Source organism: Euprymna scolopes, chromosome 22, assembly GCF_053919585.1.
Source record: "Euprymna scolopes isolate OS-2025 chromosome 22, ASM5391958v1, whole genome shotgun sequence".
NCBI classification, from domain to species: Eukaryota; Metazoa; Mollusca; class Cephalopoda; order Sepiida; family Sepiolidae; genus Euprymna; species Euprymna scolopes.
In genome coordinates, this window is record NC_136503.1 from 104666035 (window position 1) to 104738123 (window position 72089).

Here is a 72089-nt window from a genome sequence, read left to right on the forward strand (position 1 = left end):
CATGAAGAGCTCTGCAGTATGTTTTGAAAACCTAAATGTCAATACATAAGTATAGATATACTGTAAGTTTTTGATATATATATATGTATATATATATGACAAGTATTTGAAACAAGTTTCCTATTTGAGTGCCTAATATATTTGAGAGCTCTATGGTAACTTTAAAGAACATATTTCAAAATTATGTTAGACAAATTGTCTTTTAGAGTGCTCATTTCTAAGTAGAGCTCTGTAGAAAATTTTTGAGACATGTTCAGCAATTTAAGTTCATATCAGTTAATAAATAGAGCTATATAGTGACTTCTGCAAATTTATATGGCACTTATCCTAGACAAGTTAACTCTTGTAGCTGTGCAATAACATAAGAGTTCTGCATTAGTTTTGGGGTATGGTTCTCACTTTATTAGGGCAATAACTTGGACACATTATACTCTGGACAAATCCATTGAGGACAACCAAAGGTAACCTGTTTTTTTTCCACTCTGCTGAATAAGACTCATCTGTCTTGGTGGTTCACTCTTGGGACATTAAAACAAAAAAGGTGAAGAATTAAAAAAGAATGCAAAAATGTAAATGTCTTTGCAAGTCATTCATTTTCACTTTCATAACACAAAAACATCTGTAAGAACTTGATAAAAGAATGCACAAACAATAAAATACAACTTTGCTGTCTTGGAATCTGAAATCAGTAGAAACTTCCCCTACTGAAATTCCCACACACCTCAAAAAAAAAAAAGAATCCTTCCCAATGCAATACATTTCAAGCAATTACAGTGTCAGACTTGGTACTGCAATGACTCTGTAAACTGAAAATATATATAAAAAATGTTAAGCAAAATTGATTCATGTTAACACCTCTCCCAACACCACAGATTAACTACAAACATACTTGATAAAGCAAAACACAATTACAAATGTGTATGAAAAAATAAAAATTAAAAAAATCAACCAAGCAATGGATCATGATTTTCTGGTGTTTGATGGAATGTGAGTAGGCATACAGCCTGGATATTTTTCCAAGGTAAGTGATGATATTCATTATTATTGTCTTTTTGGATTAGTTCAGATATAACTATAATTGTTTTATGTATATATTTATATGTCTAGATGTTATGTGTGCTATTTGCATGTTCCCTATAGAAAAAAATATACATAAAATCTAAAAGTGTATTCTGATGTAAAATTAACCAGTAAAAACAATGCTTGTGTTCCTGATACACCAACTATTTCTTATTAGCATATAAGTTGAATCATGAAATTTATCTCCCTTGCCTGCCTCTCTCTCTTTATACCTCTGTATTTCTCTAGATCTGTCTATCTCTCTTTTCTTATTCTTTATCCCTATTCCCCCTCACGCCATCCCCTATGTGCTAACTGATAAATTTCAGCATGTCTAGATTGATAAGCTTCTCATTTACCGGTACCAAACTCCCGTTTTGAAGTTAGAAGTTTTAACTTGAATACACGTTGATATGTCAAGGTAACAGTAGGCATCGATGAGGCACATCCAGACGCCAACCTACACGGTGCAGAGAAAGAACAGAAAAAAAAACTAAGTCCCGATGTGCCTAGCAGATTAAAAGGCATTTTGCTACGCCTACATGCACCCAAGCTGGCAGTAGGCGTCGATCAGGCACTTCCAGACACTTACTAACAGTGTTTTGAACTTAGAAATTTCAATTGAATACACGTTGACATGTGTTGGTCTCATCTACCTATACCTACGTCCCCTCTTGTTTGGACTTAGAAATTTTCACTTAAATACAATCTGAGATGACTTGGTCTATAGGAATCTCATCTACCTATACCTACATCCCCTCTTGTTTGGGCTTTGAAATTTTCAATTGAATAAACGCTGAGATGACTTGGTCTAAAGGATTCTCATCTACCTATATCTACGTCCCCTCTTGTTTGGACTTAGAAATTTTCAATTGAATACAATCTGAGATGCTTGGTCTATAGGATTCTCATCTACCTATACCTACGTCCCCTCTTGTTTGGACTTAGAAATTTTCAATTGAATAAACGCTGAGATGACTTGGTCTAAAGGATTCTCATCTACCTATATCTACGTCCCCTCTTGTTTGGACTTAGAAATTTTCAATTGAATACAATCTGAGATGCTTGGTCTATAGGATTCTCATCTACCTATACCTACGTCCCCTCTTGTTTGGACTTAGAAATGTTCAATTAAATACACGTTGACTTGACTTGGTCTATAGGATTCTCATTTACCTATAGGTACGACCCCTCTTGTTTGGACTTAGAAATTTTCACTTAAATACAATCTGAGATGACTTGGTCTATAGGAATCTCATCTACCTATATCTACGCCCCCTCTTGTTTGGACTTAGAAATTTTCAATTGAATACACGCTGAGATGACTTGATCTATAGGATTCTCATCTACCTATACGTACGTCCCCTCTTGTTTGGACTTAGAAATTTTCAATTGAATACACGTTGACTTGGTCTATATAATTCTCATTTACCTATACGTACGTCCCCTCTTGTTTGGACTTAGAAATTTTCAATTGAATACAATCTGAGATGACTTGGTCTACAGGATTCTCATCTACCTATACCTACGTCCCCTCTTGTTTGGACTTAGAAATTTTCAATTGAATACACGTTGACTTGACTTGGTCTATAGGATTCTCATTTACCTATACCTAGGTCCCCTCTTGTTTGGACTTAGAAATTTTCAATTGAATACAATCTGAGATGACTTGGTCTATAGGATTCTCATTTACCTATACCTACGTCCCCTCTTGTTTGGACTTGGAAATTTTCAATTGAATACACGCTGAGATGACTTGATCTATAGGATTCTCATCTACCTATATCTACGTCCCCTCTTGTTTGGACTTAGAAATTTTCAATTGAATACACGCTGAGATGACTTGATCTATAGGATTCTTATCTACCTATACGTACGTCCCCTCTTGTTTGGACTTAGAAATTTTCAATTGAATACACGTTGACTTGGTCTATAGAATTCTCATTTACCTATACGTACGTCCCCTCTTGTTTGGACTTAGAAATTTTCAATTGAATACAATCTGAGATGACTTGGTCTATAGGATTCTCATCTACCTATACGTACGTCCCCTCTTGTTTGGACTTAGAAATTTTCAATTGAATACACGTTGACTTGACTTGGTCTATAGGATTCTCATTTACCTATACCTAGGTCCCCTCTTGTTTGGACTTAGAAATTTTCAATTGAATACAATCTGAGATGACTTGGTCTATAGGAATCTTATCTACCTATACCTAGGTCCCCTCTTGTTTGGACTTAGAAATTTTCAATTGAATAAACGTTGAAATTACTTGGTCTTTAGGATTAATCTTCCTATACGTACGACCCCTCTTGTTTGGACTTAGAAATTTTCAATTGAATACACGCTGAGATAACTTGATCTATAGGATTCTCATCTACCTATATCTACGTCCCCTCTTGTTTGGACTTAGAAATTTTCACTTAAATACAATCTGAGATGACTTGGTCTATAGGAATCTCATCTACCTATATCTACGCCCCCTCTTGTTTGGACTTAGAAATTTTCAATTGAATACACGCTGAGATGACTTGATCTATAGGATTCTCATCTACCTATACGTACGTCCCCTCTTGTTTGGACTTAGAAATTTTCAATTGAATACACGTTGACTTGGTCTATATAATTCTCATTTACCTATACGTACGTCCCCTCTTGTTTGGACTTAGAAATTTTCAATTGAATACAATCTGAGATGACTTGGTCTACAGGATTCTCATCTACCTATACCTACGTCCCCTCTTGTTTGGACTTAGAAATTTTCAATTGAATACACGTTGACTTGACTTGGTCTATAGGATTCTCATTTACCTATACCTAGGTCCCCTCTTGTTTGGACTTAGAAATTTTCAATTGAATACAATCTGAGATGACTTGGTCTATAGGATTCTCATTTACCTATACCTACGTCCCCTCTTGTTTGGACTTGGAAATTTTCAATTGAATACACGCTGAGATGACTTGATCTATAGGATTCTCATCTACCTATATCTACGTCCCCTCTTGTTTGGACTTAGAAATTTTCAATTGAATACACGCTGAGATGACTTGATCTATAGGATTCTTATCTACCTATACGTACGTCCCCTCTTGTTTGGACTTAGAAATTTTCAATTGAATACACGTTGACTTGGTCTATAGAATTCTCATTTACCTATACGTACGTCCCCTCTTGTTTGGACTTAGAAATTTTCAATTGAATACAATCTGAGATGACTTGGTCTATAGGATTCTCATCTACCTATACGTACGTCCCCTCTTGTTTGGACTTAGAAATTTTCAATTGAATACACGTTGACTTGACTTGGTCTATAGGATTCTCATTTACCTATACCTAGGTCCCCTCTTGTTTGGACTTAGAAATTTTCAATTGAATACAATCTGAGATGACTTGGTCTATAGGAATCTTATCTACCTATACCTAGGTCCCCTCTTGTTTGGACTTAGAAATTTTCAATTGAATAAACGTTGAAATTACTTGGTCTTTAGGATTAATCTTCCTATACGTACGACCCCTCTTGTTTGGACTTAGAAATTTTCAATTGAATACACGCTGAGATAACTTGATCTATAGGATTCTCATCTACCTATATCTACGTCCCCTCTTGTTTGGACTTAGAAATTTTCAATTGAATACACGCTGAGATGACTTGATCTATAGGATTCTCATCTACCTATACCTACATCCCCTCTTGTTTGGACTTAGAATGTTCAATTGAATACACGTTTACTTGACTTTGTCTATAGGATTCTCATTTACATATACCTAGGTCCCCTCTTGTTTGGACTTAGAAATTTTCAATTGAATACAATCTGAGATGACTTGGTCTATAGGATTCTCATTTACCTATACGTACGTCCCCTCTTGTTTGGACTTAGAAATTTTCAATTGAATACAATCTGAGATGACTTGGTCTATAGGATTCTCATTTACCTATACCTACGTCCCCTCTTGTTTGGAGTTAGAAATTTTCAATTGAATACACGTTGACATGACTTGGTCTAAAGGATTCTAATCTTCCTATACCTTCGTCCCCTCTTGTTTGGACTTTGAAATTTTCAATTGAATAAACGCTGAGATGACTTGGTCTAAAGGATTCTCATATACCTATACCTACGTCCCCTCTTGTTTGGACTTAGAAATTTTCAATTGAATACAATCTGAGATGATTTGGTCTATAGGATTCTCATTTACCTATACCTACGTCCCCTCTTGTTTAAACTTAGAAATTTTCAATTGAATACAATCTGAGATGATTTGGTCTATAGGATTCTCATTTACCTATGCGTACGTCCCCTCTTGTTTGGACTTAGAAATTTTCAATTGAATACAATCTGAGATGACCTGGTCTATAGGATTCTCATTTACCTATACCTACGTCCCCTCTTGTTTGGACTTCGAAATTTTCATTTGAATTCAATCTGAGATGACTTGGTCTATAGGATTCTCATTTACCTATACCTACATCCCCTCTTGTTTGGACTTAGAAATTTTCAATTGAATACAATCTGAGATGATTTGGTCTATAGGATTCTCATTTACCTATACCTACGTCCCCTCTTGTTTGGACTTAGAAATTTTCAATTGAATACAATCTGAGATGACTTGGTCTACAGGATTCTCATCTACCTATACCTAGGTCCCCTCTTGTTTGGACTTAGAAATTTTCAATTGAATACAATCTGAGATGACTTGGTCTACAGGATTCTCATCTACCTATACCTACGTCCCCTCTTGTTTGGACTTAGAAATTTTCAATTAAATACACGTTGACTTGACTTGGTCTATAGGATTCTCATTTACCTATAGGTACGACCCCTCTTGTTTGGACTTAGAAATTTTCACTTAAATACAATCTGAGATGACTTGGTCTATAGGAATCTCATCTACCTATATCTACGCCCCCTCTTGTTTGGACTTAGAAATTTTCAATTGAATACACGCTGAGATGACTTGATCTATAGGATTCTCATCTACCTATACGTACGTCCCCTCTTGTTTGGACTTAGAAATTTTCAATTGAATACACGTTGACTTGGTCTATATAATTCTCATTTACCTATACGTACGTCCCCTCTTGTTTGGACTTAGAAATTTTCAATTGAATACAATCTGAGATGACTTGGTCTACAGGATTCTCATCTACCTATACCTACGTCCCCTCTTGTTTGGACTTAGAAATTTTCAATTGAATACAATCTGAGATGATTTGGTCTATAGGATTCTCATTTACCTATACCTACGTCCCCTCTTGTTTAAACTTAGAAATTTTCAATTGAATACAATCTGAGATGATTTGGTCTATAGGATTCTCATTTACCTATACCTACGTCCCCTCTTGTTTGGACTTCGAAATTTTCATTTGAATTCAATCTGAGATGACTTGGTCTATAGGATTCTCATTTACCTATACCTACATCCCCTCTTGTTTGGACTTAGAAATTTTCAATTGAATACAATCTGAGATGATTTGGTCTATAGGATTCTCATTTACCTATACCTACGTCCCCTCTTGTTTGGACTTAGAAATTTTCAATTGAATACAATCTGAGATGACTTGGTCTACAGGATTCTCATCTACCTATACCTAGGTCCCCTCTTGTTTGGACTTAGAAATTTTCAATTGAATACAATCTGAGATGACTTGGTCTACAGGATTCTCATCTACCTATACCTACGTCCCCTCTTGTTTGGACTTAGAAATGTTCAATTAAATACACGTTGACTTGACTTGGTCTATAGGATTCTCATTTACCTATAGGTACGACCCCTCTTGTTTGGACTTAGAAATTTTCACTTAAATACAATCTGAGATGACTTGGTCTATAGGAATCTCATCTACCTATATCTACGCCCCCTCTTGTTTGGACTTAGAAATTTTCAATTGAATACACGCTGAGATGACTTGATCTATAGGATTCTCATCTACCTATACGTACGTCCCCTCTTGTTTGGACTTAGAAATTTTCAATTGAATACACGTTGACTTGGTCTATATAATTCTCATTTACCTATACGTACGTCCCCTCTTGTTTGGACTTAGAAATTTTCAATTGAATACAATCTGAGATGACTTGGTCTACAGGATTCTCATCTACCTATACCTACGTCCCCTCTTGTTTGGACTTAGAAATTTTCAATTGAATACACGTTGACTTGACTTGGTCTATAGGATTCTCATTTACCTATACCTAGGTCCCCTCTTGTTTGGACTTAGAAATTTTCAATTGAATACAATCTGAGATGACTTGGTCTATAGGATTCTCATTTACCTATACCTACGTCCCCTCTTGTTTGGACTTGGAAATTTTCAATTGAATACACGCTGAGATGACTTGATCTATAGGATTCTCATCTACCTATATCTACGTCCCCTCTTGTTTGGACTTAGAAATTTTCAATTGAATACAATCTGAGATGATTTGGTCTATAGGATTCTCATTTACCTATACCTACGTCCCCTCTTGTTTGGACTTAGAAATTTTCAATTGAATACAATCTGAGATGACTTGGTCTACAGGATTCTCATCTACCTATACCTAGGTCCCCTCTTGTTTGGACTTAGAAATTTTCAATTGAATACAATCTGAGATGACTTGGTCTACAGGATTCTCATCTACCTATACCTACGTCCCCTCTTGTTTGGACTTAGAAATTTTCAATTGAATACACGTTGACTTGACTTGGTCTATAGGATTCTCATTTACCTATACCTAGGTCCCCTCTTGTTTGGACTTAGAAATTTTCAATTGAATACAATCTGAGATGACTTGGTCTATAGGAATCTTATCTACCTATACCTAGGTCCCCTCTTGTTTGGACTTAGAAATTTTCAATTGAATAAACGTTGAAATTACTTGGTCTTTAGGATTAATCTTCCTATACGTACGACCCCTCTTGTTTGGACTTAGAAATTTTCAATTGAATACACGCTGAGATAACTTGATCTATAGGATTCTCATCTACCTATATCTACGTCCCCTCTTGTTTGGACTTAGAAATTTTCAATTGAATACACGCTGAGATGACTTGATCTATAGGATTCTCATCTACCTATACCTACATCCCCTCTTGTTTGGACTTAGAATGTTCAATTGAATACACGTTTACTTGACTTTGTCTATAGGATTCTCATTTACATATACCTAGGTCCCCTCTTGTTTGGACTTAGAAATTTTCAATTGAATACAATCTGAGATGACTTGGTCTATAGGATTCTCATTTACCTATACGTACGTCCCCTCTTGTTTGGACTTAGAAATTTTCAATTGAATACAATCTGAGATGACTTGGTCTATAGGATTCTCATTTACCTATACCTACGTCCCCTCTTGTTTGGAGTTAGAAATTTTCAATTGAATACACGTTGACATGACTTGGTCTAAAGGATTCTAATCTTCCTATACCTTCGTCCCCTCTTGTTTGGACTTTGAAATTTTCAATTGAATAAACGCTGAGATGACTTGGTCTAAAGGATTCTCATATACCTATACCTACGTCCCCTCTTGTTTGGACTTAGAAATTTTCAATTGAATACAATCTGAGATGATTTGGTCTATAGGATTCTCATTTACCTATACCTACGTCCCCTCTTGTTTAAACTTAGAAATTTTCAATTGAATACAATCTGAGATGATTTGGTCTATAGGATTCTCATTTACCTATGCGTACGTCCCCTCTTGTTTGGACTTAGAAATTTTCAATTGAATACAATCTGAGATGACCTGGTCTATAGGATTCTCATTTACCTATACCTACGTCCCCTCTTGTTTGGACTTCGAAATTTTCATTTGAATTCAATCTGAGATGACTTGGTCTATAGGATTCTCATTTACCTATACCTACATCCCCTCTTGTTTGGACTTAGAAATTTTCAATTGAATACAATCTGAGATGATTTGGTCTATAGGATTCTCATTTACCTATACCTACGTCCCCTCTTGTTTGGACTTAGAAATTTTCAATTGAATACAATCTGAGATGACTTGGTCTACAGGATTCTCATCTACCTATACCTAGGTCCCCTCTTGTTTGGACTTAGAAATTTTCAATTGAATACAATCTGAGATGACTTGGTCTACAGGATTCTCATCTACCTATACCTACGTCCCCTCTTGTTTGGACTTAGAAATTTTCAATTGAATACACGTTGACTTGACTTGGTCTATAGGATTCTCATTTACCTATACCTAGGTCCCCTCTTGTTTGGACTTAGAAATTTTCAATTGAATACAATCTGAGATGACTTGGTCTATAGGAATCTTATCTACCTATACCTAGGTCCCCTCTTGTTTGGACTTAGAAATTTTCAATTGAATAAACGTTGAAATTACTTGGTCTTTAGGATTAATCTTCCTATACGTACGACCCCTCTTGTTTGGACTTAGAAATTTTCAATTGAATACACGCTGAGATAACTTGATCTATAGGATTCTCATCTACCTATATCTACGTCCCCTCTTGTTTGGACTTAGAAATTTTCAATTGAATACACGCTGAGATGACTTGATCTATAGGATTCTCATCTACCTATACCTACATCCCCTCTTGTTTGGACTTAGAATGTTCAATTGAATACACGTTTACTTGACTTTGTCTATAGGATTCTCATTTACATATACCTAGGTCCCCTCTTGTTTGGACTTAGAAATTTTCAATTGAATACAATCTGAGATGACTTGGTCTATAGGATTCTCATTTACCTATACGTACGTCCCCTCTTGTTTGGACTTAGAAATTTTCAATTGAATACAATCTGAGATGACTTGGTCTATAGGATTCTCATTTACCTATACCTACGTCCCCTCTTGTTTGGAGTTAGAAATTTTCAATTGAATACACGTTGACATGACTTGGTCTAAAGGATTCTAATCTTCCTATACCTTCGTCCCCTCTTGTTTGGACTTTGAAATTTTCAATTGAATAAACGCTGAGATGACTTGGTCTAAAGGATTCTCATATACCTATACCTACGTCCCCTCTTGTTTGGACTTAGAAATTTTCAATTGAATACAATCTGAGATGATTTGGTCTATAGGATTCTCATTTACCTATACCTACGTCCCCTCTTGTTTAAACTTAGAAATTTTCAATTGAATACAATCTGAGATGATTTGGTCTATAGGATTCTCATTTACCTATGCGTACGTCCCCTCTTGTTTGGACTTAGAAATTTTCAATTGAATACAATCTGAGATGACCTGGTCTATAGGATTCTCATTTACCTATACCTACGTCCCCTCTTGTTTGGACTTCGAAATTTTCATTTGAATTCAATCTGAGATGACTTGGTCTATAGGATTCTCATTTACCTATACCTACATCCCCTCTTGTTTGGACTTAGAAATTTTCAATTGAATACAATCTGAGATGATTTGGTCTATAGGATTCTCATTTACCTATACCTACGTCCCCTCTTGTTTGGACTTAGAAATTTTCAATTGAATACAATCTGAGATGCTTGGTCTATAGGATTATCATCTACATATACCTACGTCCCCTCTTGTTTGGACTTAGAATGTTCAATTGAATACACGTTGACTTGACTTTGTCTATAGGATTCTCATTTACCTATACCTACGTCCCCTCTTGTTTGGACTTAGAAATTTTCAATTGAATTCAATCTGAGATGACTTGGTCTATAGGATTCTCATTTACCTATGCGTACGTCCCCTCTTGTTTGGACTTAGAAATTTTCAATTGAATAAACGTTGAAATTACTTGGTCTATAGGATTAATCTTCCTATACGTACGTCCCCTCTTGTTTGGACTTAGAAATTTTCAATTGAATACACGCTGAGATGACTTGATCTATAGGATTCTCATCTACCTATATCTACGTCCCCTCTTGTTTGGACTTAGAAATTTTCAATTGAATACACGCTGAGATGACTTGATCTATAGGATTCTGATCTACCTATACCTACATCCCCTCTTGTTTGGACTTTGAAATTTTCAATTGAATTCAATCTGAGATGACCTGGTCTATACGATTCTCATTTACCTATACCTACGTCCCCTCTTGTTTGGACTTAGAAATTTTCAATTGAATACAATCTGAGATGACTTGGTCTATAGGATTCTCATCTACCTATACCTACGTCCCCTCTTGTTTGGACTTAGAAATTTTCAATTGAATACACGTTGACATGACTTGGTCTAAAGGATTCTAATCTTCCTATACCTACGTCCCCTCTTGAGATATGCAAGCACAAAATGGATACAATACTTCAGCTATTCTTCAAAACTGATTACTTTTGGCCAAAATATTAAGAACAGCTAAATTTTAGAATTCCCTCTTCCTGCCTGCTTCCCTGGCTGTACCGATATGCAAAAAGTTTAAATGTAACATAAACAAATATCTTGTTAATCTTTCGTAGACATGGCCCCAAATAGTCAAGTCGCTGCCTGATATCTGTTGTTTGATTGAAACAAGTGGCTATTTGTAGCAGCGGGATGTGAGCATGTTTATATAACAATAAACAAGTATATATATATATATATATATATATTTAAATTTTTTTTTATTTTATTTTATTATTATTTTTTTTTTTTTTAGTTTGCGGGGCTAACCTTGATATCCACAATTCTGCAACACCTCCCTGCAGTGACTTAGCCCACAATACATTGCAGTCTACATTGCATTAGAGAGAACCTACTACTGTAGACTTTATAAAATTATTTTTATACAATGACTTGAATTAGTTTAAAATGCAAAAGTCAAGTATCATGGTTCACTTGTGCTTTAAGCAAAAACATTCATTTCAAATGTGCCCCTGTCATTTCAAAGAATCTACTGTTGATTTTATATGCTGCTTGTGTAGTGATAAAATTTCTCAAATACATTTATGATGTTAGGTTGTATAAGAGTGTTAACTTTGGTCAAGATTGGACTGTTTGTTCTTCACTCAGATTTTTTTCAGTTATCGACTTTCAATACTTATGAAAGGTATTCCAATATAAAAGCTAAAGCCTATCTAAGGACACTCCCAGACACAAAAAATATATTTGTGTGAAATTTGAAAAAAAATCGGCCCAACAGTTTTGGAGTCCATAAGGAACGTGCTCACACACACACACACACACACATACAGACACACAAAGTGCCTTTTAAATATAAGTAAAGATTCTCATTTGATTAAGTTATCAGGTTGTCAATTATTGCCACCACAGCGTTTTCATTGTCTTAGGGTGTTTGCAAAACAGCAACAATATATTTTCCAAACGAATCGATTAGAGGAACGCATCGGTTTTTCAGGGGTAAATAAAAAAGGTCATGGTGTATGAAACCAGACCCCAAGTTTCAAACATGGCGGCTGGTCTGTCAATTGAGATATGGAAGCACAAAATGGATACAATACTTCAGCTATTCTTCAAAACTGATTACTTTTGGCCAAAATATTAAGAACAGCTAAATTTTAGAATTCCCTCTTGCTGCCTGCTTCCCTGGCTGTACCGATATGCAAAAAGTTTAAATGTAACATAAACAAATATCTTGTTAATCTTTCGTAGACATGGCCCCAAATAGTAGCCCCTTACGTCCAAGTGCCTGTTTTACAAATATTTTAATGGAATGTGTTCTGATGAACTTGTTTCACTTGTACCCCCGCAACGTACATATCCCCGACAAACCCGTTTAGCAATAAGATCTCACCCCTTCACTGTTGTTGTCTCTAAATGCCAGAAAGCTTTCCATTCTAATAGTTTCCTCCCTAGAACAGCTAGACTTTGGAATTCCCTTCCTGCTGCCTGCTTCCCTGGCTGTACTGTTATGCAGAAGTTTAAATGTAACATAAACCAACATCTTGTTAATCTTTCCTAGGCATTGTCCCAAATAGTAGCCCCTTACATCCAAGTGGCGATATGCTTTGCAAACATGTGTAAAAAAAAAAAAAGTGGGTTTGTTTTACTGTACACATAGATTCGAAAAAGTTGTCAAAAAAACAAATATATAACAAATAAATGTTATCAAAGGCAAGATAAGTTACTTTTCTACCAAACTGGATATAATTTTCGTGTTTTTATTCAATGTAACATGTTTATTCAGCTCGAAAAGCATACAGTGTTTACCGATGTATTGGAAAATTCAAAATGGCGCCCGACTCTCTCTTTAACACGGTAAGTTCGGGAAAAAGTGTTATAAATAATAAACTAGACAAAATACTGTTAAAAATTCGCTCAACATATGTTACCGTGACATAACTTGACATATATTCGGTTGTTTTTTAATAGTATTTTATCTAGTTTATTATTTATAATACCTTTTCCCAAACTTACCGTGTTAAAGAGAGAGTCGGGCGCCATTTTGAATTTTCCAATACATCAGTAAACAATGTACGTTTTTCAAGCTGAATAAACATGTTACATTGAATAAAAACACAAAAAATATCTCCAGTTTGGTAGAAAAGTAACTTATCTTGCCTTTGATAACATTTATTTGTTATATATTTGTTTTTTGACAACTTTTTTGAATCTATGTGTACAGCAATACAAACCCAAAAAAGTACTTAAACTCACCTTCTACCAAGAGAACTTTTAAATCATGTCTCACTGCAGCAAGCGTTTTGTTTTCGCCCATCCTCCCCAAAAAAACTTTACCAGCATCTCTCACATGGTCAGGTATTCTCGCCACAACACTTTTGTCTGTTGTCTTTCTCTACCTTATAGCAGATGGTGAACAAGTCATTCAACAGGTCCAAGCAACACGGAGGTTTAACAAGACGCTCGAGTAGCCAACGGAGTTCTTTCACCCCAGGGATGAGTACGTGCACCACGCCTGATCAAAGTAGCTTAGCTGGACAGCAAGATGGTAGCGTGCCTGAAGAATCGTTGGATTTATCGGACGAAGATGACTCGCAGCAATGTAAGTTCACACTTTGTAAATAAGTTTATTTTATTTGTGGCATATCAACCCTCTTTTGGATTCCCTGATACTGAACCCCAGTGAAATGATTTATTACTTGTTGGATTCTGCGGAAATTCCATGATGTTTTCTATGTCGCTTTTAATTGCTTAATTAGCTTTAGTCTGACAGAAGGTGTTTGACAGAGTGTGGCATTCTGGTCTTTAACACAAACTTCAGAATTATGGTAAGGTTCTTGACATTATAAGGTCTTTTCTTTCTGATCAAAGCTTGTGAGTAACTCTACATAGTGTCTCTTCATTCTCTATTCTAGGCACAACACTGTTTTTTTTTTCCATACATTCCTGAACAAATTATTCAGAAGATTAATATCTATACTAACACCATTTCTGTACATCTCCTTTGGATCAGTTGAAATATACAGCTGATCTACAAGTTGATCTGGGTTCAGTAAGGGTTCAAAATAGCTGATCTTCTTTTTTTTTATATTACTAGCAGGGGTGCCCGGCGTTGCCTGGGTGTTTGAATATATAAAAAAAAAAGTGGTAGTAGGAAGGCAGACTCGAACCCGTGACGCGAAGGAGGAAAAGAAAGTGAAAGAAAAGCTTACATCTTACCGCTACACTAAGATGTGACAGGAAGTGAAAAGCTTTTAAATTTAGCGGTCTTAATTAAAAAATTTGACTAGCGCAAATAATTTAAGAATCACGCAGGTGCAGAAATGAACGTTGGCTGAAGGCCAGTTATGCTTTCAGCTTTCTGCCAATTATTTGTTACCTCACGATGTTGAGGAAAACCAGCTCCCCCTGAAAAAGGGGAACTTTCAAATGAATAGCCATTGTCTGATATGAAGAGTTTCCCCCCACATTGATCAAAGCTGATTGCCTTTGTGTACGTCCCAGCCGGGAAGGCCACTGACAGCTTTGCTTCGATGAGTTTCGCTTTATTTATACGAAAAAGACGAACAAACACACAAATGGATGGAATCAAGGGAATATTTTAAAAGTCGAGCAAAATGAATGTAGAGACGACGTCCGTTCACAGATTTTTTTTTTTTTTTTTACATGGAGGTCACCACTTATCAAGGCCCGGAACCCACTCGGGGATAAGGGTTATTGCATGTACAGTAATCAATTGGATAGTATCGTAGTAATCGTTAGTATTGGAGATTTGATAAAGTGTCTTACTTAAGGGGGCGGTTCATCAGGAATTTGTTTATGTTGGACTTGAAGACATCCAAGTTGTAGTTAGGTGGGAAATAGGCAAACGAAAGAGAGTTCCACAGGCATGCACTTCTAAGAAAGAAGCTTTGTTCATGGAATCGGAGATATTATAATCTAGGAAGTATAAGGAAAGTTCTAAATAAATGTAAGCTTGTCGAGAAGCCCGGCAAAAAAAGCCTTCGTGGACATTTCTTCTCTGCAACCCTTCTCTCACAGACATGATGTTGCTAGTCTCAGTCTTTTCTCCAAATATTATTATGTAAAATGGTCTGACTCATTTGACTCATGCTCTCCATCAATTCGCTGTTTTTTATACGTCACTAGCAGTTCTACCCGGCTTTGCTTGGGCCCTATGTACTGTTCATATCTTTATGTGCATATGTATTAATATATTAAAAAGTGTGACTTATGTCCAGGTAACCTACATCTAAAATTATAAGTGTTTAGACCCAAAATTGGTAGAAGAATTTTATAGAGTCTGCAAAGGTCAATTCTTTCAACTTTGACCTCTTAGCAGCCAAATTTCGCCCATAAACTGATTAAAAAGCTTGCTGCCTGTCTGAATACTCTTTATGTAAAGTTTCAAATGTTTACACCCAAAATTTGCTGAATAGTTTGCTAGAGACCGCAAAGGTAAAATCTTTTGAACTTTGACCCCTTGGCAGCAAAATTTTCACACAAAAACTGATTAAAAAACTTGAGCTATGTCTGAATACACTTTATGTAAAATTTCAAATGTTTAGACCAAAAATTGGCTGAGTAATTAGATAGAGACCGCAGATGGTAATTTTTTTATAAAACTTTGACCCAAATTTTGACCCCTTAACATTTATTGTTTTGGGCTCAAATGAAATTAAAAAGCTTGATCTATGTCCAAGTAACCTCCACCTAAAATTTCAAGTGTTTAGACCCAAAATTGGCAGAGGAGTTTGGTAGAGTTTTCAAAGGTCAAATCATTGAACTTTGATCCTTTGACAACCAAATTTCTGGCCTAAAACCAATTAAAAAGATTTTCTCAAATCTAAATACCCCTTATATCAAATCTCGAGTCTGTAGACTGAAAATTGATAGAGTAGTTTGGTAGGGAAATGTGTACACACACACACACATACACATACACACGTACACACACACACACACACACACACACACACACACACACACACACATACACACACACACTTGCACTTTTATAGATATATAGATTGTAATACAGCTTCCCATTCCAGCAGCTTCTTTCCAAGAACTGCAGACTTGTGGAACCCTTTTTTTACTGGCTGTTTCCCTTCCACCTAAAGCCTTGATTTTTCAAAGACTAATGTCAATAGATATTACTGTTTTTACAATCATAATCTTTTGTCCTAGTAGCCCATTACATCAAGTGCCTTCACACCTTGTCTGGAGTAACTTCTATAAATACGTGACCCATCTATTACGTAGTTTCTCTATATCACTCTCTTTCTCTCTCACCATATTTTGTTTGCCTCCCCCCCCGCTCTTATTTTATATGGTATCTATCACTCTCTCTTCAATGATCCCCCTCCCTCTCTCTCTCTCTCTCTCTTTCTTTCTCTTCCTCCCCTCTCTCTTTCTTTTAAAAATAAGAATAACAACCACTTATATCCTCTGACTATTTGTCTGTCTGTCGGTCTGTTTCTCTCTCTCTCTCTCTCTCTCTCTCTCTCTCTCTCTTTCCTCTCCTTTCTCTCTCCCTCTCTCTCTCTCTGAAATAACAACCACTTATATCCTCTGACTATTTGTCTGTCTGTCAGTCTGTTTCTCTCTCTCTCTCTCTCTCTCTCTCTCTCTCCTCCTTTCTCTCTCCCTCTCTCTCTCTCTCTATTTCTTTCCCCTCCTTTCTCTCTCCCTCTCTGAAAATAAGAATAACAACCACTTATATCCTCTGCCTATTTGTCTGTCTGTCGGTCTGTTTCTCTCTCTCCCCCTCTCTCTCTCCCCTCCTCCCCCCTCTCTCTGAAAATAAGGAATAACAACCACTTATATCCTCTGTATGTCTGTCGGTCAGTTTCTCTCTCTCCCCCTCTCTGTCTCTCTCTCTCTCTCTGTCTATCTCTCTATCTCTCTCTGTCTCAACAATGTAAGCTAATAAAAGAAAGAATAAAAAGACAGAAATAGTTTCTGGCACACAAGTAGTAATACTATTTAACCCATAGCTGAGAGATGAGCACACTTCCTGGCTGGACAGATTGCCATTGGATATGCAGCAAATGGAATATGTTTGCTACTTGTATTTCTTCTTTGTAAACTAAATGATAAAACTTAAATTGCATCAGTTTTTATCTAAAAATACTTATTCCAGCTAAGAAAATAATCATACAACTGATATATGCCCACCTTTCATGATGATGACAAATCTATATAAACGAAACAGTAGACGTATGTATGTGTGTTTTTCTATGTGAAAATAATCGATAAACTCTTAAACTACTGGTCACATAACACTGAATTTAACAGGCAACAATAATTGTTCTGGGGTAGTTAACACCCCTATATTCATGATAATATGGATTTTTCTGACCCTATATAAGCCAGACATTTCTGCTGTCGAGCAGAGAGCACCCTTGCAGTTTAACCACTCATTATTATGACCCCTAACCATACAAAAAGTAGTAAAATCTTTGTTTGGATGGATGAATAACACGTACAGACATATATCGATAAGTTGAAATACAAAATGTTTATTTCAACTTGCCGACATATTCCTATTACTTTTGTGCATGCGCAAATTCATTCATAGCTTGAAGTGGTTTAATTTTAAATCTTTCTTATCTGTCTGTCAATAGCTCAAATGGCTGGAGCGCTAAATGTTTTAGTTTTGATTCTAGCTGATGGAACCCAAGTCATTTTTTTTTTAATCCTTTGAAATCGGTACTATATATTAGGTACAATATAATATTCAATAGAGAATTGGTTCTATAATAATAAATATAAACTCTGCATGAATTAAAATATATTTAAGCGTATTTTATGATCAGGCAAAGCCGGGCACTCCCTCTAGTTATTAAAAAAGAATTAAAATGGTTGATTTGTTTAGAAAGAAACTGAAATGCATTCTGGTGGATTTAATTTTGTAAAAGTCTGTTTTAGTAATTTATTTTATTGCATGTCGATTTTAATAAATAATTGCTTAATCATAAAAATAAAAATAATTATGGCTCTAAGTCACGTAGAGGCGAGAAGTACACATGAAGTGGTCACAAAACTATATTTATAGATGAAATTAAATATTTCTACAGATTCGCTTGGAAATTACTCAACTGACGTCATTGGTGATCCAGGGAAATTGAGGAGTTCTCGAGTTGCAATGGAAAGTTCCAGGTTTTCTAAGGAAGCTTGGAAATCAAAAGGGTAAGTGTTAAAATTTAAACAGTGTTTCTGTGTTGTTTCTTACAACGTTTCGGCCGATGTACCCTCCTATCTTCTTTGAAATGAGGGTTGATATGCTTCTGAATTTTTGAGATGTGGATTGATAAATTGGATTATTCGAACTACTGTTCTCATCTTGAGTGTCATTCGCACAATGTTTTGGATGAATCTACAGAATTTCAAACGGAACCTTCTATTTAATCAATGACTGGGTAGAAGTCTTACGTAAGACGCAATTGTATTCTTAGTATCGCCTGCACTGAGGATTGAACCTTCAACCTCTGAAAGAGTGTCCCTTAAAACCGAATTTTACTCAGCACTTTCTCCATTGTGCTATGAGTCCTTTTGGATAATTCTAATTTTAAGAATTTTAAATACTTTATACTCGTTTTTAGATAAGCAGTCTTATTACTTATCATTATAGATTTCTACATATTACTACTTATTACTGTGTATATATATATATATATATATATATATATATATATATATATATATATATTACCTTTCACCAGACTATCCATTCACGTGTAATCACCTTTTTCTTCACCATATTCCCTCTGCTTCACTTTTTGTTATCAAGAAAGATCTTTGACTTACTTGTAGTTTCATCAAATACTTTTGATCCCGCATTTTGCTAAATCCTACTCTCTGATGAGAAAGAAAGTATTTCTTACTCCGCGGATTAAGGACTATCCACTTATCAAGTGTTTCCTTTTCAGATTAAATATGTTTTTAACTCTTTTTCAAAGTGTTTTTTAACATATTTTATTAACTGTTTGCTCTTATATATATATATATATATATATATATATATATATATATATATATATATATATATATATATATATATATATACAGCAAATTATAGTGATTCAATGAAATTAAAAAAAACCTTTATTCAAATAAAGGATTTTTTATTATTCCAAGTAAGACAAAGAATACTTTAGAAATTTTATCTCCTTATCCTATAGGTTTCGATGCCTATCATCTCTTCAGAGGAGAAAATATTAGCAAATAGATATAACGATATTCACCCTATTTGCTAAAGTCAGTTAGACATGGAAAATCAAAAATTGATTAAATAGAAGTCACAAAACAGGGGAAATTGAAGAAAAGGATATAAAGGTTTAGTTCCAAATTGTGCGGTAAAATCCAAGGTAACTGTCCTTCCATACCAGCTGATTGTTGGATAATTCTATTCGAGAGTGTATATATATATATATATATATATATATATATATATATATATATATATACTAGCAAAAGTACCCGTCGTTGACTGGGTTCAAAAACAGCCTACAAAAAATGGACTCTGACTTATGAAAGTATGATAGGTTATGAAAAGGAAGGGTTGTAAAGAGATAGCTTCGAATTTGAGGGTATCAAAACCAAAGCAAAATATGATGAAACTAAAAATAAAATAGATAAACCCCATAATTTATTATACCATACCTGTTCACACTGAAACACTTATCACAATATTCTGTGGATCTATATTAAAAAACCTTGTTAAACTTTGTGACATATTTCCATTCTATGAAGGTCAGGTGTGAACGAACACCCCATAATTTTATTATACCATATTTCTTCAAACTGAAACATAATTATCAAAGTATACTTACGCAGATAGATATGAAAAGTCTTTATTAAAGTTTGTGCCTATTTCCATTCTATGGAGGCCAGGCGCGAACGCAGACCCCACAATTTTATTATACCATCCCTATTTAAGTTAAAACATACTTATCAAAGTATTATTATTTACATCTATATCAAAAACACTTGTAAACGTTTTTTTTTTTAAATTTAAAAATTTTTTATTTCCATACTTTGTGGACAAGGCGCGTACACAGACCCCATAATTTTAATGAATCATCATTATGCCAGATCAAACATACCGATTCTTGTGTCTCGATACATCTTCTATCATTATATGTGATCAGTTTTCTATAATAGTCAACCATATACATAGTACATATATAAAATAAGAATTACAGTTAAGTTTACCAAAATGATCCAAGATGGTAAAACTAAAGTAAATTATAAATATTAAAGAATTAATATTTATAAAGTAATCTCAACCAGATGTAAAAGCTCGATAAAACCAAATAAGAGATAGTGCTTATAATAAGAACAAGTAGTTAATAAAACATGTTTAAAACCACTTTGAAAAAGTGTTAAAAACATATTTAATTTTAAAAAGGAAACACTAAATAAATGGATAGTCCTTAATCCACGGAGTTTCGAAGAAATACTTTCCTTCTCATCAGAGGGTAGGATTTAGCAAAATGTAGGATCGGATTTTGCTTGCAAAAGTATTAAATGAAACTACAAGTAAGTCAAAGATCTTACTTGATAACAAAAAGTGAAGCAAAGGGAATAGGGTGAATAAAAAAGTAATTTCACTTTTTTTTTTTCTTTTTTTTTACTTCAGTCGAATTTCTCAGAAATCAAGGGGCCCACAACCTGGGGCTAACACTTGAAGTCTATATGAGATACATAGATATTCGAATGTTCCATTTAAGTTCTTTATCTCTCAAGCACTGAGTTAGTAAAGAAATTTAGAACATAATTTTCCTCTCCCAATTGACCATTTTCATACATTGTGGTATATCTTTCATTTTGGTATCTTGGTTTACTGGATTCCAGGATAAGAATTTATCTAGTCTGGTGGAGTATCCAGCTTCGTGCTATTACTTGAGGTAACATCACTTGGAGACGGTGCACCATTCCTCGTAAAAGCTAATATGGGTTAGCCATAGTGAGGAGATCTTATTTGGGCAGCGAATACTATGTGATTTTGAATATTTGGTCAGGGTTTACTTCTATGGAAAAAGTATCCTCATGCCAGATTGTTCTGACAAACCCCTGTACAGAGAGACCTTAGACACTCGAGGATAATGTCTAGTAGGCATTCAAGTTCTCTCCAGTAGGCATTCAAGTTCTCCCCGATTTCACGTGAATGGATAGTCTGGTGAAGGGTAAAATTTCCAATGACGGTAAAATCCAAAGATGCAGAATCCAAGAAAGTTAGTTAAATTTCCATTCGCATAAGTAAAATCCAAGGGACTCGCGTAATTTCATTCATTTAGCATTTTTGTCGTAAGTAAGGCGGATACTCCTTATTGATTTCTATTAGAAAATTTGTTTTAAGTTCAGACAATATATCTTTGGGAATGCTGCTATATCCTTTCTCCGAATGGTTGAATGGTTGAATGTCAATAATTATTGTATTTCAATAAAATGAACATCGTTTCTGAAACGCTCGTACACTCGAGGTTGATTTTGTTTGTTTTTTTTCCTTTTGAAACTGATTTTTAATTCACAATTATGAATCGCTTTACTCAATATTAATTTATGTGTGTGTGTGTGTGTGTGTGTGTGTGTGTGTGTGTGTATTGGAATGATTAATCGGAATCGGAAATCGAAAAAATCAAAACTTTTAGGAGTATCAGAATCGAAAAAATTAGTACCTATTTTCCGATGCCAAAAACGATTCTTTTGTCTTTTTTGTTTTTTTAAATTTTTTTTTTAATAGTATTTTCAAGTTAAATTTAATTTTTGTTTATTAAATTGTTAGGTAAAAGTACAGAATAGTTACAAAACACCCTCCCAATGTTAAGAATGGTTTTCTAAATAATGTTATTATTTCAGCGCGGTAGCATAGATGCACAAGAACCAAAAATTCCGATCATTTTGTCATTCTTTTAATATACTGCTGGGGATTAATTGTTTCGGTAATTATTTTCTATTTTTAGGCATGAAAAAGCTGGACAAAGAAAACCAAAACAGGTATATGATGTTTGTATACTTTTTGAGATACGAATTAATAATTATTTTTCTGTTATTTGGATGTTATTGATGAATGGTGAAATCTATTTCTTTTTTGGTCCACCGACTTAGTCGGATTTTGACTTTAGAATTCACCGTTCATCCGTTCGTCCATTCGTTCCCAAAATTCTCAATAACTACTCATTACATTTTTCTGAAATTTTGCATGAAGTTACAACTACCCAAGGGAGGAAATGTAATGTTACAATAGTTTGGAGTTATAATGAGGTAGTTATTTAATTGCCGCCCACATCGGCAATATTTGGCACAAGGCCGGAAAGTGAGAACCCCGCAGATTCCCCTAAAGGAGGGGCACTCCTGCAATTTAAAAAATTGCCTGAGTAACCCCGTCGGCATTCCCCGGTCAGGGCGCCTCAGGCAGCAAGCAATAAACTTGCCCCACCGGAAAGCCCGGTGGCAAGGCCTGGGAGGGTGGACCTCCTAGGTATTACCCAGGCGGCGTACCTCAGTCCAACAGGTGCTGGGCCGGTTCCCAGCCTCTCACCTGTTGGGCTAAGTGTCAAGTGACGAATCCTTGACGTGTACTACCCTGTCTCCCTGCAGCCGAAGCCGCTAGGAGACACATCCCATCACAACAGTGTTATAATGATCCCACACAGTCGGACGATTCTATTTATGCTACTAGGAACTGACGAATCCAATTAATTCACGTTCTGCTACCAACCAATCAGAAACCAAATTGCTCCATAAATATTAAACCTTTTCCGTAGCAATTTCACATGTTTTTTTCCGTCTCGACACGGTAAGAATATTTTGCTCTGTGGAACTGTCTACTGCAAACAAGTCACCTCTCAGGACTTGTGTGTAACAGCGAACCATCAGAAACTGTTCTGTCTACTGCAAACGAGTCACCTCTCAAAACTTGTTTAGAACAACAAACCATCTGAAACTGTTCTGAAACTAAACATGGCTTACACTTCTAGATGTAACATTCTCGGATTTTTGATAAAAATTCTGGTTGTGTCCCCAGGGGGTCAAAAGTGTTTAAAATGGCCTAAAATAGCACTTTTCGGACATAGAATCTTTTCCGACCATTAGATTTTGCTGAAAATTACCCAAAAGCAAGGCCACATGGATATACATCTGGAAACGTAATATTTGACCCTGGGAAAATTCTGGTTACGTCTCCAGGGTCTCAGAAGGGTCAAAATGGCCAAAAAATAACACTTTCTGGGCGATAGAATCTTTTGCGACCATTAGATTTTGCTGAAAATTACCCAAAAGCAAGATCATATGGATATATTAAGGCAAAACCATGACAAAGGCAACCATATAGTTTTTGGTTTGTTTTTTAATAAATCCAGGTTCATTCCGTGTTTTTTTTTATATTAGGTTTGTATATTTTTGAGATGAGGATTGATAATTATTTTTTGTATTAGTTGGATTGTGTGGACTATTGTTCTCACCAATAACATTCGTTGTGAATGCACCTGAAGATGGTCGGAGGTTACATCGGCCGAAACGTTGTGGAAAAGAAACAACCAAGATGAGAACAATCGTCCGTTAAATCCGAATAATACAAAACATAAGGTATTAGTATCTTTTATTTTGATTTTGATTTTTTTCTTCTTTTTTTTAGATAAGGATTGAAAATTTATATTATTTGGACTACTGTTCTCATCTTGTGTGTTTTATTTGCATACTGTTTCAGCCAATATAACCTCTGATCTTATTCAGGTGTATTTTGTCGAATTCAGGAATGTTTCCGTTGAAGTCCGGGAAGTGCAAAATATTTCGAGTGGACCTCTTTATTTAATCATGGGTATCATGCTCTCGTTCCGTCAGCCATGACTGGATAGAAGTCCTAAGTAATTCACTATTGTATTCTGAATTTTGCCTGCACTAAGAACTGAAGCTTCAACCTCAAAAAAAAAAAATGTGACTTAGAGCTGAATTCTGCTTAGTACTTCATCCGTTGCATCATGGATCTTTGTATCTTTTTATCAGTTTTTGTATCCTGTATTATGACTAGGGCTAGGACAACAGCATATTATTTTCATTGTTTTGACTCGAGTGTGTATCTGTTGATATCTTATATGCTTTGATATAGTGATGTGGTTCTCGGTTGATTAACTGCGTCGGATATATACTCGAGAGTCAAAACAATGAAAAGAATATTCTGTTGTCATAGACCTAGTAATAAAATAGTCTATCATTGTGGTTTTAAACAGTACATCACCCATTAAAGTGGCGAAAAGGGAGATAAGTATGTCCCTCGTATTTGCAATCTTCGAGTTTTCACATCTAGGGAAAAATGCGATTTTCTCTCAGTTTTTACTTATCTAATATTCTTCTTCCATGTAACATGTGTATCTGTTGATATCTTATATGCTTTTATATCGAGTGATGTGATTAACTGTGTCTAACTGTATCGGATATATACTCGAGAGTCAAAACAATTAAAAGAATACGCTGTTGTCAGAGTACTAATTATGACTAGGTGTTGTATTTAATAATAAAATTCATTTCAAATTAAAATTAATCTACAAAGCAATCACAAAACAAAACATTTTTTGATTTATTTATTGCGGACTATTATTCTCATCTTTCTTAGTTGTTGTTTCACGATGTTTCGGCCAACTATTCCTCTGGCCTTCATCAGGTAGTAACCGCGGAGGGATAGGAACCCTGAACCTCCTAACTGCATCCTTAGCAATTACTGCCTTCTATAGTTGTTCTCGTCTCACCATGTTTTGGTCAAGTAAGCCTCTGGCCGTTGCGGTTACCATCTGATGAAGACCAGAGGAATAGTTGGCCAAAATGTCATGAAACAACAAAGATGAGGATAATAGTCCGCAATAAATAAATTAATAAATAATAATCATCTCAATAATGAATTCCAATTAAATAAAATATAAAACATTTTTTCATATATGCAAACCAACAATGGCTTAGATCGCATAACAATGGCTAACAATGGCTGACATAGCATAAAACTTAATAACAACAACGTTCCATTTTCTTTGGTTTCTCATGATAAAATTTAAAATTCCATTTCTTTTTATTGAGGGGGGGGGGCGAGAAGGTAGTGGACTGTCATGCTTAAACCTGAAATTTCATTTTCTTTGTTTAAAGCTGAAATTCTTTTTGTTTTTTCATCTGTCATGCTTAAGTTTGAAATTACATTTATTTTGGTCTCTCATACTCAAATCTGAAATTCTTTTTTTTGGTCTCTAACGCTTAAGTCTGAAATTCAATTTGATTTGGTTTATCATTTTTTTTTTTTTTTTGGTCTTTCATGTCTGTATCTGAAATCTCAGGCCTAAGTTTCCAATTGCATTAAAATAAAGTTGAAATTCCATTTTTTTTTCTTTTTTATTTCTCATGCTTAAGTTTGAAATTTCATATTTTTTGGTCTATCATGCTGAAATTTTTTTTTGGGGGGGGAGGGGTCTAGCATGCCGAAATTCCATTTTAAAAAAATTTTTGCTTGTCATGCTAAAACTTGAAATTCGATTTCTTTGATTTCTCATACTTAAGTTTGAAATTCCATTTTGTTTTAGTCTATTATGCTGAAATTTTCTTTCTTTTTTTTTTTGTTTTTGTGTTCTATCATGCTGAAATTCCATTTTTTTTTTGTTTTTGCCATGCTTCGGTTTGAAATTCTATTTTTTGGTCTGTCATGCATAAGTTTGAAATTCTGTTATCTTTAGTCTGTTATATTAGGCCTGAAATTTCATTTTAGTCTGTAATTCCGTTGTTTTTTATGGTTTGTCATTTTTTTTTGGTTTGTCAGGCGTAAGTCTGAAATTTAATTTTCTTTGCAATAAATACTTACATTAAGATTATCTGTTCTTGTCTATGCAGGTTCGACAGATTTCTTGCTCAAATGAACAATTGACGCAGGAACAACTGCCAAAATCAAAATTTCATCTTCGACCCAAAAGGTAAGATCTGCTCGATCGTTCTTTAACAGCTGACGCAGGAGATTAGAATGAATCGTAAATGGCTTCAAAATCATCAATGTGATTTCAAGTCCACCAAATTTGATGACAATTAAATTTTCTTGAATTAAATTTTCTTTGATTTTTCATGCTTAAGTTTGAAATTCCGTTTTCTTTGATCTGTCATACTTGGGCCTGCAATTAGTCTGTAATTTCGTTTTTTATGGTTTGTCATTTTCTTTGGTCTGTCAGGCTTAAGTCTGAAATTTAATATATGCATGAAATAGCTGCATTAAAACTATCCATTCTTGTTTATTCCGGTTTGACAAATTTCTTGTGCAAAAGAAAAAGGAATTAGAATAAATGGTGAATGGTTTAAAAGCCATCAATTTCAAGTTCGCCAAATTTGATATATTTTGCACCCTATTAGAACAAAGAACATGAATCCATATTACTCTCCTAAGACTATACTACACTTATCCTAAGACTATACTAAAATTATCCTAAGACTATGCTAAGACTATCCTTAGACTATACTAAGACTATCCTAAGACTATACTAAGACTATCCTTAGACTATACCAAGACTATCCTTAGACTATCCTTAGACTATCCTTAGACTATACTAAGTCTATACTAAGACTATATTAAGATTATACTAAGACTATCCTAAGACTATACTAAAACTATCCTAAGACTATACTAAAACTATCCTAAGACTATCCTAAGACTATACTAAGACTATCCTTAGACTATACTAAGTCTATACTAAGACTATATTAAGATTATACTAAGACTATCCTAAGACTATACTAAAACTATCCTAAGACTATACTAAAACTATCCTAAGACTATGCTAAGACTATCCTAAGACTATGCTAAGACTATACTAAGACTATCCTTAGACTATACTAAGTCTATACTAAGACTATATTAAGATTATAATAAGACTATCCTAAGATTATACTAAAACAATCCTAAGACTATACTAAAACTATCCTAAGACTATGCTAAGACTATCCTAAGACTATACTAAGACTATCCTTAGACTATACTAAGTCTATACTAAGACTATATTAAGATTATACTAAGACTATCCTAAGACTATCCTAAGACTATACTAAAACTATCCTAAGACTATGCTAAGACTATCCTAAGACTATGCTAAGACTATCCTAAGACTATACTAAGACTATCCTTAGACTATACTAAAACTATCCTAAGACTATGCTAAGACTATCCTAAGACTATACTTAGATTATACTAAGTCTATACTAAGACTATATTAAGATTATACTAAGACTATCCTAAGACTATACTAAAACTATCCTAAGACTATACTAAAACTATCCTCAGACTATGCTAAGACTATCCTAAGACTATACTAAAACTATCCTAAGACTATACTAAAACTATCCTAAGACTATGCTAAGACTATCCTAAGACTATGCTAAGACTATACTAAGACTATCCTTAGACTATACTAAGTCTATACTAAGACTATATTAAGATTATACTAAGACTATCCTAAGACTATACTAAAACTATCCTAAGACTATACTAAAACTATCCTAAGACTATGCTAAGACTATCCTAAGACTATGCTAAGACTCTCCTAAGACTATACTAAGACTATCCTTAGATTATACTAAGTCTATACTAAGACTATATTAAGATTATACTAAGACTATCCTAAGACTATACTAAAACTATCCTAACTAAAACTATCCTAAGACTAAACTAAGATTAAACTAAAGAGCAAAATAGCCGCAGCATTTTATCATAATCAGCATCTTTGCTATAGTTACTTTTACTTTGACATCTATGCTGATGACATGACCATCTATGGCAACACATCAAAGGCCGTAAATGATGATATTCTCTCTGATTCTCTCTCCTCTGATCTTGAGCGCGTGGTGCAGTGGGGAAAGAGGTGGCTGGTTACCTTTAATGCATCTAAGACCAAGCTCCTCTCTCTACATCATAAATGCTCTGATCCCCATCTGGCATCAATTGAAATGGATGGCTCCCATCTAGGGGAGGCCCCATGTTTTGATAAGTTTCTGGGTTTGACCTTTACTCCTGATCTTAATTGGAACACATACATCAAGTCTGTGGCCAAGGTCGCTGGGAAAATGGTGGGATCCTTCTACCGCTCCAGAAGATATCTCACTAATGATGCCATTCTCTATCTATATAAGAGCCAAGTACGTCCAAAGATGGAGTACTGCTGCCACATCTGGGCTGGAGCTGCTAAAAACAGCCTATCCTGCCTTGACAGAGTACAAAATAGACTTCGTGGCTTGGTGGGGGATGCCCTTTTCTCTACTCTGCAACCTCTTTCCCACAGAAGAGACGTAGCGAGCCTGTCGTTGTTCTATCGTTATTTCCATGGCAAGTGCTCGTCTGAGCTCCATTCTCTGGTCCCCCCTCGCCAATCTTTTTCAAAAAACACCCGACTAGCTGAAACCACCGTCAATAATTTTCCCCACTCCCTATCTGTGCCTAAATCAAAACGTAGATTCCATGAACAAAGCTTCTTTCTTAGAACTGCACGCCTGTGGAACGCTGTTCCGCTTGCCTGTTTCCCTCCCGACTTCAACCTGGATGTCTTCAAGTCCAACACAAACAAATTCCTGATGAACCGCCCCCCCCAAGTAATGACACCTTACCAATTCTCCAATACTATTGCTACACTATCCCTTTGATTACTGTACACACAATAACCCTTATCCCCGAGTGGCCATTGGGCCTTGATAAGTGGTGAACTCCATGTAAAAAAAACAAAAAAACTATCTGTCAGATTCAAAAATGATTTTATGTTTCATAAACTGTTCGATCTTTTCCTTAACAGTTGATGCAGAGAATTAGAAAGCCATCAATGTGATTTCAAGTTCACCAAATTTGTTGACAAAAAAAAACCCCCAAAAAACATAAATCCATATTTATTTATTTCAAAATCATCAATGTGATTTCAAGTCCACCAAATTTGATGACATATTTTGCACTCTGAATTAAATCTTCTTTGATTTTTCATGCTTAAGTGTGAAATTCCGTTTCTTTGGTCTGTCATACTTAGGCTTGCAGTTAGCCTGTAATTTCGTTTTTTATGGTTTGTCATTTTCCTTAGTCTGTCAGGCTTAAGTCTGACAGACAAATAGCAGAAGGATTTTATCACCAATAAACTGTTTACAATACGCATCTTTGCAATAGTTACATCCACGCACAATTGTTCAAGAACTTCTGAATTAGATATAATGTATACAACAATTTCCAACCACTGGACTGGAAAGATAAAAAACTTGATAAATGGGTGCCTCAAGAATTGAACGACAACCAAAAGAAACGCCATTATTAAGTGTCATCTTCCTTTTTTTTTATGCAACACGAATGACCTCGGTTGTGACTTGCTATAAAAAGAGGATTTTTTCTGACAACCACCAATGCTCAGCTCAGTGGTTAGATGCCAACAAAGCTCCACTACACGTCCCAAAGCGAGAGTTGCACCAAAAGAAGGTCATGCTGACTGTTTGGTGGTCTGCAACTGGTTTCATCTAGTACAGTTTTTTTTAATGCAGGCGAAACCATTACGGCGGAGAAGTACTGTCAACAAATCGATGAACTGCATAAGAAACTTCGACAACAACACCCAGCATTAGTCAACAGAAAAGGCCCAATTCTTCTCCAAGACAATGCCCGACCACACGTTGCTAAACCGACCCTGCAGAAGTTGAACGAATTGGGCTATGAAACTCTGCAACATCCGTCATACTCTCCAGATCTCTCACCTACCGACTACCAGTTTTTCAAGCATCTTGACAACTTTCTGCATGAGAAATGCTTCAAAAACCTAAACGATGTCAAAAATGCCTTCAGTGACTTCGTCGCTACCATAATACAAGATTTTTACGTTATCCACCTGATAGTCAGGGACCCGAACTTTGGATTAACCACTAGGGAGGCTGTCCTATCAACAGGTGCAAAGTACTGCTGTATTGCTATTTGATGAATGGATTCTGGACCATGCAGTAGCTTCTGGTGGGGCTTCTTGATGCCATATTAGTTGGTAATTGTTACGGCTTTACCTTATCATGTGCTTCAAAAAAAAAATATATATATCTTTGTTTCTTTTTCTCCCTTACTTTCCTTCTCTGCCCTACTCTAAGCAAGTTTGTCGACTTATTCCACAAATCCCAAAACTCCATCATGAAAATTTTCCAGAAAAAAATACATCATTAAACCCAGAATTCTAACTTCCAATGTACACCCTCACTACCATGTCTCTTTCTCCAACATCTACATTAAAAAATATATATATATAATTATTGTAGAAGAATTTTTAAAAAGTTGAAAAGAAAAAAACCCGTCATATTTAAATAAAGCAATTTTGAAATTAAAATTTTTTTTAAGAATTGCATGACGTAAAATATTCCTCATATACAAGAACAATATCATTTGTTCCTACCCAGAGTACCCGTTTTTAGGGAGTTGGATTTTCCCCACATTAAAAACCGACCTTGTGTCTAACTCTGCCCTCGTGGGGAGGCAAGTGAATAGGAATAATCACATCAATTTCAATAGCCAAAACGATGAAGCCCCAAATATGTGGTAAGTGTTTATTTTAAGTGTAAAACAACGCTGACTGTTCTAGTTTGTGTTTTAAGGGGTTATCAAGGCCGCTGAAAATGAATCTGGCATTTAAACCCGTCACAAATTTACCGTTTGAATGCTATTAACCAGATGGTAAAAGTCCGACTCTGACTCCTAAAATTGCTAGGATGCCGACTCCGACTCCGACTCCTTTGATATCTTCAACTCCGACTCCCAACTCCGACTCCTGACTCCGGATCCCGACTTCTTGACCCCTATGTAGAAATCTATTCTGCAGACCATATACCAACCTCCCACACCTATTCAGCATTTTATAATTACTTTTCATGTATATTATTATTTACGTTTAACATTCACTCGTATGATAAATATACTCACATATACACTCAACCAGCTTTATAGAATAAGTTAAGATAACAACTGGATAAAAAATTTACTATGAAATTTTATTATGCTATCAGTTCAAAAAGGGATTACAATATTTAGGGATAGAGAAACCTCTTTAAGTCATGGCATTTCGAAACCAAACGCTTCTCATCAGAAGAGGGGAGTAAAGACACATATTATACAGAGAAGAAATTTTTTAAAAGATAATGTTGCCTTTATGGAAAGAGGATCAAAGGAAACTGTACTGAGATTAAAGCCACTTCCAGAGCTGTCAGCATTTACTGTAAAAGAGTAATAAAGAGTGCGAGCGAGTTGTATGCTCAGTCCATTAAGTCCAAAGTAGCTGAACTGCAGCTTAGTTCCTACCAGTTTTGGCAAATAGCAAACAGGATCTTGAACAGAAACGTGTACTCTATCCCAACCATCATCAATGGACCTGAAGTAATCTCGTCAATATCAGACAAAGCCAAACTCTTTGCCAAGAACTTTGCAACTAATTCTACCCTATGTAACCAAGGCCGTCACCCTCCTCCCACACCGTATTTCCTCCTTTATCAGAAAACACGCTGTGCCACATACAAATATCTGTGTGTGATGTTGTCAAGCTAATCAAAAACCTTGATTCAAGTAAAGCAACTGGCCCTGAGGGCATTCCAATTATAGTGTTGAAAAAAGCTTCAACCAGAACTAGCTCCCATACTTACAAAATCTGTTCAAGTGTTTTCATAAGGAGAATTGCTTCTCAACACCTTGGAAAAGCTCATCAGTATGCCCTGTATTTAAGAATTCAAGTGATCGGTCATCTCTCTCTCTCAATACAGTCTCCTATGCATCATGAGTAAGTTGCTGGAATCTGTGTTAAATAGAAAAGTAGTTAACCACCTCAGAAAAAATAACCTTCTTAGTGACATGCAATATGGTTTCCTTCTGCTAGATGTACAGCAGATGTGCTAACAGTTATATCTCATAGGATTAGTGGTCCTGGATATGACCTTAAACTATATTCGATGGTGAGGCCCTAGCTTGCAGGCTTTAGGGAGTGTGGAGCCACCCTTTAATTGTCATTGCTCCCAGGTCCACTCTGACCCGGAGTGGTAGTACCTGTTAGGATCCCAACTATGGGTTAAATAGAAACCGACTTGAAAAAAAACAAACATATTCTATTAAAAAATTTTTCTTCAAAATCACTGGATTCGGCATTAAATAACCTGAAAAGGGTTGATATGCCGTAAAGCAAAAACAACCAACCAACCAATCATAGCATTAGCGAATCTCTCGATGGAGGCTTCCTTTCTAGGGCAATTGCTCTTGACATATCAAAGGCCTTTGATAGGGTATGGTATAAAGGCCTACTTCACAAGATCTTCAGCTACAGTATAGCTGGAAATGTTTTCTCAATTATTAAATCATTTCTCTCTGATAGATTCATAAGAGTAGTGGTTGATGGACAGAAATCAGAAGCTCATAGTTCCTCAGATGTCCATCCTGGGCCCAACTCTCTTCCAGATCTATATTAATGATCTTCCCAATCACATCCTAAGATCATTCATAGACATTTATGCTGACGACACTACCATCTATGGCAACATATCAAAGGCCGTAAATGACCAAATTCTCTCTGATTTTTTGTTTTTTTAATTTTTTACACAGGAATCACCACTTATCAAGGCTCGGAGGCCACTCGAGGATAAGGGTTAATGGATATACATAAGTCAATGCGATTATAGCGTAGTAAACATAAGTAGTGGGAATTTTGTAAATTGAATTACTTAGGGGGACGGTTCATCAAGAACTTGTTTACGTTGGACTTGAAGACAATCAGACTGTAATCAGCTGGAAAGCAGGCAATCAGAAGAGAGTTCCACAGGCGTCTCTTTCCTTTGATCTTGAGCATGTGGTACAATGGAGAAAGAGGTGGCTGGTTACTTTTAATGCATCTAAAACCAAGCTTCTATCTTTACATCATCAATGCTCTGATCCCCATCTGGCATCAATTTAAATGAATGGCTCTTGTCTTTAGGAGGCTCCATGTTTTGACAAGCTGGGCTTGACCTTTACTCCTGATCTGAAATGGAAAACGTACATAAATAAGTTGCCAAGGTCACTGGAAAAAAGGTGGGATCTTTCTATCGATCCAGTAGATATCTCACTGCTGATGCAATTCTCTACCTATATAAGAGCCAAGTACGTCCAAGGATGGAGTACTGTTGCCACATCTGGGCAGGAGCTGATTGACAAAGTTCAAAATAGATTTCGCAGCCTAGTAGGGGATGCCTTTTTCTCTTCTCTGCAACTTTTTCTCACAGAAGAGACGTTGCGAGCCCGTCTCTGCTTTATCGTTATTTTCATGGAAAGGGTTCATCTGAGCTCCAATCTATGCCCCCCTCTCCAAACTTTCACGAAAAACACCTGTCTAGCTGAAACCACTATCAATAATTTCCCCCACTCTTTATCTGTGCCTAAACCTAAACATAGATTCCATGAACAAAGCTTCCTTCTTATAACTGCACACCTGTGGAACTTTCTTCCGTTTTCCTGCTTTCCAGCTGACTATAATTTGGTCATCTTCAAGTCCAACATAAACAAATTCTTGATGAGCCGTCCCTTAAGTAATCCAATTTACCAAATTTCCACTACTAACGATTACTATGATATTGCCCCATATACACTCATTAACCCTTATCCTCGAGTGGCCTCCGAACCTTGATAAGTGGTGACTCCTCTGTAAAACAAAAAAAATTAAAAATAAAAAGCTATAAATGGTTATAGTAGCATGGGTTGCTTCTTATTGATTTATGCCGGGTTTTTTTTTTGTTTTTTTTATAAGATTTTAATTCCGGAACGACCCCGGACAAGTCCAATTGCCAAATTTCATTTGATTAAAAAACTGGATAACTTTCGGATTACAATCTGATTGTTATCCGATGTAATCTACAGTGATCTTATTCAAAGATAGAATTTTGATTGATCCTGTGTGATGTCACAACCAAAACGAAAACAGCTGTCCAGACAGGATTTGCAGTGATCCGATGAACCGAAATATCTTGATGAAGTAGAAGCATTACAGTGCAGTACAAAATATGATAGATCTCCAAAAATAAAAGCAAAACCATACAAAAATTAAATTATGTAACTGGTAAAACCGAACAGGAAAACCATGTCAAAAAAAAAAAAATTTAACTTAAGGAGTTGGAGCTGGATTAAAAATTCCAACTCCAACTTCAACTCCTAGTACTCTTAGAAATTCAACTTTGACTCCAGCTGAAACCTCCGATTCCCTCTGACTCTGCAACCCTGGTATTAACCCCTCTACCCTGGGACTAGTTTGTGCCATTTCACCGCCTAGGTTTTTGTTACATGATGTATTCGCGAGACTTGTCACATCCCAGAGGAATCTTTAGCAGACATTTGAAATAAAGTTTGTTTTAAATATTGTCCCCCCCCACAATATAAACAAAATTTGTGTAAAATTATTAAAGGATTTTTTTGCTCGGTTAATGTCGATGCGTTACTTACAGGAAAATGGTTAATTAAACTGCAGAAGCACCTCTTAAAAAATATGCAAGTTCTATAATTGAATACCTTCCTCCAAAAAAAACGAAAAACAAAAATATATTTTTGTAAACCGCTCGTCAAAACTTTAGATCAATTAAAAAGCATTAAAACTATGCAACAACTTAAACTTTCTTATTTCAAATATCTGCTAAAGATTCTTCCATGATGTGACAAGTCACTTTACTACGTGTGTGTACGCATCATGTAAGAAAAGGGTTAACGCATTCTGTGAAATCGTGCAAAATAGTTCCAGAATCCAAGGGTTGATACCATGCAAAGGGTAAATTTGCGACGGGTTTAAATGCCAGATTTGTTTTCAGCGGCCTCGATAACCCTTAAAAACACAAACTAGAATGGTTGGCGTTGTGTTAATAAAATAAACATTTACTACATATGTCCCAATACAATACGTCAGTTCAATAGCCAATCAAATGTCATTCTTACAGACGGTGTACCGCCAAATATGTCCGAGTATTTTCCTCATATTTTGGTTTATCTAAACTGCAAGAAGGTAATTTTTGGAGTATGACATTCTTCGTTCTGTAACCAGTACGTATATCATACAGACTTTTCTGTATTTTTTTTTTTTTTTTACTTTGCTGCCTTAAGTACTAATCTGAATAAACCCTAAAAATTATACAATGTTACTCAGTTTGGTACTACTACAGTTTATCGCCGAAAATGGAGACGCCATTTTTTTCGTGCACCTGTCGTCAGAATCAGAGGGAGAAATCAGTATTTTAAACTATGACCAAAGCATGAAATAAATGACAAAAACGGCAGATTTTGTGTACAAATAGCCTCGAACCCTGTTATAAAAAAAGGGGACACGTTGGGTCGACACCGGTATATAATGTTTAATGTAAACAGAAGTTTGTTTACGTAAAATGTATTTTAGATTAACCACGTTGTATAACAAATAAAAAAGAAATAATGAAAGATGAAGTGTAGCAGCCAACACCCGCTACATCACAGGCAGGAGCTACTCTAGAGTTATAATCAGGATTCGGTTCTGGGGTTCGGGAAGGAGTGAGTCACTCTCTCGACAACAGCACGTTTCCACCTCTTCTTTTCCAATCGACCACACCTGGCCTCTCACCACCAATGTCACACCGCATAATCCGAACGTCAGCAATACAAAATTCTTTTCAAGAGAAGATGTTCACAACTCTTTTCTCTCTGCTGCCCCGGGGAATTTTTCTCTGCTTTTATATCTAGAAAAAAAAAAGGAAGAGACAGGAAAAAAATAATAGCTTCTCCCATCATGCTCTGCCTTCCCAAGATGCCCTTCGCGTATACAAATGCGCTGACCATCCTTTCCTTGTTCTTTCCCAAAGAGCCATGCAGATACGCTCGGTATGTTTCTTTTTTTTTTTTCTTCTTTTCTAACCATATACCTTCCTAGCTTGTCCAATCACAAGCCAGCTCTCTATAACGTGATAGAGTATATAAAAGGCGAAATCAGTAACCATTAATTGTCTTTCTTGCTGCTAAGTCCAGCAGTACACATAACTGGGGGGGCGCTTTTGCCCCCCCCCCCGGCCAAACGTGAGCACTACAAGCTAACTATGGCTCTCTTCCAACTATCATTTGTTTCCGCGTGCTGTACCCACACGAACTTTATCATTCTACAGGATTACCCAAACGAACATTCTTTGTCATGCTAAAGAACATAAAACTCACACTCGCGCACGACAGCACGTCAACACACTGAAGACTTTGCCCTTTTTTTCTCTTTTAATTGGTTTAATTTGCCCCGGCGACTACTAGCTATAAACACGTGTGGACTGAACTGTTCTCTTCCTCAACCAGCCAGCATGATATTAATTCTATCTTCACACAAGAACACTTCAACATATCAACCCCATTCTCTCTTGTACTCTTCTACCAACGCTACTAACGAAAATAACAAATAAAGTTTGTTTATTAATATAGAATGAAACCTCAATGCTCGTTCCGTTATTTCTATAGTGTCGTCTACTAAAAGTACGGTTAGAGGAACATCGAAATTCTTTAATATGTGGAGAGATTGAAAAATCGGGTATAGCTGATCATATCTAGCAAATTTTCAATAATTTTGTAACTACGTCAGGCAGGAGCTACTTCTCATGACTTCAAGATTTGAAATCCATTTCTCCCTGGCTTGTCCAATCACAAGCGAGCTCTCTATCAAGTGACAGAGTATATTAAAGGCGAAATCACAAACCTTTAATCCTTTTTCTCGTTGCTTTGCCCAGAAGCACACATCACGGCCGAACGTGAGTACTATGAGCTAACTATGACTACTAGCTATAAACATGTGTGGACTGAACTATTCTCTTCTTCAACAAGCTGGCAATATATTAATTCTATTTTCACACAAGAACACTTCAACCTACTAACCCGTTTCTCTCTTGCACCCTTCTATTAACGCTACTAACGAAAATGACAAATAAAGTTTGTTTATTAATATAGAATGCAACCCCATTGCATTGTCCGTTATCCTATAGAAGTTTTAAAATGATTAAATGTGTTTTATGTTATGATTTAAAAATTTTGTTTTATAATTTAAAAATTTTATTTTATAATTTAAAATATTAAATAATGAAAGATGAAGTTTAAAATTTCATCTTGCATTATTTATTTATTTTTTGATTTGTGGTTAATTTAAATTAAATTTTAATCATAGGATTACATTTTCAATAATCACGTAAATATAAACAAACTTTTGTTTACATTAAGCGCTGTATACCGGTGTCGACCCAACGTGCCCCTTTTTCTGATAACAGGGTTCGAGGCTATTTGCACAACTAAACAGCAAATCTGCTAACTAGGTAATGATTACTTTCGGAAAGAACACGATAAGTTTGGAAAAATGAGTTAAAAATAAAAAACTATACAAAATACTGTTAAAAACCCACCGAATATATGCCAGCCTATGTCACAATAACTTATATTGAGCGAGTTTCTAACAGTATTTTGTATATTTTTTATTTTTAACTCATTTTCCCAAACTTACCGTGTTCAACAGAGAGTCCGGCGCCATTTTAAATTTTTTATTACATCGGTAAACGCTGTATGTTTTTCAAGCTGAATAAATATGTTACATTAAATAAAAACATTAAAAAAATTATCCAGTTAGGTAGAAAAGTAACTTATCTTGCCTTTGATAACATTTATTTGTTATATATTTGTTTTTTGACAACTTTTTCGAATCTATGTGTATAGTAATACAAACCCATTTTAATTTCTAGAATAAAACAGAAACCTACTCGACGAGAACACGACTGTTTTTGTTTTAATAATTATTTTTTATTCAAATATAAAAATAAAAATTTCAAGTTTGCTTGAACTTTGCAATTTTCGGATTATTTTCTTGTTTTTTGTTTTGCTTTTGTTTTGTTTTTTTTTTTTGTTTTTGTTTTTTTGCCGGTTCTAACAAACAAGCAAAATGAAAACAAAAACAACTTTAGTGCATATACACTTATGCTACCATGATTAAATTTTTTTTTTTTTAATGGTTTAATGCCTCCCCCAAAGTTTGAAGTGTTTCTAATGTACTTGTGCCCATACCCCCCTCGCACTGTTAAATCCGATAAAAAATAAAAATAACAAAATAATCCGAAAATCGCAAAGTTCAAGCCAAATTGAAATTTTTATCCAAAGAAAAATAACACGGCCAAACAAAAAAATATCCACCCAAAAAAAAGAAAAAAAAGTCACGCCCCCCCAAATATCCATTAAAAAAAGACAAAAGAAAACATAATAACAAAATAATCTGAAAAGCGCAAAGTTCAAGCCAAAATAAAAAGAAACAAAGTTACACACGCCAAAATTGTTTTCCTTTTCGGAATAATGAACGCTCCCTCGAATGAACTGCATACAACATCGGAGCTGTCGTATTTCGCTGTAGGGGCCTCAGTCCTAGGGCCTCCGGCCTCACTCGTGTATGTCCGCCCCCTTGGGTTTTCTAAAAAAAAAAAAAAAAAATTAAATCTCGAAATAATGCTTTCGAAAAATTTAACTAATTCGTATTCAAATGAAAAAAAAAAGAAGAAAAAAAAAATAAATCTCGAAATAATGCTTTTGAAAATGTAACTAATTCGTATTCAAATGAAAAAAAAAGAAGAAAATAAAAATAAATACAAAATTAAATCTCGAAATAATGCTTTCGAAAAATTTAACTAAATACGAATATTCAAATGAAAAAAAAAAAAAAAAAAGAAGAAAATAAAAATAAATACAAAATTGGCTCATAAATTCCGTTAGGTTAAAAACCGGGTTTGTCTGCTCGACTTCTTTAGTAAACGCCGTTTTGTTAAGGAACAACAATAGCAAATAAAAGAAGAAAGAACAAAGCCCAAAAACCTTTAACAGCTTGAAACGATTATGTCAGTTTAACGACGGACCAAAGCACCCCGAGTTTGAATGACTTTTATTAGGCAAGCCCTTTTATTTTACCTGGCAATTGATAAAAGCCGGCTTCCTATTCTAAGACGAAACAAGTCTCGGCTTGAATCACCAGGCCTTCCTTCTCTGACAACAAAGAGAAATAAAACTAATACATAAAATCCGTTGCCAAGGCCGCTGGAAAAATGGTGGGATCCTTTTATCGATCCACTAGATATCTCACTGCTGATGCAATTCTCTAACTTGTAGGGGAAAAGAAGTTGAAGCGAAATTAAATCTCTTTGTCCCAAACAAAATAAGAAAAAAGAAAAAGGAATAAAACAAAATGGCACCTCCTTCTGGTTTAAAAGGAACCGCATTTATTTTTTAGCAAAAACAAGATGAATAAGCAAAGGTCCGATAGGTGAAAGTTCTTGCGAAGTCATTATGATTAGAATGTTAGATGAAAGTCCTTCATTGAATTGATAAGATTAGAAGGTAAAATTGAGATGGTCGGACTGACTTCCTCATCTTGGTTGTTATTGTCACAACGTTTCGGCCGTTTTGCCCTCCGGCCTTCGTCAGGTGTTTTGTATCAAACTGGGGAACCGTTTGTTAGGAGTCTCGAACCCAACCCTTTATTATTATTACAGGGGTACCGTGTTCGGACTCCAGCTAGGCTTTGGGACATAGTTGCTGATTCTCTGTTTTTGAATGTTACTTTTTTCACTGCCTTTGTTCAGGATTGAACTCAGCACTTTTGGGTAACTGTAAACTTTGATACAACGTCTAGGACCACTCAGCCATATGTCACAATTCTTAGTTGGTTTTTGTTAATGTTAAACCTATGTTGCTATTCAAGGTTTTCTCTCTCTATCAGAGGTGTCCAAATTGCATTCAGCTCTATGCTTTGGTTTGCTCAGTAGGTTGTTATGTCCGAGCATGTCAGCTGTTTCTTTAAGTTTTCTCACTTTCCAGTGGGTCTCTCTGTTTATTATTTTTACTTCATTCCATAGGGGGCGATGGTCCCCCCTCTCCATCCAGACATGGTTGGCTATACCCGATTTTTCCGTCTCCCCTTTAGTTACCGCTTTTCGGTGTTCTTCCACCCTTACTTTAAGGGGGCGGCATATTTCACCCTTGTAAACCTTTCAATGAAAACACCTCATCTCAAAAATACAGACAATTACTAGAAGGTAAAAGTCTTGTGTGAAAATAATGTCCTTATTTTAAGGTTGGTGTTTTAACTGGCGAAGTTCGCCTTATTCAAAAGTCCCACGAGGAAAGTAATTCATGAGAAAAGCAATTCGTTGTTATTAATTAGAAAATGTGCGGAATGTGTACGTGTGTACATAAGTGTGATTTTTGAGTGCCCGCGTGGCGTGTGTAGTTATGATTTTGACGGCTTTGACAGCGACAAGGTTATGAAAACGAGAAGCATGTTCTCGTGTGACGTCGAAGCGAGAAGAAGGGGAAAAGAAGGAAAGAAAGAATGTTTGATGCGTTTTTATACTTTTTGGACCAGCTCCAAAACAAGATTGCTACTGCTGATATTTTGGTTTTTGGAAAAGCGTTAAAAAGACAATCTTCTAAATTTTCTCATTGGTCGCTTGTGTCACGTGATACTGACGTCAACTACGTCCGTCAGAAATCTGTTCATTTTACTTTTGTTGTTGTGAGAAAAAGTGTGTGGGCGTATTTGAAATTGTGCCGTTACTAGAAGAACTTATTTTTGTGCAAAATGTGCGGGAAAATTGAAATGAATAAATGTTCGTTTATTTGCGCGCGCGTGAGTGAGTGACGGCACAATCTATATAAGAGCCAGGTACGTCCAAGGATGGAGTACTGTTGCCACATATGGGCAGGAGCTGCTAAAAGGGACTTATCCTGCCTTGATAGAGTTCAAAATAGACTTTGTAGCCTCGTAAGGGATGTCCTTTGCCCTTCCCTGCAACCTCTTTCTCACAGAAGAGATGTTGCGAGTTTGTCTCTGCTTTATCGTTATTTTCATGGCAAGTGCTCGACTGAGCTCCAATCTATGGTCTCTCATCGCCAAACTTTCACAAGAAACACTTGTCTAGCAGAAAATACTATCAATAATTCCCTCCACTCTTTATCCGTGCCTAAGCCTAAATGTAGATTCCATGAACAAAGCTTTTTTCTTAGAACTGCACGCCTATGGAATTGTCTTCCGTTTTCCCGCTTTCCAGCTGCCTATAATATGGTTGTCTTCAAGTCTAACATAAACAAGTTTTTGATGAGTCGTTCCAATTAAGTTAACAAATTTACCGACTTTCCATTACTAACGATTACTATATTGTCCAATTGTCTGATGTATACTTTTTAACACTTGTCCGCGAATGGCCTCTTGGCCTTGATAAGTGGTGATGTCTATGTAAAAAACAAAAAACAAAAAAACTAGACTTCTTAGCCCATTAAAAATAGGCGAAAAGTCATAGCCCATTGACTTAGAATGAGTGCTTTACGACAAATTGATAGCTGACTATGGTTAAATTTGTGTCCATTTTGCATTAAATACTAATCCATATTAATCTCAACGGTGCATCAAATAGATACCATAATACTTAGTTCGCTGCACCTTATCATAACAAAGGTTTATACGAAATCTCAGCCAGATCGGCTCAGTAGTTTCCGATAAAACTTCTAGAGTAAATGTGGTATTGTGGTAACGAATCTCTTAATCCCTATTAATCCTTAGCGCTGCAATCTACTCATATTTATTTATTTTTAACCGTAGTTTAATTTTAGTGAGGGGGCGAGTAGCGGGCTTTCACCGAGCAACGCCGGTTAACGGGTCCTGCTAGTAAATAATAATCCAATGATAGCAAATGAATGCTTTCCTAAAGGACGTTGGCTGTTACGATTTCATTGGCTTAGCGTTTTGGCATTTTTCGACGTTTTACATAAACTGACTGGAAATTTCTGACGATATCACGGTCTTTATTCTGCATAAGTACTTTCTTATTTTTTCAGTTCCCCAGCATTTTTCCAAAGAGATTCCATGCAATCCGTCGATGAGTCGTTGATCAAACAACTGCAAGAAAAATTCGAGGAAGTCAAAGAAGAGAAAGCGTTAACATTACACGAATCTTTGGAGCGGATGGAGAAGTAAGTTTATTCGATTTTATCTTCACTATTATGAATTATAACCTTCACCCATACTCCTCTTCTGTCTGCTCAATCACATATAGACTTCCAAATATTCAATTAACCATCTAATTAGGAATATAACTTAACCTCCATTTTACTACACTTTTTTAATTAATTTATTTATTTGTTTATATTTCATATTCATATTTTCTATTCATATTTTATATTTTATATTCATATTTTATATTTCCTATTTATATTTAATATTTTCTATTCATATTTTATATTTATATTTAATATTTCCTATTCATATTTTATATTTTCTATTCATATTTTATATTTTATATTTATATTTTATATTTTCTATTCATATTTTATATTTAATATTTCCTATTCATATTTTATATTTTATATTCATATTTTATATTTCATATTCATATTTTATATTCATATTTTATATTTCCTATTCATATTTTATATTTCCTATTCATATTTTATATTTCCTATTCATATTTTATATTTTCTATTCATATTTTATATTTCATATTCATATTTTATATTTCATATTCATATTTTATATTTCCTATTCATATTTTATATTTTATATTCATATTTTATATTTTCTATTCATATTTTATATTTCATATTCATATTTTATATTTTATATTCATATTTTATATTTTATATTTATATTTAATATTTTCTATTCATATTTTATACTTCCTAATCATATTTTATATTTCATATTTTATATTTCATATTCATATTTTATATTTATATTTTATATTTTCTATTCATATTTAATATTTTCTATTCATATTTTATATTTTCTATTTATATTTTATACTTCCTATTCATATTTTATACTTCCTATTCATATTTTATATTCATATTTTATATTTTTCTATTCATGTTTTACATTTCCTATTTATATTTAATATTTTCTATTCATATTTTATATTTTATATTCATATTTTCTATTTTCTATTCATGTTTTATATTTTATATTCATATTTTATATTTCCTATTCATTCTTTTATATTTTCTATTCATATTTTATATTTCTATTTTATATTTTATATTTTTATTTTCTATTCATATTTTCTATTCATTCTTTTATATTTAACGTCTTTATTTATTTTGTTAGTTTTTTACTTATTGTTCATTTATTGATTTATTTATTTATCTATTGTTTTATTTAGTTAATTTAGATATTTAAGTTATTTACTTATTTAGTTCCCCCCCCCAACACATATATTTAAAACCCTTTTATACATTCTTTTTTTACATCATACTTTAAATCTATTACTGTAGCCTTATCTTCCTTCCATTAATTTTATAAGCCCGCCTTTAATTAGGAGTAGGACGTATCTTAAAATCCACTGTATTTCTTCTGATAAGCTGTATCTTTAACACGACCTTAATATCATCCCAATGCCGCTACCATCTCCCACATCGTCTGCTGACCGATTTTCAATTTACTTCTGACCTGCATTCAATTGTCACCTTCTCCATTTCTATCCGTCTCCGAGACTGGAAATATATTTTATATTTTATATTCCACGTTTTAGATTCCATGTTTTGAATGAAATCGATTGGAATTTCCATTTTTTATTCTTTTTAAATACAGATCGAAAATTGTCGTAAATTGACTGGCAAAACAAATTTAACTATGTTAAAGAAACTTGAAAGACTAATTAGAAGTGTCAGCCATTTTGAGTTTCAGAACAGTTTCAGATGGTTCGCTGTTACACACAGGTCCTGGGAGGTGACTTGTTTGTAGTAGACAGTTCCACAGAACAAAATACTCTTACCGTGTCGAAACCCGGGAAAAGAACATGTGAAATTTATGAAGCAATTCTGGTTTCTGATTGGTTGGTAGCAGCAGTGGCGTATCTAGGGTATGGCAGGCATGGCCCGTGCCATGGGCGCCACTCTGACATGGGCGCAAAAATTGCTTGACAAACATTAAAATTAGTAGTTAGGTATATCTAAGGTATAAATTATTAAGAAGGGGCGCACATTAAAACTTTGCCATGGGCGCCATTTTACATAGGTACGCCACTGGGTAGCAGAACGTGAATTAATTTGATTCGTCAGTTCTTAGCAGCATCGTTTATAAATAGAATTGTCCGACTGTGTGGGATCATACCCCATTATAAACCTTTTATGATGGGATGTGTCTCCTCGCGGCTTCGGCTGCAGGGAGACAGGGTAGTACATGTCAAGGATTCGTCACTTGACACTCAGCCCAACAGGTGAGGGGCCGGGAACTGGCCCAGCACCTGTTGGACTGAGGTACACCGCCTGGGTAATACCTAGGAGGTCCACCCTCCCAGGCCTTGCCACCGGGCTTTCCGGTGGGGCAAATTTATTGCTTGCTGCCTGAGGCGCCCCGACCGGGGAATGCCGACGGGGTTACTCAGGCAATTTTTAAAATTGCAGGAGTGCCCCTCCTTTAGGGGAGCCTGCGGGGTTCCCACTTTCCAGGCCTTGTGCCAAATAATGCTGAGGTGGGTAGCATTTAAATAACTACCCCATTATACACCCAAAATATTGCAACAATTATATAGACTTATTTCTTGTTTACTTGCTTCCTCGGAACATGACGGTGGTCTAGTGGTAAATGACACAAACTGATGACCTGGGTGTCCCAAGTTCGAATCCAGGTCGTTCCACAAAAGTCACTTTCAGTTGGGATGTTGGCAATCTTCACATGGTTCCTCCCGTCATTCCTAATATATTTCTAGAAAGAATTGTGACTAAAAAAATATCGGGGAAACCAATGCTAACGATAGAATCTTCAGATTCATAAAATACGATGATGATGATGATGACTCGCTTCCTCGCCAGCACAGATTTTAATGCAAATCGCTCCAGACAAAGCATAAAGCCACTTGATGTAAAAAGCTAAAAAATAACTACTTCATGGTCCAAATGAGCCAACGATAAGTATGAAGTGTATATATATTGTGACTCAGAAAACAGCAATTTTTTCCCCCTTATCAGAAACATCGGTCAAGGAATGTGAGAACTAAAGGATAAACTAAGGGAAGTGAGGGTTACGATGCTGCCGAACGTAAACTCAAGGTCCACTTTAGATACAAGATCAGTTTTTGATGTGGGAAAATCTAGCTTACTCTGAATTGGAACAAAAGTTAAGATTACCTCAGTCTGGAATAATTTATCCTTCACTGACCGAGGACAGAAAAGATGAAGTGTTGTATCAGAACAGATATTGCACTTTGCCCCTAGTCAAAAATGTCAATATTAATTTATTGTTTATGTCTTGCTTCGCTGCGTTTTTATGTTATGATAAAATCACGTGTTATCCCACGTGACAGTAAACCCCGACCCCAAACGTTGTTTCTATGGTCCTCTCCTTTGTCTTCTCTTCCGCCTGTGTCGTTGTCTCTCACATTAGTGCGTGTCAAAGGAGGCACACACAGGTTCAAAACTATATAAAAAAAAAAATAAATAAAACAAAACACAAACACTGATGTATTTTGCAAATATCAGCTGAACTCTGGGTGTGTGCGTGACATCATCGACTTTCTACACGCTAAAGTCAATATCTGTGTGTGTGTGTGTGGGTGTGAGGGGGCGTGTGTCTCTGTATGTGTCTGTGCGTTTTCTGTCGAGGCCGTGTTCGTCAGCTCATTTTGATCTTCTAATGCTCTCTCGAGCTAGTCCAAGTGTAAGGTAGTCAATATCGTAGTTATTGTTAGTAGAGGAAATGTGGTAAATTAGATTACTTAAGGGGGACGGCTCAAGAACTTGTTTACATTGGACTTGAAGACGACCATATTGTAGTCAGCTGGAATGTAGGGAAACAGAAGAGAGTTTCACAGGTGTGCAGTTCTAAGAAAAAAGCTTTGTTCATGGAATCTATGTTTAGCTTTAGGCACAAATAAAGAGTGGGGGGAAATTATTGATAGTAGTTTCAACTAGATGAGTGTTTTTCGTGAAAGTTTGGCGAGGAGAGACCATGGATTGGAGCTCAGACAAGCACTTGCCATGAAAATAATGATAAAGCAGAGACAGGCTCGCAACGTCTCTTCTGTGAAAAAATGGTTGCAGGGAAGAGAAAAGGGCATCCCCTAACAGGTTATGAAATCTACTTTGAACTCTGGCAACAGCACTCCATTCTTAGACATACTTGGCTCTAATACAGGTAGAGAATTGCATCAGCAGTGAGATATCTACTGGAGCAGTAGAGTGACCGAACCATTTTTCCAGTGGCATTGGCAACAGATTTGATGTACATGTTCCATTTCAGATCAGGAGTAAAGGTCAGACTTAGAAGCTTGTCAAAACATGGAGCCTCCACAAGACGAGAGCCATTCATTTCAATTGATACCAGACAGAAGTCAGAGCGTTGATGATGTAAAGATTGGTTTTAGATGCATTAAAATTAACCAGCCACCTCTTCCCCCACTAAGATCAGTCATGGTAAAACTTGGATAGATTATCTAAATGGACGACTCAATAGGAATTTATTCACATTGGACTTGAAGACGACCATGTTATAGTAAGGCGGGAAGTAAACAAATAGTATTGCGTTCCACAGATGGACTGTTCTAGGAAAGAAACTCTGCTCATGGAATTTTCATTTAGTTTTAGGCAAAGATAGAGAGTGAGGAAAGTTGTTGATGGTTGTTTTAGCTAGGTGAGTATTTTTTAATGTTTTACGAGGAGAGACCATAGATTGGAGCTCAGTCGAACACCTGTCATAAAAGTATTGATATAACAGAGACAGTCTCTACTAGTGGGAGTCGCTCAGCCTTGCTCGGTCATAAAAGACGCTTAAATATATTTTAATTCATGCTGGTTTTTATTTATTAGTACAGAGCCAATTCTCTGTTGAATATTATATTGTACCTAATATATAGTACTGATTTCAAAAGTTTAAAAAAAAATTGACTTGGGTGCCATTAGCTAGAATCGAAATCTAAACAGCTGCATTCCCTACCATTTGAGCTATCAACAGATAGGTAAGAAAGATTAAAAATGAAACCACTTCAAACTATGAATGAATTTGCACATGCGCAAAAGTAATAGAAATATGTCAGCAAGTTGAAATGAACATTTTTCATTTCAACTTGCCGACATATGTCTGTATGCGTTATTCATCCATCCAAACAAAGATTTTACTCATTATAAACAATCCTTGATGTATTATTACTATTTCCTGTTAATTTCAGTGTTATATGACCAGTAGTTTAAGAGTTTATCGGTTAAATATTTTCACACAGATAGACACACATGCATACATCTATTGTTTTATTTATATAGATTAATTATGTCTTCTCTGTCTGTCTGTCTCTCTCTCTCTCTTCCTTTCCCCCTTTCCTCTCTCTTTATATATCTTATTCTCTCTCCTTTACACCTCACTCTCTCTCTTCCCTCTTTTCAACTTGTTCATTCTCTCTCTCTTTCTTTTTTTCTCTGTATCGTCTTCACTCTCCTTTCCATCTCTCATTTCCTTTATGTCTTGCAGTCTTTACTTTTTTCTCTCTTCCTTCTCCTTCTTTTTGACTGTCCTCCTCTTTCTCGCTATCATTCGCACTCTCTTTGCTTGATCTGTTTTCTTCCATCTCTCTCTTTCTCTTCCTCTCTCTCTCTCTCTCTATTTCCTTTTCTGCAAGTTTTTCACTCCTCCTTCTTCTCGTTTATATCCTTCCTCATCCCCCTTTTCATTTATCTCCTCCTCTCTAACTAGAGAATGTCTGCTTGTCTGCGAAAGTAAATTCCGAGCCATGTCAATAGATTACCCGTGTTACCGTTAAGCCCTAGCAGAAATGCGAAACGGAACTTCCAAACTCCTCAGTGAATCAAAGAAAAAATTGCAAAATGATGGAAAAAATTGGTAAGTAAACAAAATCTGTATTCATCATCATCATCATCATCATCATCATCATCATCATCATCATCATCATCCACTCAAAATCTGTATTATCATTATTATTATTATCCACTCACTAGGAGTTCTCTCAAAGTTTATTTTATGTCTACAGTTTGTGGATAGTTTATTTTTATGATTTAGTAGTTTTTTTAAGCTAGCTTTCTAGTTTCTTTTTTTTTTTACTAATCAGCAAATTTAATTCCTTGGGCTGAAATTCTAAATTGTTAAAATGACAGCTAGTATGTTTGAATGTTTTTTGTTTTTGTTTTTTTAATTTAAATTTTCGATGGTATAACTCCTTCGTCAGAGGTTACAAGATATTCCATATCTTCTTTTACTTTTTCAATGAAATCTAATTGTGCAGATAATAGCAAACAAAAAAAGATTCAGAAGTGACGAAGAGGGAGAGGAGAGAGAGAGAGAGAGAGAGAGAGAGAGAGAACCTGCTACAACATAATAAGTCTCTACAATGAATGATAGACAAAAAATAACGGGTTTGTATTACTGTACACATAGATTCGAAAAAGTTGTCAAAAACAAATATATAACAAATAAATGTTATCAAAGGCAAGATAAGTTACTTTTCTACCAAACTGGATATATTTTTCGTGTTTTTATTCAATGTAACATGTTTATTCAGCTCGAAAACCATAGTGTTTACCGATGTATTGGAACATTCAAGATGGCGTCTTATTCTCTCTTTAACACGGTAAGTGTGGGAAAAGATGTTATAAATAAAAAAACCGGATAAAATACTGTTAAAAACTCGCTCAATATATGTTACCGTGACATAGGTTGACATATATTCGGCGGGTTTTTAATAGTATTTTGTATAGTTTTTTATTTATAACACCTTTTTCCATACTTACGGTGTTAAAAAGGGTGTGAGACGCCATCTTGAATTTTCCAATACATCGGTAAACACTGTATGTTTTTCGAGCTGAATAAACATGTTACATTGAATAAAAACACAAAAAATATATCCAGTTTGGTAGAAAATTACCTTGTCTTACCTTTGATAACATTTATTTGTTATATATTTGTTTTTTGACAACTTTTTCGAATCTATGTGTACAGTAATACAAACCCAAAATCTCAATAGAAGGTGCGTATATAAAAACGACAGACAATTACAAAATTCGCGCATAAGCCTGAAGAGTCCTAGAGTGGATAAAACGCGGAATATTCAGTGTAGCTTAATCGCCATATATATTTTATAACTTACTAACTACCTCCACCTACGTATTGAGCACTTTTGAAGTAAATACTAAAAGTTTACGCATAAATTTATACTTTCGTATATTAATTTTATGTGAGTAAATGAAGTAGTCATACATATATATATACATATATATATATATATATATAATTTAAATGAGAAATTTGAAAACTTGTTTTTTTTTCATTTTGGTGTTCAGGAGAAGGTAATACCTCGAAGTAGAAGAGAAAAGAAATGTACGTATGTTAGGCTCTAACTGCTTCGGCAAATGGAAAATTTTGTTAAATTAAATGATTCTCATATCTTGATTATGCCATTTTTAGTAGTAGTAATAGTAGTAGTAGTAGTTTCTAATATCTATTGTTCTCTTTTGAAAAGGTTTAGTCAATTGGAACTCAGCATTCCTTCTTCCTTAAAGAATATTTGGTACTATCAAGTAATTCTCCCAAAATTATACAAATTTGGTTTGGTAAGTATTAATATTTTCTCTGGTTTGATTATTTACAAGGTATATTATTTAGGGAATCATAACAATGACGTAGAAACATGTATTGCCAGGATACACAAACTATAGAGAATGCATTGGCTATGTGGAGAGATGGGTGATTTGTATACGTATCTACATATATCTATTCCTTACGTGGTTGATTCCTCAAAGACAAACGTAAAAGAGACGTGATAAAACATGATACATAAAAGGAGGGAAAGATTACACATGTAATTACTTAGCAATAGTTCACATCAAACGACGTTAAACATAATCGAAATATGCATGTATTACCAGGGTACACAACTTATAGAGAATGCAAGTCTTTGCCCCCACTCCTCATCCTAATAGTGTTACAAAGTGCATAACGAGATCTCATTTCGATTTGTAAAGCTTTCTTTGCAAGAAAGCAACAAAATTAGCAGGAGCAGCGAATACATCGTTGAACGTTCATTTGCTGTATACACCTACACAATTTTCATGATCGTAAAAGCTAGAACTCGTCTTGTTTTCGCTGACATGGTTGGAAGCACAGGGATATTGTATTTTCAGCCAATCACATTGCGAGGAAAGAGAATATAAAAATATTTCCCCTAACAGCTCTCACTGGAGCCAGTCTGTCCACTATAAAAAGGGGGCAAACGCGCCAAAACCAGTCAGTCGAACCCAGAGTCACAGTCAGTCGAACCCAGAGTCACAGTCAGTCAACCAGCATGGGGTAATCATTGGCTCCATCGGATTTCTTTTTCCTGAGTTAAACAATCACTTTCGCACATGGAAGCACCAACAGTGAGAATTAACATTTACATTTCTTATTTCATTTTGTTTCCTATTAGCGCCCAACTTTTCTCTCCTAAGAAGTTACAAACATTAACTTTATGCCGAAAATCTTCTCTCCTGAACATTCTCACATCCTTACGAACTTTGAACACTTTGTTTGTTTTTACTGTCTCGTTAAGTTTTTTTTTAAAAATAAATGATTGAGAAATCAATTATTTAAAATTTCAACCTATATTGTTTGTCTGGTTCCTTCTCGGCACCATACGCTTATTCGTAATATAACAATTGTCTTGGAAAATATGTCATTAGATTTTCTAATCTGAATCTCTATAATTTGAATTCTTTTCTATTATCTGCATTCTGTTTTTTTTTTTTTTTTTGTATGACTTTGTTCTTTATTTTATGTGAACTTTGGATTGTTCTTGTATATACGGCATAATCACGTTGACATACCCGTTTGATCACCAAAGTTAAGCAACGTTGAGCTTGGTCAATACTAAATGGGTGGCCATTTGGGATTTCCAGGTGCTGTATGCGCTCTCCGCTTATCTTGGTATTGTTTCCAGTCGTCCTGGTCTTCTCCTTGTCACTTGACCCAAACAGTGTCGATTCAGGAGAGATATGGTTGAGGATTGCGCAACCCTTGCCTCACAGTTACACGTGCAACTGTCCCTACAGGGATATCCTTTGTCTTTCGAAACTGAATGGAGGCATTAATCGATCAACCTTGTATTGAGCACTTTTAAAAACAACATTGGTTCAAGTTTGTTTTATCAATATATTTAACTTGATACACACACACACACACACACATATATATATATATATATATATATATATATACACACACACATATATATATATATAAATATATACAGACATACACTTTTCAGACTGATATGCGAATAGGTATGTCGCGCGCACACACACACAAATGTTACTCAATGTGCCACTGGTTATTTGCCCTTGTTGTGGTTTCTGATTTGTCTGACAGGTGGTGTCTCTACTTTCTGTTTCGCCTTCTCTATCCACTTCTGTTTTCTATCTATCTCTCTTTCTTTCATCTAAATCGTCTATGTAGGCAGATGTACATTTTGTGCACCTTGATAAGCATAACCTTCATTTTAAGGTAAGAACCACATGTATGCATTAACAAACTTTTGTGAACACTAGACACACGCATACACAATGAACATGTCACAAATATTACGAGCTACAAAGCATACTTATGTGTGTACACCCACACACAGGTGTGATTATTTTTATCTCTTTTCATCTGATCTAATGAAATGTTCCTGAAAGATTATATCATGCTGATATATTATGCAAGTAAAAGTTATTGTAACCCAATGGCGACATTAAAAGGGTGAAAATGGCACTCGATTAACGCTGACCTGACGAGAATACAGAAACGACGTAAAGTTGATAACGACGAATAACTAACTGATGCAGGTGCAGGAACCAGATATGTTTTGTCTTCATCTTTGATGTGAGGTCAGTGGACTGACCTTTATGTCATGAGAAAAATATGATTCCCACAATACTGTTGGGAAGAATCCCTAATTAGTATGCAGGGGTATGTTGGTTAATTAACCAACCAGAGACCTCTTTGAGGGATGATTGACCGAAAGGGGGATCCAACGACCCTCGAGCCCGTGCCATCTCCAACTATTAAAGCCGTTACACGGGCAAAGTTTTTCAGTTCGAGCTGAGAGTTTTTTGAGTTCCAGTTGAGAGTTGAAGTCGCCATGCTTCCCCCTCCCCCCTCCTGCCTGTTGCCCATCGCCACCCGTCAACTGAGGAAAAATTAGAAATTTCGAGGGACTCTCAGAAGTATTATCAAAAACTTGCATTGTAAAAAAGAAATTGTAAATATTGGGGGGGGGGGGCTGAATAATTAGAATAGAAAAAATAACAAAGTTTGTTTTTCTTTTTTTACTGTGAAGCTGATTTTGTCACTTGTTGCCTTGGTGGTTACCCTTGAGTTATTAACTTTTCAGCTGACGACCGGGCTACAGAACGAACGGCATATCAACCCTTGACTCAAGAAGTGAGTGAAAGAGAAGCCGACCTCTATTGTGTGACCTCTATTAGGGTCCTGCTGCAGAGTGACAGATCACATAATATAATGTAATAAGAGTATGAAAAGCATATACATATACTTATAAATAGCTCAATAGTAGAAGGCTAGAGCTATATACTTATATATATTTTTATATTTCACATGAAAATTTTCTATTCAAATATAAATTTTTAATAGCATAAAGTTTCTCTAAATAGCTCAATAGTAGAAGACTAGAGCTATAAATACTTTTAATGCTTTAACCGCTTTTTCTTTACAGAGAATAAGAACTCAGTATGTTCATCAAAAAGTTCCTGTATTGATTATAGGAGCAAAAAATTATTTTGGGCCGTACTAATCTATATAGAGTTCATGTGTTTTTCTTTTTCTTAGTATGGCGGCTCGTCAGTGCTCCAATATACAACAAAAAAGGCCATCACCATATATCGTATTAATAAAAAGCTCATTCCACCTTACACCATACTTTGGGGTAATTGCGGCAACTAAAAAAAAGTGCTCTTTATATGTGTGGTTGCCAAAAGAGCACTTTTAGCTAATTGGCGCAATTACCCCTGACTTGGCCCAATTACCCCAGACTTGGCCCAATTACCCCAGACTTGGCGCAATTACCCCAGAGTATGGTATGTATTTTGTATTAGCACAATTTTGCCTCAAATTACATTTGTAATCATTACATCGCTTCTATATTTTGTAAAACCATAAAATGTTCAGCACATTTTTATACTAGTACATGTGAATGGCAGATGGTGCAATGATATACGATTGACCAAAGGACGAGGGGGAGGGTGTAAAAAGCTGAAAATTTCTCTGAAACAGCAAGTTTGTGCACCAGTTAATGTGGAAAGTTCCACTCGAATTGCCTTTGCGAGAAAAGCAATATCCAAGTGTTACACGAATGACCCGGTCTAAGCCGAGTTGACATGCTAGTATATATATATGTGTATAGGTGTCTTGGCCTTCGGGACAAGATCAAAGTGTAGTATCTGTTCTAAAAAACAACCCTGGTGTCTAACTCTGTCCCGTGGGGAGGCATAGTAAATAGGTACATATATGTATGTTCATGAATTAAAATGAGGCACGCGTCTGCGGATGAAATGTCAGAAATTGACAAGCTAAACGGAAATTGTTTCAATATTTCTCACAAATATAAACAAACCTTGTTATTGTTATGAAAAATGTAACAGAAAGGAATCTGGTTATGTGGATGTTTTGAAAAGATTGACAGGAAAAAGTGACAGAAGGAAAAAGATTGCAGTTGGAGATTTGATTGTCAACCGAGTGGACGCCACGATAATTCTCTCTGTCGCTCCCCCACTCTCTCTCTCTCTCTATCTACCATAAGCAAGAACAACAGGAGAAATAAAAAACGGACTGTTGCTTACACCAATAGTTGTTGTGTTTTGAATTCTTAAAAAGGGTTTATAATATAACACAAGGTCGTGTGTTGCTGTTGCATAGCATTCACTCTAGGCAGGTGAACTGACTTCCTTCAAAGAAGGAAGTGTTAAGGGATAATTAAATTCACAGGCGGTGCCCAGTCGTCTATATATCTCCATCAGTATGGTGTATGTTTTAATTTGTTTCAGTTTGTGTCTATTTATTATACCTTAACATTGTATTGTTTTCTATAAATTATCTTTAAACCATTTTTTTCTTCAAGTTATCTTTTTTTTTTTACTTTTAAAGTTATCTCCCTCTAACATAAAAAGTTATCTGCTCCTAAAACACGTTTTAAATTCTTTGTTTTTTTTTTTTTTTTTTTTTTTTTTTTTTTTCCAGTTACAAAACTTTGGTAACAAATTTGTCAAGTTTTTAAAGGTTCTCTCTGGTCTTCAACCCTGGCAGATTTGCAGCCCTGACATCAGCGCAGCAATAGAGTTCTTCCGAGCTAGGATCATTCAGATGAGTGTCGAAGAATATGAACGATGGTTCCATCAGCAATTTCCGTTAGTCTACAGACCAGAGACGGCACCTACTAAGTCTTCAGAGGAAAACAGAAACAAGAGAATCTCAAACAAAAGAACAGCGTTTTAAGAACGCATATAGAACACATTCATAAACACATTCACAAGCACGTACAAGAACACGTTCAAGAACATGTATAAGAACACATTTAAGAACACATAAGAACTTGAATGCCTACTAGACACTATCCTTGAGTGTTTAAGGTCTCTCTGTACAGGGTTTTGTCAGAACAACCTGGCATGAGAATACTTTCCCTAGAAGTAAACCCTGACGAAATATTAAAAATCACAAAATATTCACAGCTCAAATAAGATCTCCTCAGTATGGTTAACCCACACTAGCTTTTATGAGGAATGGTGCACCTTCTCCAAGTGATGTTATATCAATTAACAGCACAAAGCTGGATACTCCACCAGACTAGATGAATTTTTGTTCTGGAGACCAAAACAAAAGATATACTATAACTAGTATATTACTAACTTTGTTTGATTTCTGAGAACTTCAACTGAGGGAAAATGAAACAGGAAGAACACATTCAAGAACACATTTAAGAACATATTTAAGAACACATTCAAGAACACCCGGTGAACCAAGTGCAAGAGAAATACAAACAATAGCATTTAAAGGGACGGTTAGAATCTTAAAAAGATCTCTCAGTTGGAGTAACTAAACTAATGGTAAAATGTTTGGCATCCGGTAGAATGCCCCATCCCCAGCAAAAACAAAATAATAAGAAAATTAAGACAAAAAATGAAATGGACAAATTCAAGAATACATCCAAGAACATGTAAAAAAAGACGTTTAAGAATATGTCTGAGAATATTAAAAAAAAAAACTTTCAATCATAATGGAGTGTGTAAAACATATAAAGACATTCAAAACCACATAACACAATAATAAAAATAGAGCATATATATAAACATGTATGAACACGTTAAAAAAGAATACATTCAAAATGAACACATTTAAGAACACATTATTTGCACTTAAAGGGACGGTTAGAATCTTAAAAAGATCTTTCGGTCGGAATGTATGAGATAGCAGTAGAGTAGATGTGTTCTTATATGTGTTCTTGAATGTGTTCTTGCTCTGGTAAGATGCCCCATCCCAGCTTGAACAAAATGATAAAAAAATTAAAAATATAAAGACAGAACACATACAAAATACATTCAAAATGAACACATTCAAAAACACATTTAAGAACGTGAATAAGTATGCATTCAAAAATAATACATACAGAAATATGTGCAAGAACACGTTCATGAACACATTTAAGCACATGTTCATGATCACGTTTATGAACACATTTATGAATATGTTTATGAACATGTACATGAACACGTTTATGAACACCTTCATGAACACATTTATGAATGTGTTCATGAACACATTTATGAACACATTCATGAACGCGTTCATGAACACATTTATGAATACGTTCATGAACACATTCATGAACACATCTATGAATACGTTCATGAACACATTCATGAACACATTTATGAATACGTTCATGAACACATTTATGAATACGTTCATGAACACATTTATGAATACGTTCATGAACGCGTTTATGAATACGTTCATGAACACGTTTATGAATACGTTCATGAACACATTCATGAACAAGTTCATGAACACATTTATGAATACGTTCATGAACATGTTTATGAGCAAATTTAAGAACACGTTCATGATACTAATTTTCTTTTTTGTTAATGCTTGTTACAATCTTTAATTCTTCTGCAAATATATTTAATCCACACAAGTAGACCGTTATGATTTTAATGCCTTGGTTTATAATTATAAAGGAAAGGAGATGGAATTGTGAGATACTAAGTTCTGATTGGCCAAACAGATCATGTGATAAGGAAAATGAATTTTAAAATTATAAGTCCATTAAGTCAACAAATGGCAAGACAGAATTCTAGGTAATGGAATGCAGGAACCGCTGTTCCCCATGTTTCCCTATCTCTTAGGGTCCAAAAAAAGTTTCCAATCTAGTAGATCTCACATTACCAACCCAGCTCCGACCCCTGTCTCATCGCCACAATGTTACATCCCTTTTAATAGTATTTTATTGGAATGTGCTCTGATGAACTCATTACACTTGTACCCCCTCGACATACATATCCTCGACAAACCTGTTTAGCAACAAAATCCCACCTGTTCACTGTAAAGGTTCCTAGATGCTGAAAAGTTTTCTAGGCTAATAGCTTATTCCTTTAGACTGCTAAACTTTGGATTTCCCTCCTTGTTTCCTGTTTCCCTGACTTTACTGACATGCAGAAGTTTAAATGTAATGTAAACAAACATCTTGCTATATAGTCCCCTGGTAACATGATCCCAAATAGTAGCCATTTATGTGGAAGAGTAAAAAAAAAATTATGCTGAAAATCCTTGTGAACACATGAATCAACCCACAACGCAGCCATTTTGAATTTGACAAGAATCAAAGCAGGCATAAAGATTTCCATGTGAAATTGCTTATCTCTCTGGTCATCTTAATAGAGGTAATTAAAGGGTCTTGAAATTTATGATGCAACTAACCAGCCGGTGATTGTTAAATTGACTTAATAAATTAATGACACTGTGCTTTTTCATGTTTGTTTTTACTTACAAGACATCATTGATTAAGGTCAAAAGCTGCTCGAAGATGAAGGTCAGAACAAAAATGGGGGATGCAGATCTTGGGAGCTCGCTTCAATTATTGTCAATTCTGAAGTCATCGGTATTATATTTCTTAGTGCTTGTGCACTTTTGCCACCGCGCTATTTTTAAATAGTTTTTTTGGATTAAATTCAAGTTTTACAATATTTTTTTCATATTATTTTGATTCATCGGACTACTGTTCTCATCTTGAGTGTGATTTTCCAACGTTTTTGGACTGCTTGTGAATTTCATACTCCCATGAAACTTTCTCCTTTGGAGGAAACCAGTTAAACCTGAATATGGTTAATGCTGACCGACACAATGAAACAAGTTACAAAAACAAGAGTTAATTTTTTTTTCAAAAGAAAAAGCATGGTTTCCTCAAATAAAGTTTACAGCAGAAATGACTGGTTTTAGTACACAATTAGGGATTAATGGGGATTAGTCACCATAATACCATATTTGCTTCCACTTTTTCTTGGAAACTATGGACCTTAGGTATAATAAAGTGCAGTGAACTAAGTATTATGATATCCATTTAATGCAGAGTTAGGCATTAGTATTTAATGCAAAAATGAACACAAATTTGACCATATTCAAAACCTTAAATTTAGCATAAATGGGTTATATCTTTTTGTTGTGCCTGCACAAATAATTAACAAGAACACGAAAGTAAAGGTATACAATAATATATTAGGAAGAAAAGTTATATACATATTTACATGTCTTCAGATATACTTCAGTTGGAGATATTCTGGCAGGTGGCATGTTGCATGTCTTACTGGAGGCAGCATAAGCATCTTGCCTATTTGACGGTCGTTGCCGGACTCCCCCGGTATTGGTGATTGATACCTTTATATATCTCACTCACCCGCCTATGTTATTTAGTGGGCGTCTCCACAACACTTTTGACCTAAAACGTTTTTATTTTTCTCATTGTGCCAATCTTCAACTTAAAGTACTTGCACTTTTCATTTATCCTACCTTTTGGGATGTAATTTTTTCTGTCTAATGTTCTTATATGAGACAAGGCCCCCAGAGACCAGCTTCCAAGATCTCCAGTCTGTCTGACCTTATTTATTTATAACATGCATCCATACAATAATGTCTAAAGATAACTTAGTTAATAAGAATACAAGAAATAGTACAAAATTGTTTACATCGCTCTTACATATCAGTCGGGTTGTGACAACAGTATATTCTCTTCATTGTTTTGACTTTTGAGCATATATCTGTCAATATCTTATATGTTTTTATATAGACTGATGTGGTTCTCAGTTGATTAACTGTGTCAGATATATACTCGAGAGTCAAAAGAATAAAAAGAATATGCTGTTGTCACAGCTCTATCTATCAGTCACAAACATCAACTTCAACAAGTTTTCATTATTCATGTCAGGACAGTGTTTCTTTTTCTCATCAAGAAACACCTAGCAAATTTAGTTAAAACTTTGCCTCGACTAAGCCAGCAGATCACCATATGCATACTCAATTCCTTGGAGAAGAGACTTGAACTGGCTATATACGGGTAAAGAATGAGAAACAATAAAGTTGACTATTCCAACAACAATAGTCATCAGCAGCCATATTCAAAGATAACTAATACACTAATACAATGAAAATTTAAATTTTGCAGACAATATGATTTTCAAGAAAATTTATAAATCTTTTCAACCTGCCAACCATTGCTTTTTTTCATGAAGTTGCAGCTAAATTGGCCGGTAAACAGCAAAATTAAACAAAATAAATACAATAAGCAAAAGCTCAGCTACAATTCGTCACTGTCAACTTTCTCTCTCAACTTCCAGCACGTGTTCCCCCAACCACCTCTGCCAACAGGCATTTTATTAGAAAACTGACTCCATTCCATTTGCATACGTGTGCAGTGGAAGATGAGATCTCGTGAGATTCCACAAGACTACACCTTATAAATCCATCGCTGCCATCTTTAATCGCTCTCTCTCTCAGTTCCCATCCGAAGGTAAGTTGTATAACCACACAATACACACACACACAAGGGCGCTATCTTCTTTGATTATTACATTCAACTTTACAGAAGTTTTAGCATTATCTATTGTCTTAAAAATCCATATTCTTTTTGACGTTAAATTTGAACTCAATCTCAGATCAAAAGTCTCAAACTCAAATCCGACTGTTGCCCAAAATAAAGAAGACGGCTCTTTTATAGAGAGACTCAACCACATCTCATTTGCATACCCCCTCTCGTCACATCACGTGATTTTCAGTCCATAAATACCAGGGGGCGGCCATTTTTATTTTCTCTTTTTTTTTCTTTCCTAACACAAGCCACACGATGCATGAGGTAAGGTTCTTTACTTTTAACCACACTTTTGTCCAATTTTCTTGAAATAGTTGATGATCAAGTTTCCTTTTCTTTACATGTATAACAAAAATGTTTTTCTGAAAATATAAATCAGCAACCATCAATGCTGATATTTACATATAATGAAACTATATTTACATAAATCAGTGCCTAAATCAAAACGTGGATTCCATGAACAAAGCTTCTTTCTTAGAACTGCACGCATGTGGAACTCTGTTCTGTCTGCCTGCTTCCCACCTGACTACAACCTGGATGTCTTCAAGTCCAATGTTAACAAATTCCTGATGAACCGCCTCCTTAAGTAAACACTTCATCAAATCTCCACACTAACATACTGTACTTACAATAACCCTTATCCCCGAGTGGCTTCCGGGCCTTGATAAGTGGTGACCACCATGAAAAAAAAAAAAAATCAACTATGAAATACATGTTATAACAACATAAACAAACCATGATTTTCATTTCAAAAAGGAAAATATGTTTTAGCAAAATTGAAAAAAAAAAAAATTGGGGGGTTAACAAAGAAACACCCAATTAGTAATTTCTCTTCACTAAAAGGGAGAATACCTGAAGCATCTGCGTCCTATTAGAAATTGCTTGGTATGCCAAGTGCGGCAGGTATGTCATAGGTTTCCGACCCCCGATCTAGATAATGAGATGCAAATTAAGGGTGGAGGTCGCACCTGCAATATTACTATGGTTGTTTTGATAATTTCAAAGTTAGGAAAGGAGAACTATTTTCATAATTATGATCACTGGTCGAGAGAGAATTGGAGAAAAACGAGAACCTGGAAATCGAGGTTGATGTATGTTCCGTCTTTTTCTCTCTATGTAAAGTTGAGCGTACAAATAGAATATCAGCATATGATTGATTGGTACATTTTAGGTCAGGATTGGTTGTTCGTTGTTTTTGTTTTACGGCATATCAACCTTTTTCAGGTTATTTAATGCCAAATCTAGTTATTTTAAGGAACGATTTTTAATGGAGTATATATTTTTTTTTTTAGGTCAGATTCTATTTAACCCATAGTTGGGACCCTAACAGGTACTACCACTCCGGGTCAGAGTGGACCTGGGAGCAATGGCAATTAAAGGGTGGCTCCACACTCCCCAAGGCCCACAAGGTGTGGCTTCACCATCGGATATAGTTTTAGGTCATATCCAGGACCTTTAGGTCAGGAAGCCAATATCTTCAGACAGCCTAATCTGGTAGCAACAAGACAACAAATTGGAAATGATGTAAGACTCTTCTGGTTTTGATTCTTCGTATTTTGCTGAACGAAAATGTATATACAAACACCTCTCACACGTTATATGAGTGACATATGTGCATTCGTTGGCAATGGAAAAGGTGGGGAGTGTAGAGTGCAGAAAATATCTCTGGCCAAAGTCAGACCACCCAAGAGATATCCTCTTTGTTTAAAAAAATAAGTGCTTCATTTAATGGGAAAGTCATGCTGGGGTCAGCTTTTGTAGGATAAAACCCCTGTGAATAGAGATAGTCCTAGACAGTCTTCAGTGGATGTCTCCTTTAAGCAGCCGAACAATAATTGCCAACAAAAGGCCAGGATTGGTCAGGCATAAAGAGGAAAAGAAAGAGAAAGAAGAGTGGGTGTAGGAGTTGAATTGAAAACAGTCTGATCTGGAAAACATCTCGTTTCTGCAAGTGTGCCATTCAACTTTTAGGGAGTGGACATTGTTGTTTGTTTATAGACTGAGCTTGTAGATTTTGGTTTTGTTTTTTACTGGATGAGCTAATAGACGGTTTTGGCCTGGCATAATGTGTAAGAATCATGGCAATGCACAGAGTAAGTAGGTAGGGTGAACCGGGGTAATTCCACCTCCTTTACATATAATGGGAAATAACTGCTGTCAGGAATGTTGTTTCATCCCTAACTTGAGTTGTCCATTTAATAGAGTTGCTTCCCTTGAATAGCATTTCCTTTCCAGAAGGCATGCTGGTGGGAAATTTGACTGCTTCAAGCTTGAAAACATCATCCTACTCCATCCATCAAGTAAGTAAAACCTTTCGCACTTTTTATGATGAGATCATAGAGTCAAGATGTTGCTTTCTTAATCTGACACATTTTATACTAATTTGTTATCCTCTTTTTCTTCACTTTGAAACACTCAATCTTTCTATTTCAGGCCTAGTACAGTCAACAGGTGGGTTTTATCATTTATGCCTCTTGGTGGAAATCCACCCCTAGCATTTTGTGGAGTCCTAGTCATTCTGTGGAGCCCTGAAGGATTATGCTAGTAAAAACAGTTGCCAGTTTATATGGGGAGAGTCTGACATCTGCTAAATTTATTCAGAGGATGGCACAAGAAGAGAAAGAAAGGCAGCCTAAAAGAGCAAAACTCGGGCCAGCTAAAAAGAGGGAGAAAAAGTGAAGAGGGAAGGGAAAAAGGAAGAAATCAAGAGTGGAAATATCTGCTGATGACGGGTCCGAGCTGGAGTTCAATTGTGACACCGAAAGTGATGAAGATTGGCAGCCAAAACGGTCAGCCCGAGTTGGCAACAACGATGAAGATGAAACTTCCTCAGTAAGAAAGCAGAAAGTAAAGAGAAATGGAAAGGGAAAGAAGGAACATGCTACCATCTCTGATGACGATTCACAAATCGGGGACAGTGATGAGGGCTGGTCAAACCAGTCACCCCATGGTGATGATGACAACAATAATGAACAAACTCCGTCAACCCGGTCAAGAAACCTCTTCGAAAACTTTTCAGTCAAACAATAGGATAGCCTACTTTGTGTAGGGTGTAGAGCTCTATCTATATAAAAGCCAAGTACATTCAAGGATGGAATACTGCTGCCATATCTGGGCAGGAGCTGCTAAAAACAGCCTATCCTGCCTTGACAGAGTACAAAATAGACTTTGTGGCTTTTCTCTTCCCTGCAACCTCTCTCCCACATCTTTGTTTTATCGTTATTTTCATGGCAGGTGCTCGTCTGAACTCCAATCTCTGGTCCCCCCTCGCCAATCTTTTACAAAAAACACCCGTCTAGCTGAATTCACTGTCAAAATCTTTCCCCACTCTTTATCTATGCCTAAATCAAAACGTAGATTCCATGAACAAAGCTTCTTTCTTAGAACTGCATGCCTGTGGAACTCTGTTCCGTCTGCCTGCTTCCCTCCTGACTACAACTTGGATGTGTTCAAGTCCAATGTAAACAAATTTCTGATGAACCGCCCCCTTAAGTAGACACTTTAAATATCCACACTAACGTACTGTACTTACAATAACCCTTATCCCTGAGTGGCTTCCGGACCCTTGATAAGTGGTGACCACCTTGTAAAAAAAAAAAAAAGCTGGCTTTGATCATGTTAGGTGCCTTTAAAAAGACACTGTAAGCAAGTTATATTGTTACTTTTGATGCTCAAAGGAGGCAAAGGGAATGGAAAGAAGATGGGGGTGGCTTTGCCCCCTTTTTTCGTAAATATTGAAATTGATTTAAAACATGTTTTTTTCACTGACCCTGTTACATGAGTTCAATTTTTTTTACATCTTAAACTGTTTTGACCTATATATGTGTGTGTTAAGTTTTCTTTTAGTAAAATCTATTATTTTGTCTTTGGCAGCCATTTTTGTAAAGTTGGGGGTGGAATTACCCAGGTTCACCCTACATGTTCACAATAGGAGTAGGAAAAGAATGACCACAACGCTATATCTCAAATGGAGTACTGTTGTCACATCTCAGTAGGAGCTGCTCGGTGCACTCTATCCTGCCTTAATAGAGTTCAAAACCAGCTTCAAAACCTAGTAAGTGATGCTCTTTTCTCTTCCCTGCAACCTGTTTTCCACGTTGCAAGCCTATCATTATTTTCATGGCAAGTGCTCGTCTGAGCTTCAATCTATGGTCCCTCCTTGCTGGAATTTCACAAAAAATAACTCGACTAGTTACAACCATTAGCAACCATTTCCCCCACTGTCTATCTATGCCTAGATCTAAATGCATAAGCTGTTAACAAAGCTTCTTTCCTAGAACTGCCTGCATGTGGAACACTGTTCTGCTGGTTTGCTTCCCAACCAACTACAATATTGAAACCTTCAAGTCCAATGTAAACAAGTTCTTTTTAAACTGTCCGCTTAAATAATCAAATTGTACTAACCTCACACCATTAACGTTTACTACACTACCACCTGACATTCATTAACTTCTATCCTCGAGTGGCCTTCAGACCTTGATAAGTGGTGAAAAATCTCACTTTAAAAATTCAAACAATCTAATCAGAGTTCAATGGCTGACTCAACGGATAATTTTTTTCTTGTTTATTTAGAAAATTAAGACAAAGATTAATATAAAAAGTCATTAAACAGACTTTTTTTCTTTCAAATATAAAAACAAAAAATTACAAGGTTTTCAGAAATTGGTTGAATTCTGCTGTTGAAGATTTTGCAATATCAAAACAAAAGGTTTTATCATCCTGAGAGACGAGAGCTTTAAGTGATACATAGTTCTCCTTAGTGGCATCGTACTGATCACGTTTCATGTGCTTCAAGAATTCATGGCGTTCTTTAATTCGATGCAGTCGCGTTCGGAAGATCTTCGGCCACTTTATCAACTGGGCATGAGTCAGGCCCATCTCGTTGTGGACGTAGACAAATACGTTCGTCAAATTATATTTATCTGCAAAGGAATAAAAAATATGCATAAAAATGGCGTTTCAACATGGTAACAGAAAAAATAAAAATGAAAACAACAAATGATACTGTTTTTCGTAATACGTGGACAGATTGAAAAGTCAGGTATGGCTGACCATATATGGAAGGAAAAGGGAAACCATCTATTGTTATGAAACCATCTATTGTTATAAAACCATCTATTGTTATGAAACAAAGCAAAAAATTATAGGTCCTGGATATGACCTGAAACTATATCCGATGGTGAAGCCCCACCTTGTGGGCCTTGGGGAGTGTGGAGCCACCCTTTAATTGCCATTGCTCCCAGGTCCACTCTGACTTGGAGTGGTAGTACCTGTTAGGGTCCCAACTATGGGTAAAATAGAATCTGACTTAAAAAAAAAATATACTCCATTAAAAATCGTTCCTCAAAATAACTAGATTTGGCATTAAATAACCTGAAAAAGGTTGATATGTCGTAAAACAAAACCAACCAACCAAAAAATTATAGACAAAGATGACTCAACAAAGAAGCAACATATATACTGAGTGACAATCGATTATTTAGTAGAATTAGTACAGAATTTAACATGATATGGGAACCATCTAATATATAAAAAGGAAAATGTATGTTAGTTTGTGTATGTCTGTGTGTTTTTTTTTTTTTTTTTTTACATGGAATTCACCACTTATCAAGGCCCAAGGGCCACTCGGGGATAAGAGTTATTGAGATGAGTATTACTTATTAATTTTATTTTATTACGGACCGTTATCCTCATCTTTTTTTAGTTGTTGTCTCACAACGTTTCGACCAACTATTCCTCTGGCCTTCGTCAGGTGGTATCTGCGACGGGATAGGAACTCCGAATCTTCCAACTGCATTCTCGGCAATTACTGCCTTCTATAGTTGTTGTATTTGTATGTCTGCCAAAAACTTTTGACAGACGCATTGGACCATGACAAAAATTGGTATCGTTAGAAAGATCAATCTCTTGGATGAAAAATATCTATAAATTGGCCAAAAAGATTAATTCTGTGCTGGTCAACTGGGCTATTTTTTGCAAGGACGGGTCACTTTTTTTGTCGACATTTTTGCAAATCATACACCTACCAATCTCAGCGTAGGTCTATAAAATGTTATTTTGAAAGCCCGTGACGTCATAAGTCACCGTGGCCGTGACTGTGACAGCTTTTTTTCACCTCCTTTTCCTCTTTCACGTTACATGTTCGGGCCTGCCAACTGCGGCTAATTTTTTTTTTGTGCTCGCATGGGTACTTGTTACAATTTTGATTGAAACAAAAGTTATTTTGATTTTTTTTTCTGGGTGTTGGTTGCTTAATAGCCGTAGTATACCACTTCTCTCCACTCGGGCAATGCCAGGTAGTCATGATAGTCTATAATATAAATTTTAGCTGTCTGTGTGTGTGTTTATGTGCATGTTTGTATGTCCGCAAAAAACTTGTCATCTGCATCGAAGCAGCATGAACGTGGTTCCGTAAAAAGAGCGATCTCTTGAACACATAATATCGAAAAATTATAAAAAATCATCACTTATTCCATGTAGAAATGTTAATTGTGCATATGCAAACAGTTCATTTGTTGTTTCATTTTAAAAAGCTAAACTTGCAATGTCATTAGATTAGATTAGGTCGTCGTGGTCCGATCGATAACGTGTTCGCTTGCGAACTTAAGTTTTGCAAGTTCGTGCCCAGCATGCAGCATTTTATTTTCAATTTTTTCTTCTCCTATCATTTAAAATTCTCTGCTTTTTTACGGGCGTCCACAACATGACATTTTTTTTTCTTTTAATTACATGATAAGATGGCACCCAAGTCTCGTTTTTCTTTTATTTGTTTAACCATATTTTACAACCGGGCAATGCCAGGCGCCCCTTCCCCAAAGAGTTATCGCGAAGTATAGACAATGGCAATGCCAGGCGCCTCTTCACACCAAAGAGTTATCGCGAAGTATAGACAAACAAAATTATATAGAAATCAGTTAGTTACAACTATTCAGAAAGTTTTATAAAAATCCAAGGCATCAATTTTTTTTTAATAAGCACAAAAGTGTCAATTTTAGCCATTTTAACCCGAAAGGCACCAGAGTTTTCCTGGAAAATCCGTTCTGTTACTTTTTTACTCATACCATGTTTAATGTTTGTGCAAAATTTCAAAAAATTCCAAGGCGTAGTTATTGAGAAAAGTTAGCTAGTTAATTATAGATAACAGATAATATGGTGCTTGTTATGATAGAGTTGACAAATCAATTTTTTTCAAACTATATCATTTTAAGCAAAAATATTACTTACTTAATTGTCATGTCGAAAATAGTAATATATCCAAAAATTATGAAAATTCACTCAATCTAGCGGGTGGATATAGAAAATCAGATTTTTCTTCAGTGAACAAGTTGACCAGAGCCCTTGAACCGGCGCCACCTCTGTTGGGCCCTGGAGAATGCTGCTATGCCTCAACTCACACCTACATTAGTGAACACACAAACATACACAATATTTAAACCTTCTTTATCATCTGCTGATCTTGAAATATTCCCAACCCTTCTCGTTGAACTATATTTCTAATATGAAAAACAATGAACATTGACTCTTATTAAATATAATTTGTATAATTCTGTAATAATTCAATTGCTGTGATCTTCTATTTTTAAACACATATAAAATATTTATTTATTTTGTTTTGTTTTATCATATAACGTTTCCCGTCTTTCTCACATTTGATTATAAACCCTGTGAAACTTTTTCAATAAAATCATTTCTCTAAACCGAAAATACTTCACCCAAATCCAAACTGCAAAATGTAACCCTCAGAAAAAGTGATGACTCCCCAAAGTACGGATCCCCAAACTGGTGACTCCCAAAACTGGCACATCCCTAAAGATCCGCACAAAGGGAAGTTCTGCCTAAGAATAAGATATCTTGGGAGTTGTTGCTAATTTCCTTTGATTAACTAAAGGTTGTAGTTTAAACCCCTGCAGTGGGAAGTACATATTTTTCTTCCTTCTTCGCCCACAAAATAAAATACTGATTTATACTAACTGGAAAGAAAAACCCGTGGAGTGATCAGGAAAATCTTTTGGAGATCAAAATTAGTAAATCCAAGGAACTCCTTCATCTGGAAGTGGATCTCCTGAAAAAATAAAAGGTGGAAATTAAAATGATGATTTTTTTTTACAAGAATTAAAAAAGACAAAGAAACATTAAAAGAAAGTTTGAGGAGTTTTTTATTGGTACCCTCTCCCTGCATAACTATTTTTCAGACCCGTGTGACATCACATGGCCCCACCATGGGGAAAACTGATGGAGGGAAACGGTTTTGAAAGTCGATTTATCATATTTTTTTTAGGTTTTCGATTACTTTTTTTTATTGTATTTGAAAGATTAAAGCCTAAAGTTAATTCCTAAAAGGAAATAATATTTTTACATGTGAAAAAAAGTTTATAATGAAAAATGTTTTCATGGCGATATTCGGAAACCAACAAGTAAACTAAATTTTGAAGGTAAATTCATTGTAAAAATCTCTTGAAAAATAACAATTAGTTTTCTGGGACAATTTCAAATTAATAAAGGCAAGTTCTTAAATATTGAATTAAAAAAAATTCCTTGCTTACAACGAATAAATACCCCAAAATATCATTTTGAAGTGCGTTTTTTGCTCTATCAAATTGTGATATTCGTTACCATTCTCAATCTTTTTACTTTTTTTTTTTCTTTGCAGGCTTTTCAACAGCATCGACAAAATTTAAATCTACACGTTTTCTTATTCCAGTTCAAACTAGGCCGAAAAACTGCTAAGACAGTTCATGATATCAATGATGTGTTTGGCACAGGAACCACTAATGAACGTGTAGAACAACAGTGGTTCAAGAAATTTCGCAATGGTGACAAGAGCCTCAAAGTTGAAAACGGTCACAGCCAGCCGACTGAAGTTGATAACATTTGAAAGCCTAAATTGAAGCCGATCCTCGCAAAACCACATGAGAAGTTGCTGTTGAACTCAAGCTCGACCACTCAACAGTCGTTCATTATTTAAAGCAAATTGGGAAGTCAAAAAAGTTGGATAAATGGGTGCTGCATGAATTGAACGATAATCAAAAAAAATCATTGTTTTGAGGTGTCTTCTATGCTCCTTCTGCACAACAAAAACGACCTATTTCTTGAGTGGATTGTAACGTGTGATGAGAAGTGGATCCTCTATGACAACCGGCAACATTTGGCACAGTGGTTGGATGCCAGAAAAGCTTCACAACACTTCCCGAAGCTGAAATTGCATCACAAAAAGGTTATGGTGACTGTTTGGTGGTCTGCAGCCGGTCTCATCCATCACAGCTTCTTGAATCCAGGCGAAAAAAATATGGTGAAGAAGTACTGTTGACAAATTGACAAAATGCACCAGAATGTATGTGCCCGAGATTGGTCAATATAAAGGGACCAATTCTCCTCCATGACAACATTCACCCGCATGTTGCTCAACTAACCCTGCAGAACTAATTGGGCTCATGCGGCATATTCACCAGGTCTCTCGCTCAGGGTACCAACTATGGGTTAAATAGAAACAGACTTGAAAACAACAAATATGTTCTATTAAAAAAACTTTTCTTCAAAATCTTTGGATTCGGCATTAAATAACCTGAAAAGGATTGATATGCCGTAAAACAAAAACAACCAACCAACCATCAGAAGTTCCAATGTATGTGCCCGAGATGGGTCAATATGAAGGGACCAATTCTCCTCCATGACAACGCTCGCTCACATGTTGCGCAACTGACCATGCAAAAGCTGAACGAATTGGGCTCCGAGATTCTGCCTCGTCCGCCATATTCACCGGTCCTTTCTCCCACCGATTATCACTTTTTGAAGTATCTCGACAACTTCCTGTGCAAAAAATGTTTCAAAAGCCGAGATGATGCCGAATCGGCCTTTAATGACTTCATCGCTTCCAGAACTCCGGATTTCTATGCTAATGAGATAAATAAACTTGTTTCTCTTTGGCAAAAAAAATGTGTCGATTCTAATGGTTCTTATTTCGATTAATAAAGTTTATTATGAAAGGAGTTATGATCTTTTGAAGATGAATGTCAAAAAGCTACATTATTTTTGCACTAACCTAATAAAGCCATAAAACATAGCTATCTTCATCCTTCAAATTGAGAAATAAAATCGCATAGCTTAAATAGAAATAACTCATAAGTTAAATGAAAACTTTTGTTTTTAAATGCAGATGATGTCGATCATAATAATTAAAAATAAATTAAATTAAATGTAAAATAAATAAATCAATAAAATAAATCAGCTTTATATAATATTTCTAAATAGAATACTTAAAACAATTCTATTACTAATTTGTAATAAAAATTGAAAGCTAATTATTAAAACAGATTTTATTTAATGTAATATGCAAATTAGATAACCTTTTGAATGGTGATTCCTTTTGAATAAATAGTATATAAAGAAATCATGCAGAAATAAAAAAGTATGTGCAAGTCTGTTAAACAGTGTACCTTTTGTATATATTAACCAAATCGTGAACAAACAAGATACAACTTTATTATAATAGATATATGATGTAACAAATATGAAAAAAAATAAAATTAAAATTAATTCATTGTATCCCGGGCAACACTAGTATATACTAACCTTGATTGATTTTGCATTGTAACTGACCAATTTCGGAAGATGACAAACAACTTCACGTACTTGGCTGCCTGAAATCAATGAAAGAGGAAAAATGAGCAAAACAAAATGTAAGGAATACATTTATAAATTACCCCCTCCTCAAAAAAAAAAAAAAAATCCTCCTGACGGACAATTAATTTGTTATCCCACTCAAAAAAAAAAAAAAAAAAAAAAAAAAAAAAAAATTAATTGTCTAAATTACAGCTTTCGACCACATAAATTATAAATCTTTCAAAGCCCGAAAAATACTTTTTATTCATTTATTTTTTTTAATTAAAATCGGAATTTTTAGTTATGGAAGGTCTTAATAACTTATAATCTTGTACGTTTCTCCAACTCTCTAAATATTCTAATTTGTTATTTCACTTTTTAACCTTTCTATTTTTTTACAACTATGCATTACATAGACAGGAAAAATAGATTCATGTTTATTTTGGGGGGGACTTGTCCAGACCCCCCCCCATTATATTAAAAAACAAAATCTGTATAATGTATATCCCCATGATGAAACGAAAACATCATGTTCTTAAAGTCATGTAGATTGATCAAGTAGTTTTGTTTTTAGATAAGAGAGTCAAATTTTATGAATATCGGAGAAGTGACTGTCTCACCTGCCATTTAAAAAAAAAAGTGAAGAAACAAAGGGAGATAACATGAACTGCCCGCCTGTGGAATTTTCTTCCGTTTCTTTGCTTTCCAACTGACTACAATATGGTCGCCTTCAAGTACAACGTGAAAAAATTCTTGATGAAACATCCCCTGATGTAATCCAATTTACCAAATTTCCACACTCATTAACTCTTATCCTCAAGTGGCCCCCAGGCCTTGATAAGTGGTGACCCCTTTGTAAAAAATCAACTGTGCTCATCTGCCATTCTGTCTCCAATAGGATCTTCCAATCACTCAAATACCGGCATTAAAATCAAAACAAAATGTCCCTCTCTATCGCAGCCTATCAATACTTAATGGCTAACTGGGAACACCTCAGATTGTTCATATTAGTTATACTCTTGCATTGCATGTTTAAAAAGGATGCGTTGTCCTCTACTGCATCTGACATTAAATGATTGGTTAACCATTGGCATAGAGCAGAGGTTTGCAACCTTTTTGAGCGTGAGGTCTAAAAAGTTATACTGATTAAAAGGAGGAGGGCCAAACAGCTTTGGCTAAATTGTCATGGAGGACAACAATGTTATTAAATTATTTAGATTCTTAAGACTCCTATTTGTCATTTTCACAACGTTTCAGCCGATGTAACTTCTGACCTTCTTCAAGGTCCATCGTGCAGCGGTTAGAATACTTGGAAAAAATCAATTGTAAAATGTGATAGAAGGTTGAAGGTTCGATCCTCAGTGTGGCCGACCAAAAAATACAATTGCGAATTACTTAGGACCTCTATGCAGTCAGGGCTAATGAAACGAGAGCATACTACCGCCATGAAATAAATAAAGGGTCTCATTCGAAATTCCGTCCAAATTCCTGAGTTTGACAGAAACATTCCCAAGTTCGATAAGATACACCTGAAGAAGGTTGGAGGTTACATTGATTGAAATGTTGTGAAAATCACGCTCAAGATGAGAACAGTAGTCCAAAGAATCCAAATAATATAAATAATCAATCCACATCCCAAAAATCCATTTATTGTAAATAAATTTTTTGAGCATTTCAAGAAATCAAGTAATAAATACAATTATATCCTATATTACAATGATATAATTTATTTTACTATAGAAATATAGCCTTGTAGGAGATGTCCTTTTCTCTTCCCTGCAACCTCTTTCTCACAGAAGAGATGTTGCGAGTTTGTCTCTGCTTTATCGTTATTTTCATGGCAAGTGCTTGACTGAGCTCCAATCTATGGCCTCCCCTTGCCAAACTTTCACCTGTCTAGCAGAAAATACTATCAATAATTCCCCCCACTCTTTATCTGTGCCTAAACCTAAATTCCATGAACAAAGCTTCTTTCTTAGAAATGCACGCCTATGGAATTGTCTTCCGTTTTCCTGCTTTCCAGCTGACTACAATATGGCT

At 35.4% G+C, this 72089-nt stretch overlaps 3 protein-coding genes across 3 annotated transcripts in view; 2 read left to right on the top strand and 1 right to left on the bottom strand.

Annotated features, from left to right (window-relative positions):
• Positions 1 to 13730: 13730 nt before the first annotated feature.
• Positions 13731 to 49893, top strand: LOC145243593 (uncharacterized). The gene is made up of 7 exons (XM_080106581.1): positions 13731 to 13923; positions 18404 to 18515; positions 22292 to 22325; positions 26193 to 26272; positions 42184 to 42318; positions 48023 to 48169; positions 49803 to 49893. The coding sequence occupies exons 1-6, from the start codon at positions 13731 to 13733 to the stop codon at positions 48087 to 48089; spliced, it is 621 nt and encodes a 206-aa protein (XP_079962707.1). The 3' UTR covers positions 48090 to 48169; positions 49803 to 49893.
• A 13514-nt stretch (positions 49894 to 63407) lies between these two features.
• LOC145243595 (histone-lysine N-methyltransferase SETMAR-like) lies at positions 63408 to 69436 on the top strand. Its single transcript, XM_080106583.1, has 2 exons — positions 63408 to 63504; positions 68101 to 69436. The coding sequence occupies exons 1-2, from the start codon at positions 63418 to 63420 to the stop codon at positions 68323 to 68325; spliced, it is 312 nt and encodes a 103-aa protein (XP_079962709.1). The 5' UTR covers positions 63408 to 63417; the 3' UTR covers positions 68326 to 69436.
• Positions 63973 to 72089, bottom strand: part of LOC145243594 (transcription termination factor 3, mitochondrial-like) — a 16095-nt gene continuing 7978 nt past the window's right edge. The window contains exons 3-5 of the mRNA XM_080106582.1: positions 70020 to 70087; positions 67422 to 67512; positions 63973 to 64372 (exon numbers count right to left, since the gene is read on the bottom strand). Of these exons, the coding sequence (XP_079962708.1) occupies positions 64095 to 64372; positions 67422 to 67512; positions 70020 to 70087 (437 nt within the window). The 3' untranslated portion in view covers positions 63973 to 64094. The remainder of the gene's footprint in view (positions 64373 to 67421; positions 67513 to 70019; positions 70088 to 72089) is intronic.

Coding starts and splice junctions, on each gene's coding strand:
- LOC145243593 (XM_080106581.1), top strand. CDS start 13,731: ATGGTGAACAAGTCATTCAACAGGTCCAAGCAACACGGAGGTTTAACA. Junction 22,326..26,192: donor GACAAAGAAAACCAAAACAG/GTATATGATGTT, acceptor TTGTCTATGCAG/GTTCGACAGATTTCTTGCTC. Junction 26,273..42,183: donor TTTCATCTTCGACCCAAAAG/GTAAGATCTGCT, acceptor TTATTTTTTCAG/TTCCCCAGCATTTTTCCAAA.
- LOC145243595 (XM_080106583.1), top strand. CDS start 63,418: ATGGAGTACTGTTGTCACATCTCAGTAGGAGCTGCTCGGTGCACTCTA. Junction 63,505..68,100: donor AAAACCAGCTTCAAAACCTA/GTAAGTGATGCT, acceptor TTTTCTTTGCAG/GCTTTTCAACAGCATCGACA.